General features: G+C 41.0%; 1 protein-coding gene across 1 annotated transcript; it reads right to left on the bottom strand.

The window, feature by feature from the left end:
- Nucleotides 1–2,331: 2,331 nt before the first annotated feature.
- On the bottom strand, nucleotides 2,332–16,189 carry N6amt1 (N-6 adenine-specific DNA methyltransferase 1). The gene is made up of 6 exons (XM_036203823.1): nucleotides 16,034–16,189; nucleotides 13,906–13,992; nucleotides 13,220–13,310; nucleotides 7,754–7,837; nucleotides 3,996–4,137; nucleotides 2,332–2,580 (listed from the first exon to the last, which is right to left on the bottom strand). Exons 1-6 carry the CDS (start codon nucleotides 16,180–16,182, stop codon nucleotides 2,474–2,476), a joined length of 660 nt encoding a protein of 219 aa, XP_036059716.1. The 5' UTR covers nucleotides 16,183–16,189; the 3' UTR covers nucleotides 2,332–2,473.
- Between the last annotated feature and the right edge of the window lie 44,759 nt (nucleotides 16,190–60,948).

Here is a 60,948-nt window from a genome sequence, read left to right as displayed (position 1 = left end):
TCTGTCCATTACAGTCTGGTAAACCTAATGTACACTAAAGGAAGGCATGCCAGGGCTTCCTCAGAGTTCTCCTCGAACACAGCATGCATGTGGTATAACTGATGAAGACACACCAGTGTTCATCCTAACTGCTCTGCTGTAGTAATGTGTGCTGCTCTTGTGTCTGCCAGCAGCGAAACTAGCTGATGTGGGTTGCAGGCAGGGTAAAATCAGCAATCCTGTACATTCTTGACAGTTCAGTGTGGTGGACTTTCCCCTTTGGAGTTTCCATTAGTGCAGCTTGCTAAAGCCAACAGGTTTTCACCTACTTGTCCACTCCCCAAATGTGGTACATTGGTAGCAAGACCACAGGTTGGAAACAAGTGTTCCTGAGTACCTAAGGTACAACCTGCTCCTTCCCAATCTTCAAAGTCCAGGCTGCGTGTGAGCTGCTCTGGCACTCTGGCCTTGTGGTCCAGCAAACTCATGGTGTCTGAGGTTGTAATGGCAGGCAGGGATTCCATCCAGGGCCTCTGTAGTTGCAGGCCTTCTGGATTCTGGAGTAAAACCCTGCTAGTAACACAACTGCTTTTGCTTTAAGTGACAGCCCCTGGCCTGACACTGTCTGTATCTTGGCAGATATGAATAAAGAATATTGAACACCAAGTTATCCTGACTCTAGTTATGCTATCATGAACTGGGAATTATCATTTTATTTGAATATGTATATAATGTATATTGATTATAATTGCCCCTCATCCTCCTCATACCTCCTCAACTTCATGCTCTACTTTTTGAGTTACATACACAGTGCTAGAGAAGGTGGCTTACTGACTAAAAGCACTTACTGCTCTCTTTGAGGGGACCTGAGTTTGGTTCCAAAACCTGTGCTGGATGGTTTAAGACCATGTGTAATTCTAGTTCTAGGTCATCTGGCACTGTCTGCCTCACATGCAGCATGTATTCACACACACATACACACACCTTTAAAAGATTATATCTGCCCAGGTGGTGGTGGTGCATGCCTTTTATCTCAGCACTTGGGAGGCAAAGGCAGGTGGATCTCTGAGTTTGAGGGTAGTCTACTTTACAAATCGAGTTCCAGGACAGCCAAAGCTGTAACACAGAGAAAACCCTGTCTCAGAAAACAAAACAAAACGAAAAGCTTACCTGTGTATATTTTTTTAACTCACTAAGTCTAGGCAGTGCTCCTATATCCATATGGGTACAGGGCTGTTCACTGAGCATAGGCAATGTACCAGTAGCCACCCCTAAAAGAAATAGAGAGGGAACGTGGCCACAATCCCTGCAAATTATATCTAAGGTTACCTCTATAGAAGGTATATGGCTGGACTTTTTGGATGACATCACTGGCCTCTGGTGGGCATTTATGAGTAACTAGAGAAAAAAGTACCTTCCTGATGAATGCCTGGTAGCAGTCATTGAGTGGTGTTATTTTGTTCAAAGAATGAAACAACACCTCCATTTGAGTTTTTATCATGTTTATGATAATCCACTGTTAATTATTTAATATTACCATTGTGTAAAACACATGCCACCACAAAAGAGTGAAAGGTCTTTTATTCCTGCAGTTTACCTCCCACGCCTTGTTATGTACACACATCAATAGACTGCCTCGGCTGGATTTTCAAAATAGCATGTATGGGATAAAATCCATCTGCAGCTTCTTTGCACTCAGTTGTAACGAGCTGTCATGAAGCCTCTGGTTCAGGGTCTACACAGCGACTCATTTCATAGCTATATGTTCAGTGGAATGGATAGTTGGCATTTATTTTAACCAGTGTCCTTTCTGATGGACATTTAGGGTGATCATATTACTTTGCTATTACATATAGCTAATGCTATATCAAACAATTTCATATATAAATATAACAAAATGTAAATTATAAATAAAATATATACATTTACTTGCACACCTACAGAAATACCCATATACTTGAGTCCCTGAAAACAAAATGCCCCAGCTTAACATCTTTTTCTTTTTTAGGTTTATGTTGTTTTCTGTGTATGGGTGTCTTGCTTTATGTATGTATACCACATGTGTGCCTGGTATCCAGGGGTTAGAAAAGGGTAGGATCCCTTGGAACTGGGGTTATGGGCGGCTGTGAGCCTCCATGTGGGTGCTCAAAACCGGACCCTAAACCTCTGTTAGCAGCCAGTGCTCTTAACCTCTGAGCCATTTATCCAGCCCTCACCTTTTCTTCTTCTTTTTCCCCTTGAGACAGGGTTTCTCTGTGTAACCAGTCCTGGCTGTCCTGGAACTCGCTCTGTAGACCAGGCTGGCCCCAAACTCACAGAGATCTGCCTGGCTCTGCCTCCCGAGTGCTGGGATTAAAAACATGTGCCACCGCCACCCGGCCACCTTTTTCTTTATGGCAAATTTCTGATAAAATTTCTCAGCATCAGTCTTAAACCTACTGAGTGCATTCAGCTTCAGGCAGGTCTTGCATACTTTGGTGGCTTTCTCAGGACACTAGGACTTGCTGAACCTGAGGACGGACAGGATTTCTTGGCCTGCTTGCCTGCAAAGTGCTGTGGTCCCTTGCAGACCTTTTGTCTTCAGTGTTTTAACAATTTCTTCTAAAATGAAAAAAACAACAAAAACCAAAAGGTAAAATTCAATCAAATCATTTGGTGATATGCATGATCACCAATCAATTTAGTAAGATGATAAACACATTAAATTCCTCTGACTAAACAATGTACCCCAAATAAATGTTTGTTAACTCAAGCTTGACTGGACAGAAGTGGACATAAATTGTTAAGATGTTCTGAGGAATCTAATTTGACTTACGCCCAGTTTGTAGTAGTAGCCCACTTGAGATGACACAGGATCATTAGTTAACCTTGTTATTAGAGCAAGTAATCATATTTTTAGCCAATTGGTGCCAATCTCTGCCATACATCCTTTCTGGGAAATGTCAATGAGAATATGGATAAAGTGAATCCTGACAGTGCCCAGAGAGTGTAAATAAGTTTACTTCTTTTGGAAATAAATTCTAGAGCTCAAAAGATGGCTCAGTGGTTAAGAGCACTTATGGCTCTGGCAGAGGATCTGGGTTCAAGTCCCAGTGCTCACATGAGAGCCCACAACCATCTATAACTATAGTTCCAGGGGATCCCATGCTTTCTTCTGGCCTTCTTAGGCTCCTGCACACATATAGTGCACATATATACACTTAGGTATATATACACAAAAACAAACAAAAAACAACCAACACCCCCCAAAAAAAAACCCAAAAAATTTCATCTAAAAAAATAAAAAAACCAAAAACCAAAACTGAACTAAGAAAAGACTGAACTAAGAAAATAGTATCAAGTCATCCCTTCACAAACACAACAAATGGGTTATGTCTTATCAGTAAGCCAAAAAGATCCATAGACCAACTCCCCCCACAAACATTACGGGCCACTGCCAAAGCAACTGTTTACCCCACACAGTCTTGAGGGTTTGGACCATACTGGTGAAGACCCCACACTCAAGAAACCTAACTGGTACTTACCTGGAAACTTCATTTCTACTGGCTAGTGTTCATGATGTTGGAAAGTCTACACACGACTGGGATAAAGCCATCAGTCTCATCCAGCTATGAAGCCTGTGAACTACACCAGTGGCCTGTCTGCAATGCCCTACTGATGCACATGTTATGGGAGTCACCATCTTCTCTTTCTATTATTATTATTGCTGGAATGTAAGACCTGCCCCATGAGAAAGAACCCACACTGAGGGTGAAGTGTTAGAAGCCAGAGTTTATATTTGAATATTAGTTTATGAATAAGGGAAAACTGCTTGTCCTAAGACAATAGTTTTTAAAACGTGAACATTTTACCTCTGAAGTCTCCTCTTTCAACATGAACTGGCTGTATTAACTGTTGTCAGTGATTAAATTGTTCAACAGCCCAGGCTACTTTATAAGTTACAGTTTTCAAAACTTTTGTTGTCAGCAAAGTGAACAGTTAACAAGAAGCTGGTATTTTTTTTGTTTTAATATTACCTGGATTGTTTTCTTTTATGGTAACTAAGTAGAACAGCCCTCTTGGGGAGAGGAGTTCTGAAGCCAATGGGAAAATTCTGTCCATGACTTCCCGGCCGTTTCTGCCACCAGCCCAAGCTGCTTCTATTCCGTGACTTCCTACCTGTCACCAATCAGAGAGACTTGATTCAAGTTTCATTGAGATTACGATCCTTTTGACATAAAACATCACCAAATGTACGCATTTCCCACGAATGTACCTTGCCTCCTGAATTTCACTGTTAAACTCCTAAAGTCCTTATGCTACAAGAGAGCATGTAATCAATCACCTATCAAACACAATAGCACCTGCACTCTCCATGCTTAACACTGGAGTGAGAAGACTGAATTTCAATGCCAACCTGAGCTACATGGTGAGACCCGGCCTCAAAATCCCAAGGGACAGGATTTTGTCCATGGGGCCCTGGGTTCAGTCAGGACCACAGGAATATTTGGAAGAAATCAATGAAAATTAAGTCCAATGGTGACAACTGTTTTCTTATTTCTTGCTGTGGCCTTTACCTCTATTTGATTTTAGTTTTTATATACAATCATGTTTTCTGTTCTTAGTCACCTAATATGGCATATGTTTCCCAATTTAAAATAGTTCCTTTATAATCACACACATAAATTTTACAAACCAAAAAAGTACCTGAAGTGTTGCGAAGGGCAGGTTTTCCAAGTTTGTTTGTCTGCCCCTCCCCCCACTCCCACCTTCAACAATTTTGTTTTTAACTATGTTTCAGAATGCAGGATTGTTCCATATTCTTTCCTGCATCTTTATTTCATTGCATGTGATGATGTCATATGTAGCACGTGTGTGTGTGTGTGTGTGTGTGTGTGTGTGTGTGTGTGTGTGTGTGTGAGAGAGAGAGAGAGAGAGAGAGAGAGAGAGAGAGAATGGGCATGTGAAGGTCAGACAATCCTTGCCTTCCACCTTGTCAAAGATAGGGTTCTCTCCTGCTCACCACTGCACAGACCAGGCCAGCACCTTGTGGGCTTCTAGGGACTCCTCTTTCTGCTTCCCATCATGCCACAGGTCTGCTGGGGTTACGGCTGTGCACTCCCATATAGTTCACACGTGTGTTCACACCAGTTTGCAGCCTCGTTCTTTCACAAGCGTCTCATCCACTAACCCATCTCCACAGCCCCGTCAGCATCTCAAGGAGCCCCCATTTCCTCCAGCATAGTTCTAATTCATTCTTAATGGTGTACAGTACCTTACTGAAGGAATATATCGTATTTAGGTCGTCTTTGATATCTGCTGTGTCTATCAATTTTCTTTGAATCTAACTCTGATTCTTCCCAAATCCATTAGTTCCACTTGAGCATCTGATTTTTCCTTTTGGAGACCTCCCCTTCCTGATCCCTCTGCTTTTCTTCTGGGCAAGCTCCTCCTGTTCAGGACTCTCATCTGTTTACTCCATTGTTTTGTAGGAACTTGTCTGGCTGTTCAATAGGTCTGACGGTTTGGGCCAGGCCCCATCTGGCCTCTCTAGTCACTGCTCCAGAATATAGGAGGACTTCCTGTGTTAAGATTCCAGGTTATTAAGCCCCATTTATCTGCTTTAGCTGGGATGACTCTTCAGGAATTTCTGGCACCAGCCCAACCCTGAGGCCAAAAAAAAAAGAGGATTCTACTTCAGCAGACAGCAGGCATGTGTTACCTTCTGTTTGCTCAATCCTCGGCCATCCAGCAGGTCCACTCTTGGTTCCTTAGAGACCATGGGTGTGACCCACAACACTTTATTTCACGTTTCTGAATGTGACAGTGAGTACAGCCACAGATTTTTCAAACATATTACTTGTATGTCTTCTGGATATCACCTCTAAATCATTGATTTTTAACCTTTGTGATTTCATTTACTTTGTCTTTATACTTTATGGGCTGAAATCATTGTTTCATTTAGTTTCCAGACCACTGCTTTTTTATTTTGCTGGGTTAAAAAAAAAAAAAATCTGTGTGTGTTTGTGTGCGCTCATGGAAATAAGAGGACTTTTGGGAGTCAGTTTTCTCCCACCATGTGCGTTCTGGTCATTAGTCTTGGTGGCAAGCACCCTTTACCTGCTGAGCCACCTGGCTGGACCTGTGCTGTCTTGACCCTGTCTACTCGTTCAGCTCTGGGAATGAAGGCACCAGATCTGCCGGGGTTGCAGAAGAACCCAGGGCATTGCCTGGACATGGTCCTCTGTGATGTCTCAGCAGATGGACAGTCAGGAGACATACTCAGCTTACTGCTGTAACTGGGAGTACACTGGAACCCCAAGTGGGCCACCATGTTCTCTGAACCGTTCCTTCACTGACTGGGTTTCTCAATATCCACAATGAGACCATGACCATGAATTAACCACCTTTGCTGCGCACACAGGCTCATGTCGTCATAAATAGAATGTAATCAACTTTTGTCCATTTTGGTTTTTATCCTATTATTGAATGATTTGTGTTTGTGTGGAGATGGGGTCTCATTGAGTTTAGCCCTGGCTGGCCTGGAACTCCGAGACTGATCTACCTTTGTCTTCTCGGGCATGTACCACCATGCACTACTGTGTGATTTTCAAAATTGGATCTTAAGGGCTGAAACATTTAAAAAATATTCATTTACTGATTTATTGTGTGTACATGTGGGCAGAGGACCATCTTTTGGGAGTTTCTTTACCATGTGGGTCCTGGAGATTAGTTAGGTTCAGGGGCAAGCATCTTTACCCACTGAGCTACCTCTGATTGAACCATTTTTACCACGAGGTTCGTTTCCACAGATCTTTCTTGAGCTTTAAGCTCATGTCAGAAACTTAATCTTCTACGGATATGCCGACGGCATTTGGAGCTGGGTGGACTAGGAGCAGGAGATTATGAGAGTTATGAGAGACTGGGAGCCATATTAAAAAGGAGAAGGGAGCCACGTGTTTAGGAAGGTCTCCTCATTCTCAGCACGTGATGTCTCTGCCATAAGGCAGCAGGAAGGCCTGGGCCAGAGCCACACACCCTGAGACTGGTCTCCTCAGCTTCCACACACCCTGGGACAGGTCTCCTCAGCCTCCAGACTGTGAGAAATACATATATTAATCACACAACCCGTGGTACTTCATTACAGGGCAGGAGACAGACTATAAGACAGCGTAGTCCTGTTCCCTCTGTGACTGTGACTTCCTTCCTGCTCATGTGAGCACAGCCAGAGCAGCTGGAGTGGATGTGAGCATATTTACCAGCTGTGCCAGAGAATAATCACCTAAGAATACCAACAGGCACAATGAAAGAGAAGCTAGTGCTCATCTATTATTGAACTATGGGCCTCCATCTTCTGGGAGAATGCTGATTTGGCTCCACTCCTCACCATGGAGTCTTAAATATATGATGTCTGTATGTCTTTCCTTTCTCTGTGAATGATCAGGATTGGTCCCACACTTTTAATTTCTGATAATGGGAAGGGACGAAGCCCAAGACTTTGAGAAGGACATTATTGGTGAATTTATAATTGATTAGAAGTATTTAAATTTACTTGTGGTAAAGAGTGAGTTTAAACAGCATGGCCGATTTGGGTGACAATTCTGAGGAGATGGCTCATGCTTTGTACTTCCGTCCGTATTCATTTCCTTCTGGGTCACTCACAGTACCTGGTACTGACCACTTCTGTGTAGTCCGAGGAGTGTTGGTAGCAACAGTGACTCACGTCACACCAAGGTCATCTTGTCTCAGACACAGAACAGCGGGAACCGTGACTGCATTCTGCTGTGGGCCTTACCTCTTCAGGCGGAGTCACTACATAGGGGGGGTTAAACACCAGCAGGTCCACCTTCCCCTTCAATCGGGGCAGCAAGCCCTGGACCTGAAGGCAGCAACAAGAAGACAGTTCACGCTGGATTCTGATTTCAATAAATCAGTCTTTAAAAACATTCTCTCATGTTTTCCAGGCAAGGGGGGGGGCGGTACTTAATAGACAGAGATATTTTAATTTTTTTCGTGCAGATGCAGTTTATATGAACTAATAACAAGCAAGGTAGTGAGAGTGAACAGATACTGAATATGGCTTCTCAACAGCAGATACACTGTTCACACTCTGGGTTCACTTTTACAAGACATGAGAACATGAGGATGAGGCAAGCTCTGATTCTGTGAAACATATTCCCAGTGGATTGGTGACGAGCCTGACAGCTATCTCTAACTTACACTATCACCTCTTGTAAGAAACCTGTGTGTGTGTGTGTGTGTGTGTGTGTGTGTGTGTGTGTGTGAGAGAGAGAGAGAGAGAGAGAGAGAGAGAGAGAGAGAGAGAGAGAGAGGACAACCTTGATAGCTTTCCTAAGGAGCTTTCCATCTCCTGTTTGACACAGGGTCTCCCACTGGCCTGGAAGTTCACTGCTGTGCTGGGCTGCTCGGCTGGACAGATTCCAGGAAGCCACCAGTCTCCACTTCCCATTTAGCTCTAGCTGGAAGGACAAACAACAGGCTACTGTGTCTGGCTTTTTACAATCCTGCCTGGGATCACACTTAGGTCCTTGTAAGGTAGACACTGTAGCAACTAAGGCGGCTCCCCAGGCCCCAAGGAAAATGGTTTATAAGATGACATAGAATTCATCTGAATGACACAGAACACCAAGGATGGACTCTGTTTTTGCTTCTTCAGTTACTTGTAAATTTTCTGGTTGACAGACTTGGACATCAAAGAAAGAAGCACTGAACACAGAGACTGCAAACAGCCAGCATTTGCCTTATGAAGATCTTTCAACTTTTCTATGCTCTGTTTTCTATAGAACAAAAAAAAGAAAAAGAAAAATAAACCACAGTTGGTGTGTGTGTTTACTCGCTCATGAGCACATGCATGTATGCAGTGTGTGTGTGTGTGTGTGTGTGTGTGATTCAAAGCTATCCCATTTCCAGTCATACTATCTAAGCACTGGACATATACTGGACTGGGTAATGAAGATTGAACATACATTATGAAGTGATATCTGAGAATTTCCTGATCCAGATTTCTATAATCCCATTTTAATTATCCCAATAAGCCTGGTAACTTGTAATTCAAAGAAAACTCCTATGACCTATTTTTGAGGATATGCTTGCAGAAGTAATTCTTTTTCGGCTTCTTTAACGGGGAAACAACCTATTCTTTGAAATAATTTGGACACAACTTTGTCTGCAGACGGAATGATGATTCATCTGCTCCTCCATCAGTGCAAGAATGAGGGAATAACTCTGTGTGCACAATGCTTTGTTTTCAATTCCATAATGAAATTAAGTTTCTTTAAAAAACTCTATAATTTTCCAGAAATGCTGGATAAGGAAACTAGAGAAGATTTTGCTTTGTAACTCACAGTGGTTCCTGAAGAACTATCCAGCTATCATTAATAACTGCAGGCTGGATATTACATAAAGGAAAAGGACAAAATCTTAAAACAGAAACTGTTGCGGGATATATATTAACACTGGGAACCCTGAATTTGCATTTGTGTTAATGAAATCAAACTTGGGTCAGGAGGTGGAGCTAGCAACTAGTTGTCAGAAAGTAATCACAGAGAGTCAGAGGGCATTTGGAAGACAGAGGGGTACACAGGAAGTAGTGGGGAGGGACTTTGGGTGTTTGTTTTTTGGTTTGGCAGAGTAGAAGGATGCTCCCTTTTGGAGACACCTGTGAAGAGGGGAGGTCAGCTGGTTGCTCACCAACCCCTCTGAGCTAGCAGGTTTTCACCCCAGCCTCTGACTCCTGAGTCTCATTGATAAATAGAATGAGAGAGAGTTAGTTAAAATGACATTTGGTGACGGGGAAGGAGGCCCCTGCCAGGCAGCTACCGGACAAACAGGTCACTAACTGTGGAGCCGAAATTATTGGCTGAAACAGCATTAGATTCAGGCACAGAAATTCTTGAAGTCAAAATATATTTAAATAAAACTGAATGTCTGGTACAGGCATCTCTAGCCAGGCTTAGTCGGTTGCAAGCCTTAACATTTCCAAAAAATAAGTGAAAGAAGCCCTGGCTGGGGCTAGAGAGAAGGCTCAGAGGTTAAGAGCACTGGCTGTTCTTCCAAAGGTCCTGAGTTCAATTCCCAGCAACCACATCGTGGCTCACAACCATCTGTAATGAGATCTAATGCCCTCTTTTGTTATGCAAGTACACATGCAGGCAGAATACTGTAAACATAATAAATAAATAAATCTTAAAAAATATTAAAAAAGAAAAGAAAGAAGCCCTGGCAAGGGCTTTGTTAAATGCACACAGCAAAACACACAGACTTTATTTCCTATAGCGACGCTTATGGAGGGCCCTTAGGTTAAATACAAGTCACGACTGTCTGGTTTTCTTGCATAAAGCACGTGGAAAAGGAGAATGGATGTTCTGACAACAGAAGACAGTGAAACAGGGCAGTATGACAGTGAAAAGATAGAGGAGGATTATCAGCTACTTCATACGACAGAGAATTGAGCAGGTCTTGGTACCATACAGCTCAGAATAACTGACGGGGGGTGGGGGGGTTTGGGGGAGGGTTGTAAGAGGTAAATCATGTTTAGGATGTGATAACAGTGGAAAGAAATACGTAATATGCATTTTTAAAGACCATATTCTAAAACTAAAAATCAACAACAATTCTACCTTTTTGATTTTGAGAAAGGGCCACACTATGTAGCCCAGGTAGCCTTAAACTTGAAATCTGTCTTACACTCTTGAGTACTGGGGATCACAGGCGTGAGCCACCATGCCCAGTTGGTTGCTACTTTTTATACATGTAATCTCAGCTAAAGAATGGGTTTGTTTTATATGACAGCTGTAACCATATCTATATTTTGAATGTTAGAGTTTATAATTTGACTATAACAGTTCTGTGGAAGCCTTCTTCTTGTTTCTTGCTTTGCCAAGTCAAAATTTAGTTCAGGATCAATTTTAACTACTAAGGAATTAATTCCAGCGTGGAGAACCTCCAGTCATGCCCCTGAGCTGCTGTGTGGAGCCTGACAGGAGACCCAGGCTACACTCCTAGAGATATTTTTATTATCATCAAAGCTTTCAAAGACACTTCAGTTTCCATATCTGTTTCAAAAATAGTCTGGGTTTGTTCCGCCTGAAGTTTTACTGTTCTATCAAAAACAAAAGTTCTACATCGCCATGCCGATTTAATGTGCGTAACCTGAGCACCTTTCTGGACACTAGTTTTTGTGGATATGAAAAGAATCCCTGCCTCTTGGGGTTAATGCTAAGATGCAACATCTTCCGTACATGTGAAACAGGAGTAGGAAAGCTGCCTGTCCTCACCAGGGCAGGAGCAACACTGGCCAAGAAACACTCAGAGCTGAGTGTGGTGGCATACACTAGTAAACCCAGACCTGGGGGATGGAGGCAGAAAGATCAGTAGTTCACAGTCATCCTTAAACAGAAGACAGCTCGAACCCACCCTCGACTTCCTGAGACTCTGATTTCTCTCCAACCTCAGAAAAGCAGCCCATAAAGCATTTTGTTTCTTGTGTCCACCTGCTGCATGCTATGAGTTTTGCTTATGCACAGCATTTCCCTGTGGTAGCTAAAAATATTCTGCGAATCTAAAATTACCCCAATCCTACTAATACCCTTAAAATATTTTAACAACTGAAACTTAACTGGTATCACCTGAACTTCTTAACATAAAACAATGGAGAAGGCTGGAGCGATGGCTCAGAGGTTAAGAGCACCGGCTGCTCTTGCAGAGGTCCTGAGTTCAATTTCCAGCACTGACATGGTGGCTCACAAACATCTATAACTCCAGTCCCAGGGGATCCAAAGCCCTCTCCTGACCTTTGTGGACACTGGAGGAATGCGGTGTCAGAGACATACATGCAGGCAAAACACACACACACACACACACACACACACACCCCAAAACACAAAAACCTTTTAAAAAGTTATTAAAAAAAAAATGGAGGTGGGGTTAATAGTGGTCTACTGGGGAGGCCGAACAGGAGAAACTAGAATTAAAGGTTGTCTACAACTACACACAAAGTTCAAAGACAGACTGAGACAACAGTGAGAACAGGTCTAAATAATGAAGAGCAAACAGCAGTTTGGAAGCTGTCTTGATTTGTACTTGGCCGCAGGACCATGTTCCCTTATTTCTGCTCATATCTCCTCTGCTTTTGATGGGACTGAGGTGCTCGGAGTAAGATTGGCATCAGAGGCTCATACGGCCTTTTCGGAGAGGTGTCACTCAGGTGGTCTTTGAAACTTTGAGGTTTCTAAAGTCCAAGCCAGTCCTGATCTCTCTCTCTCTCCTTCTCTCTCTCTCTCTCTCTCTCTCTCTCTCTCTCTCTCTCTCTCTCTCTCTCTGTGTGTCTCTGTTTCTCTCCTCTTTCCTCCTCTCTTCTCTGCCTTGCCCCTCCCCCACTCCTTCACAGCAATACAGAAATAAAAATACCTAAGACAGGGATAGTCTATCTCCTCCCATTCTCAGCTCAAGCCTGGGAGGGTCTATGAGGAGTGGAACTGGGGGACTATGACCCAGGTCAAAGCCACTCTTCCAATGCCAGTCCTTAGACACAGGACCCAAGCTGACCCAAACAACTCTCATTCCAAGTGTACTATTGAGAGACTTCTTTTCACGGGGAGCTGCTAATAAATGAGACAGAGAAATGCAAACATCTGGTTACCATGAGGGTGTGAGATTGCCTAAGAGACAACAAAGAGAAACACAGAGCTAAGAAAAAAATGTGCTGTATCATCTGAATTCCTGTGTTAGCTGTGTCTAAAGCTTTTAAAATTTAAGCCAGCATGAACTGCATACACTGTCACATTTAGTCATGTTTACGGTCAGAAGTTAATTACTTGCTGGATGCACATCTACAACTCCAGCACTTTCCCAATACCGAAAGGTTTGGTCAGGTTTAAAAACAAACACAAGTAACATTACGTATATATATGCACATAAAAACAATTAATGAAATAAAGGTCATGAATTTGAAAGAGAGCAAGGAAGAATATGGAGGGTTTGGAGGAAGGAAAGGGAAGGGGAAATGATGTAATTATAATCTCAAAAATAAAAGAAAATTTTAATTAAAAATAAAAACAAGCAAAAAAGAGTACCAGGTCATCTCTGGCTATATAGTAAGTTTGAGGCTACCCTGGGCTACATGAGACTTTGTCTCATAAAAACAAAAAAGGTTAATTACTAAAGTTTATTTGCACTAAAACACTGATTTTCAATTAATTGAGAGGAAACTGATTACTACTGAACAAGAATTTCAGCTCACCAAATCCGTAACTACTGGCTGAACGTGAACTCCATTACAGCGTGCTGTCTCCAGGGTGCATGCGGCTGCCTGGGGGTTGATATCAGTGCACCTATAAACAGGGTAATGTACAGAAGCAAATCTGTTAGATATTTTAGGAATGTTTCATTAATTCTATGTGGTATCAAAAAACAAAAATCAGGATGTTTTCATAATGGCAAAGCAAAAGAGCAAAGGCGTGTTATACTGGTGACAAACACTGCTAAAACATCTGAAGGAATTTATTAAAGTATGGCTTCAGCACCCAGCAAAATGGAAGCCAAGAGAAACGGAATAGGAAACTGCTGCACAGGAAATTACAAATGGAAAGAAAAACATCTGTTCTGTGTATGACAAAATTTTCTGATGACCATTTCCTGGCTTTTGTATTCTCACGTTTTCGGCAAAGAAATTTAACTTTCCAGATGTTTTCTCACCGTTAAACTATTTACCTGAAAACAATTCAAAGTAGAGATAACTTAAAATTATGTTGCTTCTAAAAATCACACGGCATGAAGGAGTGAACATGAAATTATAACTGGGGGTGAGCACAGTTTGTGACTCGCGTCCTTACTGAAGCACAGAGACACAGTGTCTACTTAAAATATTCACCCAAACTGCCACAGTCATAGTAACCCAGGAGATGTGGATGGATGTCGCATACTCACATGTACAAGGCCTGAGGACCTATCATGGAGGCCAGGAACGCAGACACCACACCGGACCCTGCTCCTACTTCGAGGCATATCTCCACTCTAATAACAAAAACAAAAATATTTAGTTCATTCTTATGAAGATGATTTTCATGGGAGGTAATTCTCATGCTATATAATCTATTTCTCCAGCATCACCATTCACTTGCAAATACATGGGGGTATAAGGGAAATTTAGCATTTCTCGAAAACATTTGGTGCTTATTGTTATATAGCTAAACCTAATAGTTTAGGTGTGTAATAGATAGATTGTCAATCACCTTGGGGAGTACTTTAATACACCCAGCAGGACATCCTAGGAGCAAAAGTCCTCTACCTATCTAGATAGATGTATAACAGACACTCTCTACTAAATTGTGAAGTGCCTCAGTATCTGGTCTTAAAATGCCAATAATCTTAGCTTTCTAAACTTAACAATCTTCATATTATTTTCCAATAAATTCATTCCCCCATCACTGTACTTGCATCAAAACCGTTATTTAATTTCCATGACTGATAGTCCTGATGACATTTATGGGAATTCCTGGCTCTTAACTTTTCTTTTTCTTTTATTTTATTTTGGTTTTCCCAGACAGGGTTTCTCTGTGTAGCTTTGCTTCAATTCAAACTTTGCGCTTTTCCTGGAACTTGCTTTGGAGACCAAGCTGGCCTCGAAATCACAGAGATCCTTCTGCCTCTGCCTCTCGAGTGCTGGGATTAAAGGCCTGGGCCACCACTGCCCAGGCACTTAACTTTTCAAACAATACTCAAGAAGCAGTTACACAGTTTTTAGCTTTAGAAACAGCTACATAGCTGAGAAGCCATTAGTGGGTCAGTCATTCTAAAGTTTGTGAATCTTACCAGGTGGCTTCTTCTTAGAAAGAGCCATTACAGTTTCATAAATAATTAGAATTCCAAGCCTTTGTAACAAGGTCAGCTCCACTTACATCATAGTCTGCAATGTAATTTGTAGTTGTGAATCTTTCTAGGCTATTCTGAGCACACAAGTTACGATCCAGTGTTCTTTAAGATATTCCAGTAACCTGAATTGCTCCACCATCTATGATGAAAGACTTTTTAAAAGAGCATTTTATAGACGGAAAAAAATGTCAACGCTTAAGGGGGGTAAGCACATTGGCTGTCTCTTTCTGGACAAAACCAGTTCCAAATCTTGACCATTAAAGTTAATGACCTGACTTCCAGAAGCAAAATGTTTTATTACATTTATTTTACGTGAGAGAGAGAGGGAGAGAGAGAGAGAGAGAGAGAGAGAGAGAGAGAGAGAACGCATGCACGGCATTCAGCATTGCAACTGAATGCCCAAGAACAACCCATAGGAGTAATTTCTCTCCTTTATGCCTTGTGGGTCCTGAGGATTAAACAGGGGTCCAGGGGCTTGGCAGCAAGCGCATTTACCAGCTGAACCGTCTTACCCGCTCTCAACTCAAATTCTTTTCACTGAAAAATTAACATGTAGGTATTTATTACTTCTGTCATTAAAGTTATGGCCAATACTTCAACAAATCAGGCTAGTGAAGTTCCTACAAGCGGATGCACGTAATATCAATTTAAATCTTTCATAGTGGTTCCAACTACATTTCTAACAGTTCAATTGTAAATTCGGTTTCTCAGTTGCAGTAACATTCCAAGTGCTCAGTAGTAACACATGGGTGGCTAATGACTGTTCCTTGAGAAGGCTGAATGGGTTTAACACTTCACTACTTCATCATTTGTGTCCTTCCGTTGCCAGAGGATGCGATTTATGCTCTAAGTTGGTCAAATAACCCTACGCGAGTTTTACGTAGTCACTAAAAAACTTAATATTGGACAGCAGCAATATTTCCTCAACAGTGTTTCTGGTCGTTACACTACGGCTGCTCTCAGGGACCCCTACGTTCTCCAGATGAACAACTAACTGAAAGGCAGGGCAGGGAGACTGACCATTGGCCCCAAATCCCAGCACGCGGGAAACTGCTTTCATCCCGCTCTGCTGTCAATCACCAGCAGTGGGCCGACCCACCACTTCCGGAGGAGGCAAAACTTCCGGCTACCGCCTCTAAGGCCACCCCGTTCTCTCCCGCTGTGGCGCGCACCCTCCTCGCACCCTGCTAGCTCGGCCGCCGCCGCCTCGAGCGCGTCCAGTAGCAGGAACGTGTCCTCCGAGGGCTCGTACACGTCGCTGAAGGCTCCGCGACCCACGTGTCCGTACAACGGCGTGGGGAGGCTCGGCGCCGCCATCTTTCTCCCCTGCATCTTACGGGCCTGCGTTAAGAGTGCGCACGCGTCAGGCTGCGCATGCGCTTTGGCCTGACACTGGGGTGGAGTTTGGGGCGAAAATGTTTGGGTTTTACGTGAGGTCTGACAGCCTGCCGGACTGTCTAGGAACTTTTAAAGAGTTATATATTCCGCAACCACTAATATCAGTTTTCGTCTTTTGAACATTTTGTGTTTACTTTTTCAACTACTCTAATACTGAGCATCCTGTTGTTGTTATTATTATTATTTCTTTTTTCGAGACAGGGTTTCTCTGTGTAGCTTTGCGCCTTTCCTGGAACTCGCTTTGTAGACCAGGCTGGCCTCTAACTCACAGAGATCCGCCTGGCTCTGTCTCCCGAGTGCTGGGATTAAAGGCGTGCGCCGCCATGCCCTGCTATTTTTTTTTTTTTTAAAAAACTAAGGTGACTGCTGCTTTAATCTAATGGCATTTGGAAATTTTCTTCCTTTTTTTTTTGAGCAGAGGATCGAACCCAGGGCCTTGCACTTGCTAGGCAAGCGCTCTACCACTGAGCTAAATCCCCAACCCCCATTTTTTAACTTATAAGGACTTGCAAAAATAGTGATCACTAAGTTATACTGTTTGTTTTTAAACAGATGAACTGTAAATTTTGATCTACAAGATTATGATTACTTTTATATGCTTTATTTGGTTATTCAGTCCTCACTATGTAGCCATGGCCATCTTGGAACTCATTATGTAGACCAGGCTGACCTGGAACTCACAGTGATCTGCCTGCCTCTGTCTCCCGAGTACTGGGACTAAAAGCATGTGCCACCATGCCCAGCTTAGATTATAATTTTGAAAATTGATTTCTTATTTGATTATTTCATATATGTATAAAGTTTGTTTTGGTCATTTTCGTTCAATAAGGTATTTTGAAAGGCTGTCTTTTAAAAAAAAGACTATAGTTTGGAGAGCTGGAGAAGTGATGCGTGGTTGAGACCTTCTACTGCACTTGTGGACGACGACCCAAGTTTGGTTTCCTGCACCCTTGTCTGGTGGTTCACAGCTGCCTATAACTCCAGCTCCAGAGGATGGGTGTGCTTCCCACCTCAATGGCACAGAACTGTTATGTATTCACATTCATGCAGGCAAACACTCATGCATGAAATAATAATAAATCTTCAAAAAAAAAAAAAAAAATGGGGCCCGGAGAGGTGGTTCTTTAATTCAGAATGTTAAGTGCTATTCCAGAGGACCAGAGTTTGTTTTTCAGTACCCACATCAAGTGGCTCAAGAGATCCAACATCTTCTGTTCTCTGCCAATACCCCCATACATGTGCATAAACACATAGATACACACGAGTACATATGAATAAACATAAAATATTTAAAATTATCTATTAATATTTTAATGTATTTTATTACAAAAATTGGCATCCTAATTTTGAGTCACTTGCCACTTGCACTGGCTGGTTTTGTGTCAACTTGAAAGGAAGGAGCCTTACTTGAGGAAAGGCCTCCATGAGTCCCAGCTGTAAGCATTTTCTCAATTAGTGATCAATGGTGGGGGCAGTCCATAGTGGGTGGTACCATTCCTGGGTTGATGATCCTGGGTTCTAAAAGAAAACAGGCTGAGCAAGCTATGGGAAGCAAACCAGTAAGCAGCTCCCTTCCACAGCCTCTGCATCAGTTCCTGCCTCCTGGATCCTGCCCTGTTTGAGTTCCTGTCCTGGCTTCCTTCAATAATGAACAGCAATATGGAAGTGTAAACCAAATAAACCCATTTCTGCCCAACTTACTTTTTGGTTATGGTGTCTCTTCATAGCGAGAGAAACCATAACTAAGACATTACTCATAAGGTTTTTTTTGTTTTTTTTTTTTTTGTTTTTTTTCCAGCAAGGTGGTGTAATTTTCCTTTGAAACAGTCAGGGCTGAAATGTCAGTAATCCAGCTCTGCTTTCTTCTGGTTTATGCAGTCCCAGTAGGCACAGATTGGATGTTTTCTGAAACATTTGCTAGAACTCACCCCAAACTGGCTTTCCTTGATGCCTTTTCTAATGGATGTATTGCTGGCTTTTGGGACATTTTCTCTAGGTTACATGCTTGAACTTTTTTGCACTTTTTTGAAGTCAATTTCTGAAATTTGTTTAAAATTAAACGTTATAATCTAGTTTTTTTTTTAAATTTAAACTTGAAAAATAAAAATACAGAAATGAGGATGGCAAGATGGGCCAGCAGGTAAAAGATGGGCACTGCCAACCCAAGCATCTGTCTTGGGTCCCTGGAACTCTCACAGGGGAAGGAGAGAACTTACTCCTACAAGTGTCCTCTGACCTCTGTGAGGATGGTGGCACACACATGCACAAACAAACCTAAAAAATACAGAAATATTTTTAAAAGTGCCATGTGCCACTGGGATTGACTATTAGTATTTTCACATACATCCTTCAAATACCTTTTAAATACAAGAAATAAAATGAGATGGCTGTTCTTTCTGTACTCAACTTACTATATTTTGTGACCTGGACTTTTCTTAAAGATTTATTTATTTTTATGTATAGGAGGCTTTTACCTGCATGTGTCTGTATGTGTGCAGTTCCTACAGAGGCCAGAAGGCATCCGATTCTTGGGAACTAGAGACAATGGTGAGCTGTTGTATGAGCGCTTAGAATCAAACCTGGGTCCTCAGGAAGAGCAACAGGCGCTCTTAACTGCTGAGCCATCATTCTGCACTGATTTTTTAAGGTTTCAGGTTTTGTTTAACTTATTTATTATATTTTTATGTGTATTATTGTTTTGCCTGTGTGTATGTATGTGACCCATGTGAGTGCCGGGTGCTGGAGTAAATCAGGGCTTTGAATCCCATGGGACTGAAATGGATGGTTGTGAACCATCATGTGTGTGCTGGAAATCAAAACTGGGTCCTTTGCAAGAGCAATAAGTGTGCTTAACCACCGAGAAATCTCTCCAACACCCTGAATTAAACACACACACACACACACACACACACACACACACACACACACACACACACACACAAACATGTATTTTATGTGAATGGGTGTTTTACCTGTATGTATGTCCGTGCACTTGTGTGTGCAGTGCCCAAGGAGTGTAGAAAAAGGTGTTGGATCCTCTGGAACTGAAATTACAGGCAGCTTTTAGCCCCATTGAGTAGTGGGAGCTGAATTTGGTCACTTTGCAGAAACAGCAATTGCTCTTAACTGCTGAGCCATCTTTCCCATCCCTGACCAGAATTTCTTGGAAACTTCTTAGGGATATAGTGTGTAATCATTTAACCCATTCTTTTGTACTTTTGCATTCCTATATTCATAAGTAAAAAGTTTAGATAAAGTGTATTTTAAAAGGTGTATAACTGGTAAGAGGTTGTATATATAATTTTAAATGTGCATTGGGGTTTTGTCTGCATGTATGTCTGTGTAACAGTGTTGGATCTTATATCTCCAGCCCTGCATATATTGTTTTTCAGTTTCTTTTTCTCTCAAAATTTATAAAACTTGGGGGTTTTAATTGTTTTGTTTGTTCATTTGTTTACATACATATGTATGTGTTTGTATGGATGTATTCCATGTGTGTATGGATGTGCAAGGAGGCCAGAAAATCCCCTGAACTGGAATTTCAGAAGGTTTCGATCTGCTCCATGTGGGAACTGGGAGCTGAATGTGGGTTTTTCTGGAAAAGCAAGAAGTGCTCTTATGTTGAGTATATCTGCAGCCTCAAGGCTGATGTTTTAATCTATGTGTAACACTGACTCACTGCTTTTAGCCACCATGCAGCATTTTACTATATGCAATTCTTCTATCTGGAATGGATAAATGCTTGTTGACAAACATTGACTTTTCCCCTTGGTTTGTCTGTTAGGATTTTCATGAATAACTTCCTTAATTTTCTTCTGCTATGGTACACCCAATTCCTGGTGTGAGATCAGTTAGTTTACATACATTTTTAGTTTTTCTGGGCATTGCCTCATTTCTCTACAAACTGATTGCACTTGTTTATACTCCTGTCCTCTCTTGGTGGCAGATTTATTATTTGATTTGATGTTGTTAGATATTTGTTTTAGGTTGAATTGATCTGATCACTGATTGAGGTTAAGCATATGTTCATATGTCCATCATGGGAATTTCTTCCTTTTGTGACATGTCTGTATTTTTTTTTTTTTTAAGTTTTTCGAGACAGGGTTTCTCTGTGTAGCTTTGCACCTTTCCTGGAACTTGCTTTGGAGACCAGGCTAGCCTCGAATTCACAGAGATCTGCCTGCCTCTGCCTCTTGAGTGCTGGGATTACAGGTGTGCGCCACCACCACCTGGCCATGTCTGTACTTTTATGCTTACTTACCCTTTTTGGTGTGGGGGAGGCGGTATTGAGACAGGGTATCACTCTATAACCTTGACTAGCCTGGAACTTACTATGTAGACCAAGCTGGCCTCTAACTCGTAGAAATCCCTCTGCCTTTCCCTCCCAAATGCTGGGATTAAAGGCGTGCATCATTACCATGACTGGCTTTCTTCTTCTTCTTCTTCTTCTTCTTCTTCTTCTTCTTCTTCTTCTTCTTCTCCTTCTCCTTCTCCTTCTCCTTCTCCTTCTCCTTCTCCTTCTCCTTCTCCTTCTCCTTCTCCTTCTCCTTCTCCTTCTCCTTCTCCTTCTCCTTCTCCTTCTCCTTCTCCTTCTCCTTCTCCTTCTCCTTCTCCTCCTCCTCCTCCTCCTCCTCCTCCTCCTCCTCCTCCTCCTCCTCCTCCTTCTCCTCCTTCTCCTTCTTCTCCTTCTTCTCCTTCTTCTCCTTCTTCTTCTTCTTCTTCTTCTTCTTCTTCTTCTTCTATGTTCTTGGTGCTGGACATTGAACTTCCCTACAAACTATATTTCCAGCCCCTATTTTTTATTATTATTATTTTTTGAGACAAGGTCTCATGTAGCCCAGGATGGCCTCAAGCCTGCTATATAGCTGAGGATGACCTTGAATTTCTGATTTTCCTGACTTCACCTGCTGGACACCAGGATTACAGGTATAACCCACCATGCCGTTTTTTTTTTTTTTTTTTTTTTTTTTCAGTGCTGGGGATCAAACCCAGGGCTAGGTAAGTACTGTATCACTGAGCTACATCCCTGCACAGCTCTTATGCTTTTAGAAGATGGAGTCTTGTCCTGCTCTGCAAGCTTTTCAGAGTATATAGTACCTATCTGAGCATAGTGCTTGTTCTCAGTTTCCTAGTCTGGGGTGTTGGGAGTCAAGCTTCTGACAAATTGGGTGCTGATGGGATCAGTCACTCTGGTGACTGCTCTGGTTTCTTTGGGACCCTCTCCAACTCCCTATGTCCACGGAGTCCACATTTGGAGTTCTGAAATCATATCCAAGCTTTTCTCTGACAGCCCATCCTCACTTCTCTCTTCCTCGTGTGGGTGTGATATTCTCACTTCATTTGTTTTTTGTTTTTGTTTTTGTTTTTGTTTTGTTTTTTGTTTTTGTTGTTGTTGTTTTTAGCTGAGGATCGAACCCAGGGCCTTGCACTTGCTAGGCGAGCGCTCTACCACTGAGCTAAATCCCCAACCCCATTTGGTATTTTTTAAATCTTCTCTTTATCCTGCCTTCTGAAATTACTGAGGCTGGAGACATTAAAACCATTATTTTCTATTTCCCCAGGCTCTGGTTTTAGAGGTGACTTAGATGTCACCAGTCCTTTACAGACACATGAGTGGAACACCGAGATACAGGCTGACTTCTGTTGACTCTGCTATTTTTACTGGCAAGTAAAGTTGGTTTTTCTGCAAGGACTGTGTGGAATGTTCAGCTTCTCCAGTGTATGGACAAGACACAGCTCCTGCCTCTTGTGGCAGTAAAAGTGGTGGCTTGGATGGCCTGGGTCTGGAGCCATCAACTGTAGCAGTGGGTTCTTGATGCCATAGTTTTCTGACCATAACAGGGCCAGAAGCTCAGTTGTGCAATGTGGCTTTAGGAGGTCCTCTTGGAAGCTCAGCCCAAAGCTGGTCTTTGGACCTCTCAAAGCTGACAGTCTTACTCCCTTGCTATCTTGTAATGAATTCCTGTTAGCTTAAACTAACTAGAAGTGGATTCCATGAGTGCAGTAAAACTGCCACCGATGCTGTTGACTTCTGCATTTTCTGGTTTGTTGCAGTCATGCCATATTTCCAAAAGGTTTAAAATTGATTGTTGTATGGGTATTTGGTTCCATCACTGGTCATGGTTTTGGGTGATACGGTGTTAAGATCATGTACCAGTCATCCATTAACTATGGTTAAGGGTTGTACTCTTCATAGTCAGAATTAAGTTTTCTCAGAGGCATCAGAGTCCAATAGCAAGTTATAATAAAGTTTATTTCTAATCTGAGGAGGGCTTTAGTCCAGGACTATTTTAGCATGACATAATACCTCTTCCCCTTTTCTGGTAAGAAATAGTCCTTCTCCCACCTTAGCTTGGCTTATATTTTACTAGAAATCACAAGTTACATTCAGCTCTATTCATGATATCAAGGAGTTGCACCAACCCTAACAAAATTCCATCTCTTAATACAAAGGGTCAGTAGGCACTCCAGTTAATTCTGCTTAAGTTTAGCACTGAAATAAGAATTAAAATCAGGATGTTTTTTTCTGTTGCTCCTTGAAGTTTGGTTCCAAACATTTACAATCATAAGATTCTTTCAGAGTGGTTTTTGCTTCTATAAAGTCATATCTCATCACCTCCTTAAGGTTGATCATATACTCAAAACACTGTGACACAGACGGGAAGAAAAGACTTTCAAAGACATGTCTGATAGAGGACTGCTAGCCAAAGTGTACAAAAGAACTCAAAGTCAACACTAAGACCAACATGATTGAAAAATGCGCATATTTGTTAACCCTAAGGATGAAGTAGTGGTACACATACCTTGGTAGTAACCAACAGCTCTCTAGTTAGACTTCAGACCTGTTCAATAAGAGGGAGATAATGCCTGCTACTACCTACCAAAGCACTCAGTGGATATTGGAGAAGAATCTACAACCTCTAGTTTACTAACCCATATAATCTCTAACAACCATCTATAAACATTTGCCCTTATACCCACAGGTAAGTGTAGCCTTTACCCCTCATCAAGGAAATTTCTGTTTGCAACAGATGGAGACCACTACAGAAAAACACAACCAATCAGAATTCAGAGTTGTGGAACCCAGTCCCAAAAGATACAGCTACAAAACACTCTTGCACCTAATGTTGAGGGGCCATTTCAGAAGAGAGGCTAGAAAGAGTGTAACAGCTTGAGGATCAGGGCGTTTGTGTGTGATTGTATCTCCTAGTAACATCAGAAGCTACACCCATAAAGTCTTACCAGCATGACTGCCTAAATGTGAGCTGAACAAGGATGACACCAACGGACATGTGAAAATAGACCTAGAAAGCCCATGAAGCCTCCACTCTAAACAAAGACCTAAAGATCACTAAGTGAAGCTAGGAGCAGGAGACACGGTCTTTCCAGGGACAACAGGTTGTTCAGTGCCAAATAGTCAGCCCTGAAAAAAAATACACACAGGCAGCATTATACTGACTAAACAGTTATAGTTAGGAATATATACGTATATAATATTTGTATGCAATAACAATGAAAAAAGAGGCCATGAATGAAAGAGAGTGGGGAGGGTAATGAGAGGGTTGGAGGGAGGAAAGGGAAGGGAGAAATATAATGATATTATAATCTCTGTTGTGGAATAGTCCTTTTGTACACATGAATATGGACTACTCTCATTGGTTAATAAAAAGCTGACAGGCCGGTAGCTGAGCAAGAAGTTAGGCAGGAAAGCCAAACTGAGAATGCTGGGAAGGAGAAGGGTGGAGTCGGGATGCCGAGGAAGCAAGATGAGAAAGCTGTGCTTAGAAAAGGTACCAAGTCATGTGGCTAAACATAGATAGGAATTATGGGTTAATTTAAGTGTAAGAGCTAGTCAGTAATAAGCCTGAGCTAATGGCCGAGAATTTATAAGTAATATTAAGCTTCCGAATCAATTATTTGGGAAGGAGTTGCTGGGTATTTGAGAGTTACTGGTGGGACAGAAACTTCTGCCTTCAAATCTCAAATATTGAAAAAATATTTAAAAACTGCTACAATACCCTCCAAAAGAAAAATGTACGAATGACCTAAGAGATAGCATATTAAGGAAAAATGTACAGATGACAAGCATATGAAAGACATTCTCATATGTCATTAAAATTGGAAATTAAATCAACCACAAGAAGACTATCAGTCAGGATTCTTTAGAGCAAAGAACTAATAGATGAATCTATATTAAAATCCTTATTAGATTGGCTGACACAGTACAGTCAGGTTAGTCTAATAATATCTTTCTTCACACCTGAAAGACTGAGAACCTGGTAGCTGCCTGGTCTGGAAGACTGGATTCCCCAGCAGTCCTAACCTGGAGAGCTGGGTTCTCATATCAGTGAAGGAACGTAGGAGCAGCAGAGGCAACAGGGTAGGGCTTGCTAGTGACACACAGTGGCAATGAGACAAACACGAAGCTTTTTATCACTCCGCCTACTGTCTGGGCTGCTACCAGAAAGTTCCACCCACATTTTGGGTGCCTCTTCCCACCTCAGATAACCTGACCAAGAAAGTCCCAAAGAGGTGTGCTTAGCAGTTATCTCTTAGTTTCTTCTGATCCCGTCAAGTTGACAAAATTAACCATCATAGATACCATTACACACTTAAGATGAAGAAAATAAGAACAATGACAACAGTGAGGATGCAAGATGGCATAGCCATTTGGAATACCGTCCTGCAGGTTCTCACAAAACTGAATTTTACTGTTTTTTACCCAGTAATAACGTTCCTTACTATTTACTTAAATGCATTAAAAATAAGCCTATCCCACACATGCACACAGATGATATAGTACCTCTATTCACAATTCCCAGAGCAAGGAGCCAGCAACATCATTAAAAATACTGCTGTGATATGCACTGAACGTCTATCCCCTCCATACATTGACGGGGATGTAGTCAATGTACTGTTTTTCTTGTATCATCCCCTCAGGTTGTCAAGGTGGATTCTCATCTACTGCATCATTTTAGAGCTCCATCTTGAATATTTGGTTGCTTTGTTCATATCCCATCTTAGAACTTGAATCTGGGCTTCTTAATATATTCAGAAATAATGGACCCTTACATGCGTCCTTTTCTCCAGATGGTACCTGCAGGGACACATTGGCTTCTGCTCTGAAGGAACAGCTGTCTATAAAGCCAAAGTGTGCCTTCAGCTCCCATGGCACCATAGAAACTCATGTAAAAGCGAGAGACTCTCAGTGGTCCACACTTGGAAAATTAAGTCTTTAAACAGATTCTAAAGATCTCTGCAGGTGGTCAGACCTTAGAAACTTAGGACCAGATGATGTCACGTTTGGCCGGCCTAAAATGTTGTCTTTGGCTCCTTCACCCTGCATGAAATCTTGTTAATTATGATTGTTTTTCCTAGTTAGAACTCCTTTTGGAGATTCTTTTTTATAAAACATTTATTTTTATCACTTACATAACTACATAAAATATTTTCATTGGTGTCAAAATGTCCAGTCATTGCCAAGCAGATTTCATTTCAATTTCTTGAAATTATTGAAAGGTTAATACGTTTTAACAATGCTTGTGTTATAATGTTAAATCACTAAAACTCACAGTAATTTTCATAATTAGATTTTTTTTTTTTTGTCGGAACAAAGCATCATCAGGCCCCGTGACTGACCTTTAATCAACACGGTTAATGACCTCACCTTCTCTTTAGAAAAAATGATGTGTAGAATTCATCTCTTTTTTTTTTTTTTGGTTTTTTGAGACAGGGTTTCTCTGTGTAGCTTTGCACCTTTCCTGGAACTCACTTTGGAGACCAGGCTGGCCTTGAACTCTCAGAGATCCACCTGCCTCTGCCTCCTGAGTGCTGGGATTAAAGGCATGTGCCACCACCACCTGGCGAAAATGATTTTCATGAGAACCCATCATCTGCTTTTTAGCACATGGATATTTTTGTTTGTAATTCATGAATCTTTAACTGCTTATAAACTATTTTGTTTTTAAGAAAACTAGAAATTTCTTCAAAAGTAAAACTAGGCAAGAAAGTTATCTTATTAGTCATTTAGTTTATCCTTACAGATATCATTTAAGAAAACATAATCTCACAGCCAGGCATCGTGGCTCATGTCCATAATCTCAGAATTCAGGAGACTGAGGAGAAAGGTCACTGAAAGTTTTGTGTAGAGCCTGGGCTGCAAAATGAGCTAGCTCTATGCCAGCTTGCTGTAGGAAGGCCCTATCTGAAAACAATTGAACAGGCCATACATAATCTCTCTAGACATTGTTTTAAGGTTATAATTGTTTAGCTTCACAGCTACACTTTGAATCCTCCTGTCTCTGTCTTCTTTGGAGCTCTGGGTTATCAGTATGTGTTGAGTTCCCAATGCTGTGGTGGGTATTGTGTTCCCTGAAATATTGTGTGTTCCCGGAAATAAACATATCTGGGGTCAGAGAACAGACAGCCACTAGAACAAAGCCAAAAATGGTGGCTAGAAAATAGGAAGAGTAAGCCCTAACAGAAGTTGGGCGGTGGTAGCACACGCCTTTTAATCCCAGCACTTGGGAGGCAGAGCCAGGTGGATCTCTGTGTGTTCAAGGCCACTTTAGAAACAGCTAAGCATGGTGACCCACGCCTTTAATCCCAGAAACCCAACCTTTAACCCCAGGGAGTGGGGACAGAAAGAGAAAGGTGTATAAGGTGTGAGGGCCAGGAACTAAAGGTTAAGCATTTAGTTAGTTAAGCATTTGGCTGGAGAAGTATTCGGGCTTTGGAACAGCACAGTCCAGCTGAGAGCCATTGGGAAGAGGACTCAGAAGCTTCCAGTCTGACGAAACAAAACCAGCTGAGGGACTGGCGAGGTGAGGAAACTGTGGCTTGTTCTGTGTCTCTGATCTTCCAGCAATCACCCCAAAAACTGGCCTCGGGTTTGAGTTTCATTAACAAGTACCTTTAAAATTCTTAATACACAATGCCCTTTTGGATGTTGCATATGGAGACCACATTCAGAGAACTAAAGGAGTAAGCTGTAGCCAGAAGCTTTTCTCTGTCCTGACTGGCCCCACATCAGCTTATAAAATAATTATTCAGAGGCTTAATATTAATTACAAATTATTTGGTTGATGGGCTCAGGCTTATTGCTAGCTAGCTCTAACACTTTAAATTAGCCAATTTCTATTAATCTGTGTATCACCACATGTCTCATGGCTTTACCTGTGTTCTATTACATCTTGCTCCTCCAGTGGATCCCATCATTTACCATGACTCTGCCTTTCTTTTCTTTTTCTTTTTCTTTTCTTTTTCTTTTTTTTTTTGAGCTGAGGATCGAACCCAGGGGACTCTGCCTTTCATCTCCCTGGGTCTTTGCTTGGATTTCCTGCCTGGCTATAACCTGTCTTGCCATAGGCCAAAGCAGCTTCTTTATTAACCAATGGTAGCCACACATATTCATAGCATACAGAAAGACCATCCCACAGCACTCTCCTTCTCTAAACTCAAGCATGCTTGTCAAAGTAAAAGCCAAAATCTCTGCCTCAGATCAGAAGAGCCACCTGATATGGGACAGAAGAAAAACAAAAGATTAGGGACTATTTTATTGCCACTAATCTCATAATTCTTTGGTTTTATTTTGACTCTTTGAACCTTTTTTCATAAGGTATAAATACTATATCAGAATTTATAAGATTTTTATATATCTACTTATTTTAAACTTTTTGTCATGATATTAATGGTCATATAGAGTACTAACTACTTCTAGAACAAGGCTCCACCCAGCTTCTTATACATGATTTCAGGTTTGAATCTCTATCAGGTAACTAGGAATTAAGTTTTTGTACTCTGGATGGTCATAACAAATACTGACCCTTTAACCTTTTTGAGATCTGCTGCATATGACATTTAAAATGTTTAAGTTTTCCTCAATGAACCGTGACCTCCCTTACAGTGACCTTTGAAGTCTCCAAAAGAATGATGGGGCCCCACAACGATGATTCCACCTGGACTATGACTAAGCTGACAAACGCCACCTGAAGACCGGCTTTGGACCGCAAACTGCACAGGACAATTTTTTTTCTCCATTTTTCTTTATTAAGAAATTTTCTGCTTACTCCACGCTATCCACAGATCCTCCCTCCTCCCTCCTGCCACCCCCAGCCCTCTTTCCCAAGCCATCCGCATCATCCCCACATTTTCCAAATCGAGGTCTCCCATGGGGAGTCAGCAGAGCCCGGCACACTGAGCCTCAGCAGGTCCTTGAACTCACAGACAATTTTAAGGTGGCTAGCTGAGACCCAGCCTCACAGAGCAGCCAGGACTCGACATAAGCCCTGCGCTCCCCGCTTCTGCAGAGGCTGCACAACAAATGACACAAACGTCTCTCCCGGGACTTGACAAGTCCCCAAACTTTTCTTTTTAAGGTCCCGTAAAGATGCCTTTGCCCCAGACATCAGGAAGAAGACTTAAGAACACCACGCCCACATTCCCAAGAGGTGGAGTGGGTGTTTTTTTGGTCATTCAGTGGGTTATGGATATTTGCCATTGTTTAGGGTGGTTGGTTACAAGTTGTTATTGGTATTGATCAGGGAAAAAAAGCTGAACAAAGGAGTTTAGACTCAGGGATCTCGTTTTGAAAAGAAAAAAGGGGGATATAGAAATGATAGGACAAAAGGGTAGATTATGGAATCTACTCTGAAAAGAGAAAAGGGGATATAGATATGATAAGATAAAAAGATAAATTATTGAATCTACTTTTAAAAAGCAACTTATTTTACATTGGATTGGACTTTTGTATATTGTATACAAATTTTGTATATTGATACAAATTTGAGATTATTTTTGTTAGAACATACTGTACATGCATTTCTAATCTTATTGAAGGAATTGTACCTATACATCTCATTTAACAATGTTAATGCACATTGCTAGTCCTTGAGAGTTATTACAAACTATTTAGGATAATAAAGAAATGCAGGTTAGTAGTCAGTCACCTATTGCAACCGAACTTGTAGTCAAATTAGGTATGTTTTCAAGGTCAAACATATATATATATGTATATATATATATATATATATTTTTTTTTTTTTTTTTTTTTTTCCTAAGCTGAGGACTGAACCCAGGGCCTTGTGCTTGCTAGGCAAGTGCTATACCACTGAGCTAAATCCCTAACCCCAAGATATATTTTAGATAGACAGGTTCTCTTCAAGCACTTCAGAGATCTACAGAATATGACATTTAAGATGTTTTAATAACATAGGTGTTTTTTGTTTTTGTTTTTGTTTTTGTTTTGGATAATGAGATGTCTGCTCCTGGCAGCACCAATCTACTTCAAAGAAGATTATGGGCATTGAAAACTCCATATGGAGTTTACCTTCTTTGTGGCAAAAGTTAGCCACTGGGTAGGAAATTACCTTTGCCTTGACTGCTGACAATATGCTGTCTAAATTGGGCAAGTAGGACACAAAAGAGAGTGACCACCAAAATTTGTCAAGACAAGGTAGAACAGTCCTTCAAGAATCCTGCTTCATAGAAAAGTCTGTCAAATATTCTAGACATGTAGGCCAAAGATGGATGCCCCGACATTGCAGAGGAACCTTGGATGACTGTCCAGGCAGCTGGCTGTTTCTGTCATTTCTCATATTTTTTTTTGAAGTTGCTTGCTTGCACTTCCTGCTTACTTGGTTAATATTATTTCCTTCTCAGGTCTCTGAAGGAGTTGAAGACTTAGATAGTTATATAGTTATAGTTCTTCTTGTTTACCAGACTCAAAAAAGAAACTCACTATAGAAGTGTAAAGCGTATAAAGTTGAGAGACATCAAAAGATAGTTTTGGATGGTAATGCAAGTCAGGGTAGAAAGTGAATTAGGTTTAAGAATTTGGACTCACCAAGATAGGATAGATAATGGGGTATTTTCTCTGAATTTGTCAAATGCAGATGGATTAGACATTGTTGATGTATTTATTGCCTGTATATATTTGTAAATAGTTATTATACTTGTTATGTATAGTTTTCTCATATTAGTTATAACCTTTTTTTAAAAAAAATTTAGACAAAGAAAGGGGAAATGTGGTGATATTTTGTTTATGATCTAACAGATAAAGCTTGCCTGAAAATCAGAGAACAAAGCCAGGAGCTTGGCCCAGTGCTTGGCTGTGGATCTCTCCATCTGGGAAGCATGCACTTTCAAACACACCCTCCCAAATACCAGAAACAGGAACTCGAACACTCATGAGAGGGGCAGTGGGATTTTAAATGACGGTCCAGGTGAGTCAGAAAAGCATGCTTTAGAATTAGAATTATTGCTTCAGTCATCTCATTCTGAATATGCAGACCCTCAACATAACAGACAGTTAATAAAAAAGCAATAATCCAACGGAGCCACTTACTTTAGAAGCCAAACTAATAGTTGTTCATCTTGATGTGATAATGAAGAGAAATATTAGAAATAGCTGTTGTTTTAATATGGAGTTAGCTTAGAAAAAAAAAGAACTACCACATGATCTAAGAGTTTTACACTGGGTTTATGTCCACAGTAGATGAAATTATTATCCTGTCAAGACACTTGCACACTCACATTCATTACAGCAATATTCATACCAGATATAATATGGACTCACCCCAGATCCAGTGGATGAGTGAATAAAGAAAACGATATCCATACTACAGAATACTACTGCTAGGTCATAAGAATAATGAAACGGTCATTCTTAGCAGGGTGGGTGGGTCTGGATATCAGCACACAGTTCCTGGCCACAGCACATCAGAGCAGGAAATTCAAGGCAGCAGCAACACGCTCCACCAAGAGCAGTAGAAGAAAATGGAGTAGTGCTCATGAAGATCCAAGAAGGGCACGGGTATGGGTGTGTAAGGGCTCCAACACCCAGAGCGAGGCCTTCTGGTTACTGTTCTCACTAAGTCTTTCCATTGTAAGAGTGTTTGCACAGCCATTCCCCCTTGAGGCAGGAGCTTTCTCGGAAGCCAGGGCTCATGTTTTCTCAGCTAGGCTGGAAGCCTGTCAGCCCCAGGGGTCCTCCTGTTTCTGACCTCCTAGGAGCCAGGGGTTACAGGTATGTATGTGTTAGATGCCTACATTGTTGTGTGGGTGCTGGAATCCAAACTCCGGCCCTCATGACTGCACAGCAAGTGCTCTAACCACTGAGCAGTCTCTCTACTCCTGCTGCTTCTTCAGCAGAGCAGAACTGTCAGCAGAAGACACACATTTAAGAATGACTAACAGTTGAAGAGATTGAAATACTTATTACATTGAACAACACTCTTTGTATACATGTATTGAATCGCCATAGCATTGTCTATAACTATCATGTTTCAGTAATATATATATATATATATATATATATATATATATATATATATATATATATATATATATATATATATAAAGTGGATTTACAGTTTAAGATAGGAATAATCCAAGCTGAGCACTGCTTTTCTCATCATGTTAAGTATTTTTTGAGTTGTTTGTTGTTTTTAAAGTGTGTGTGTGTGTGTGTGTGTGTGTGTGTGTGTGTGTGTGTGTTTTGTTGTTGTTTTTACTGAGACAGGGTTTCTCTATGTAACAGCCCTGGCTGTCTTGGAACTCACTTTATTGACCAGACTGGCCTTGAATTCACAGAGATCTGCCTGCTTCTGCCTCCAGAGAGCTGGTATTAAAGGCATGCATCACCACACCCAGCATAAGATTGTTGTTTTTAGTTTATGTACCTGTGCCTATCTGTGTGAAATGTACATTTTTGCAGGTACCCAAGGAGGCCGGAAGAGAGCATCAGATCACTTGGCACTGGAGTTAAAGGTGGTTGTAAGCTGCATCAATCATATGGATGCTGGAAACTGAACTTGGGTCCTCTGAAAAAGGAGTCATCTCTCCAGCCACTATTGTTTTTTTTTTTTTAATTTAAAATAGTTTCTACTTTGACACAGCATCCCCCAGGTGTGCTCGGTTTTTTCTTCCTGGCTCTTCTGAGTGCAAGACAAGCCACTGGAAAGTCATGGGATATGCCACAAGGATGAGATTTTTGTGAAGAATGCAAAATATTTAATTAGTAATACTAAAATATTGAGAACATGTTGAAATAATACTAGTTTGAGTTAAATAAGATATTATTTTCCATTTATTTTTACTTTTTAATGTGGTTATGAGAAAATATAAATATGCATGCTATGTTTCTACTGGACAGGGTTACTTTGAATATATGATTCTGTGTATGATATAATTAGTAGATATATATTAATTCCATATCAGTTATGATCAACTAATGATTGACTATTTGCCTTATCAGTGGAATTAATGGATGTATTTAAGAACATCGTATGGATTTTAAAATGAGTGTCTCCATTTTAAAAACTTCATATCCTCTTAGAGTCTGATCTCCACAAATCTCAAGTTAAACTGTGGCTGTTAAGCCAGAATTTGAGAATTAAAGACCCAGAGGGAAAGCCTAAGGGATTGTGAGAAATGCTTTTGGCAGTGGAGAGGTGGCAGTTTTGGATGAGAGGCAGGCAAGGCTTTCTGTCGTAGAAGAAGGTGATCTCTGCACGTGTTTTGTTGCTCTCTTTCCCCACAAGGATGGAAAGGTGGTCTGTAAAATGAAGACACTGTTACTAAGAAAACATTCATTTAGGTAATGTTTCTTTGCAAAATCAAAAACATATTTTTCCTTTGGCATAGGAATTCTCACAGGCAAGGCATAGAATTAAAAAACAGAGGAAGATTACTGGATAAAATATCCCAACTGAGGTCATTAGTGAAAGCCAGGAACTTCTGGATTCATTAACACAAGTGTATCTGGATGGGAACAGTGTGTGCTGTCAGACAGGTGATTAAGTCGGAGCTGCCCAGACAGTACCTCTCTGTATGGTTCAGGAGTATAACTGGTAGGCTGGCTTGGGCATTTGCCCTTTTATTCACAGGCTGCCAAGGTAGTTTTGAATCAGTTTAGATGCCTTTGTCTTCTCACAAAGGCTTCTGGGTATCACATCTTTCCATCCTGAGGAAATACATGTCTTTTAAAATCCAGTTATTATTTCAGGCCAGTGTCCATTGTTAGACATAAAGTAGTATCTGTTTATATGATCAAGAAATTTTAGGACTACAAAGAAGATTTGAAAGAATTGTATTTTGGATGGGGATTATCTTAACATTTAGTGTGGAAAAAGAAATGTGTATAATATATATACTCCAACAAAATATATATCCATATCTATTTGAATGGTTTGAATCTGAACTGCCCTACAGGCTTGAATTCTGGGTGCCGGTACTCTAGATGCTGGCTCTGTTTTGGGGGAGCTATGGATCCTGTAGGAGGTGAGCCTGGACGGCAGAAGGAGGGCATTGGGGAGCAGGCCTATGAAGGTTAAAGGCAGGTCCTGGTTTGGTCTTCCCTCTCTGATTCCTGGACTACAATGATCTCAACAGTTGCTATAGCTCATTGCCACTGTAGTTCAGTGGACTGAACATTCTACCTTGCCTTCCCAGTCACAGAGGACCTGCAACTGTCTGAAACAGTGAGGCCAGATGAACCCTCCCTCCCTGAAGTTGTTCTGTGGGATTTTGTCATAGCGATAAGAAAAGTAACTATCATAATACAATGCATGAAGAAAATGATGAATGTTTAATAAAAACCTCAGACAGAGGCTCACAGTTTGGTAGTGTACACACACAGACACAGACAGACAGACAGACAGACAGACAGACACACACACACACACACACACACACACACACACACACAGAGAGAGAGAGAGAGAGAGAGAGAGAGAGAGAATTAATTGTATAAACTTCATACCTTCAGTACATATATGCTATTAATGATCCTTTTAATGGCAACAATTATAGCTTGAGTTTTCCTGCCTGGCCCACAGTCAGGACAAATCTCTCTTACCCGCCAGTCCCACAGTCACTCAGACCCAACCAAGAAAGCACACAGAGACTTATATTGTTTACAAACTGTATGGCCATGGCAGGCTTCTTGTTATCTACTTCTTCTATCTTAAATTAACCCATTTCTATTAATCTATTCTTTTCCATGTGGCTTATGGCTTACCAATGTCTTTACATGTTGCTTGTCCTGGCTGTGGCTGGCAGTGTCTCTTCTCCCTGCCTTTACTTCCCAGAATTCTCCTCCTTGTCCCACCTACCCTATCCTTCCTGCCTGGCTACTGGCCAATTAGTACTTTATTTACTTTAACCAATCAGAGCAACACATTTGACATACAGAACATCCCACATCCCCTTTTCTTTTTTTTTTCAAAAAGCAGGGTTTTAACTTTTATATAATAAAATTTCAGATAACAAAACAATTATCAAGCAAGAATTACAGTTACAACATTAAAGAAGAAATCCTATCTATCTTATAGTTGTGAGTCTAAGGTTTTATATCTAACTTATCTTTTATCATAACTGAGGAAATTATAACTGTCTAGGCTTCAACCACATCAAAGACCTCAGAAGGATATAATATTACCTGAGAAATGGGAGAAGGATGCAAGCAACTTTGGGGAGTCTTGTAGGGTAGACAGAGACAGTTGGCAGCCTGGACAGTCACCTAATGTTCCTTTGTAAAGTTGGGGCATTTGTCTTCAGCCCACAGGGCTAGAGTCTCTCGTTCATTTCTCTCAGTGTCCTGTAGAAGGTCTGGCAGTTTCCTCTGCAAAACAGGAACCTGAAGGACCATTTTGTCAAGCAAAGTTCACTGGTCACTTTTCTATGGGTCCTGTATGTCCAGTCAATCAAGCAGTCCAGGAAAGAACAGTTTCTTGCCCAAATGGCTATTTTTGCCAAGGTGAAGATAAGATATGAAGTGTCTTCAATGCCCATCCTCCTCTCTGAAGTAAATTGGTGTTGCCAGGAGCAGACATGTCTCATTGTCCAGAAAGTCTAAATTTTAAAAATATTTTAAATGCCATATTCTGTAGGTCTTTGAAGTATTTGAAGATTACCTATCTATCTGAAATATCTCTATGTATACCTAGAAGATTTAACTAACATGGCTACAAGTATGATTATCATAGATGACTAATTATTAATCTATTTTTAATTGTCCATTACAATTTTAAATGAGCTATACAAACATAATACCTTAAACAAGAGTAGAAATATACACAGCATAACAAAATTAACTTTAAGTTTGTATCAATAGACTAAAATCTATACCAATGTAAAACATTTTAAGCAAGTTGTTGCTCTTTAGAAGTTCCTTAATCTACCCTTTCATCCTATTATATCTATATCATATCCTGTTTTCTTCTTTAGAAAAAGATTGTATTTATAATCAACCTGTTTTAAATAAAAATATTGTTTTTTTCTGTCCCACATCAGAGGGCTCTTCTGATTTGGGACAAACAATTCTCCCTCTTCCTCCTCCACTGCAATCTTTTCCATATTGTGGGTGCTGCACACGTAACATCTAATTGGTGTCAGTGTTGACCTCCTGGGCTGGTCTGTAATGAAAGGGCAATCTCTGAAAAGATTCCCACTTCCTGACAACACCCTGTGCACATTTATTATTGTGGTACACATACAGAAAAGGGCCCTGTCACTGAATGGAAGTCAGATGTCATCTACAAACATCCTGATTAGACTTCTGTCAACATGTCTATTTCTTTAAAAAAAAAAAATTAAGTTTTTAAATGTATTCAGTGTTCTGCCTGCATGTCTGCCTGTAGGCCAGAAGAGGGCACCATACCTCATTACATATAAGGTTGTGAGTCACCATGTGGTTGCTGGGAGTTGAACTCAGGACCTTTAGAAGAGCAGCCAGTGCCCTTAACCTTTGAGTCATCTCTCCAGCCTGTCTATTTCTTAACAAATGGGCAGTAGAATTATATATATATATATATATTTGGCTTTTCAAGGCTAAAGAACCATGCTGTCCATTAAACTCATTTAGCCTTTGTGCTTCAAAACAACTGCCCTGATTTCTCAGAAAACCTGATTGTGCTTGTCTCAAATCTAGGACTGTTTTGAAGTTTGCAGGCCAGGCACTGTACATCTGGTCTTCTGAAGCTGCTAAGGCATGAGGCTATGTGAGGACACACCAGCTCACCTGCTTCAGGCACTTCTGGGACTTGTTGGCTTCCCTAGGGCCATAAAAGTTTTTTTTTTTTTTTAATTGTTCTTCTACATATATCATGCCATGAACTGCATGGCCTTCTGGAACTTCAGCTGCTTGTAAAAAGGCACAATGTTTTTGTTGGCTGAGGTGCAGGGTGCGAATTGTTCATCACTCTTCTACAGCAACTGGAGACCTCTGTGGGGGCATTGGTTAACCCTTACCAAGGGCAGTTAATGAGCCAATGAAGGAAATGCTACCATTACATTTAAATATGTGAACAAGGATTTCTGAAAGCAACTGACAACCTAACCGGTGTGAGATTACCGAGAGCCAGTCTAGGAAATAGCAAGTGCTTTCTTCTTTTCCGAGGCACACAGAACTCATTACCACCCATGGAAACAAAATCATTCCAGTCAAGCGCCTTGAGTAGGGCAGAGGTTAGAAACCCTTGGCTCAACTTTTCCTAGGCAGTCTTCACTGGGTGGGCAAAGAAGTCTCTCCAAAGAGAGGCTTGCTGGCTGCACTGTGAGAACATTCATTGCTTGTACTCATAACTGACATTATGTATTTCTGTTGTTGTATTACATTAAAAAATTGAACTTAAGCCAGGTGGTGGTGGCGCACACCTTTAATCCCAGCACTCAGGAGGCAGAGCCAGGAGGATCTCTGTGAGTTCAAGGCCAGCCTGGGCTTCAGAGTGAGTTCCAGGAAAGGTGCACAGAGAAACCCTGTCTCAAAACAACAACAACAACAACAAAAAACCAAAACCAAAACCAAAAAAAAAAAAAACCAAACAAACAAAAAAACAATTAAACTTAATAGTGTTATAAGAATTATGAATTAGAGTCAAATACTTAAGACTCAGTGCTAGAATATATGGATCACGGTCTTTTCTGTGAGGTAAGTTATGATATGTGCTGGCTAGTTTTTGACACTAGCTGGAATCATCTGAGAGGAGAGAACCTCAACTGAGAAAATGAATCCATAAGGTCAGTCTGTAGGTGAGCTCGCGGGGGTATTTTCTTGATTAATGACTGATGAGGACGGCCCAGCCTATTGTGAGTTGTACAATCCCTGGACAGGTGGTCCTGGGGTGTGTAAGAAAACAAACTGAGCAAGCCAGAAGCAGCAAACCCATAAGCAGCACTCCATGTCTTCTGCTTCAGTTCCTCCCTTGACTTCCCTCAATGATGGACTATGACCCGAGAGTTGCAAGCTGAAATAACCCTTTCCTTCCATCCAAAGTCGCTTCCGGTCATGGTATTTATCACATGGAGCCAGGGTGCTGGAAGTCTTTTCTCAGTAAGTCTTACTGAATCCTAATGGCTACCTTTACACCCATTGGCCCAGCTGAAGGAACAATGGGCAGTGGCTTGTAGCACCTGTAGATCCGGCCTTGAATCTGCAGGTCAAATATCCAGTCCCCACTCTTTCAAACACCATTTGACAGACAGGAATCACAGTATAGAGACTAAATAACACTTGTTCACAACTTCATTCTGCTCACTTGGTTGTATAGAAGAGGCATTTATTGCAAATCATTATATCAGATAACATATCAACATAGTCATATTGTTTTGGGAGAAATCCAAGAGCAGGATTGCTAGTTGAACAATCTGTATAAAGTGGAAACAGGAAGTGGAAGTGATTTTGAATCCAAGACTTGTCTTGGATCTTTAAAAGAGTTTTAGAATGTATCCTACGTTCTTGGTGCAGCTAGTGCCTTCTCTGTTTTTTACTGGCTACCAGCTGTCTTGCTTATTTTTTGCATTTGCAGATTTTAAAAATAGTCATTCTGTCCTGATGAGCAGAGATTTGTTGATTTTGCTATGTCTCAATAACTAGTCTATGGGTGGGCTAGCCATGGGACAAGTCTTTTACCTGTAAGTCAATCAGAAGTAATTATGAAGGGGGCTGCCTTTCTTCTGGATGTGTTAGATGTGACTGGTGTAATAACTGATTTGTCTAACAGTGCTAGGGGATTTAATGTGGTAGTCAGATCTACATAACCCTGTGTTCTGATTGCATTTCTCCACCATTAATGGGTGACAGGTACAGAAGACAAATTATTCTTATGAACAAATCTGGTCTGTAGAATGAAATTCAGATACCTTCTCCATGTAAATCTCAATGCTTTTAAATCGCTGCTCTGAGAACTGTAAAAATAGAGGAGTTATTGTATATGTAAATGACAAAGTGCAATCCATCATAGTCAAGGGTTCAAGTAGGCAATGTGCTTTTACTGTAAGACTTATCTTTCTCAGATACAGGGGTGTTCTCATTCTAGCAAATTAAAGGTGGTAGGATTTGGTAGGAAGAAAATGTGACAGTGTCAGGAGACCCGCCTAGATCACACCTTGCCCCATAGCTTAGCCACTGGGGGAGACAAATGGGCTCCCTTTGCCTTCATTTCCTCACTGTCCTGTGTTAATATCTGCAGTGGTCTACACATGTCCTGTCCTTAACTTGGGTGTTGGGAACTTAATCCAAAAGTTTTGGGAGGGACGCACTCTGGGAGGTGTTTAGGACACCAGGGCTCTGCCCTTGTAGATGGTACTGTTGTAGATGGGCTTGAGGGAAGCTGTTTTCCCTCTGCACCTTCTGACTTCTGACATGAGGACAGGGAAGAAGACCACCACCAGGCACCACATACAGGCGCCTTGACCGTAGACTCTTCAGCTCAAACCCATGAGAAATGTCTTTTCTTCATAAATTACTCAGCTTTAAGCACTTGTCATGGCACCAGATGGACTTACACAGCATCTCACTAGGCTGTTCTGTAAAACAGTCTATGAAAGAGGTAGGCATATGATGGATGTTTTTTTTTTTTTTTAAATAAAAAATAAAACTAATAGAGGGCACCTTTATTTAAATACACCCAATTTATACAACCAATTTACAGATACATAAATCGGGGCCCAAAGAAGTTAGTTCCTTTGTTGAAGTTCAATAAGCAACTTAATCAAAGTTGAAACCAAGCATCCTGCAAGCTCCCTCCAAATTTCTCCACACTTCTCAAAACTTGTCACTAAGGAAGTTACCCCAACTCTGTGAAGTTATAGCTTCTACTTGTTTCTAGTGAATTAAATGCATCTTTATAATTAGATTGAAAACTAATGGGGGAATTTTTTAAAAAGTTGTTTATTGGAAAGTGGACACATCCTGAACTGCTGGGTGTGCTGGTGGAAGGCGTGTTCCAGCTGTAACTCAAGTCTTAGAGGGGTGAGACTCAGCTAGAAGACCTGGAGCTTCCTGGCCCCCTGCAGGCGCTCTGGCCAGCGCTCACCCTCTGGGCATCTAAGGCCAAGGAGCAGAGCCAAGGCTTCCAACTGGCAATCAGACAATCTGGACCAAAAGGTCCATAACTCATGGTGGTCTGGACTCACCTGGCTGAACATCACACTCCAGACATGAGCTGCTTGCCTTACATTCCTGCGCCACACAAGCGAAGTGTGGTGCATTCGGGTGGAAACTCTGTGGAATCTGTTCTATTTTAAACTACTCAAGAGCTGACTTTTAAGAAATGCTAAATGACTAGGTTCCAAAAGATCATTTTAGCAGAATACAATAGGCTTTTTCACATAATTGTTGTTTTCTTTGCCCAGGAGTGCAAGATTTTCCAAGTATGCCTTTCTTCTTTTACTTTTTATGGTTTCCTCACAAATTCCTAGGACCTGTTTTGCACAAGGCACCATAGACATGCAAATGATGTTTAGTTTCCGCTCGAGAAGAGAAGGGGAGGCTCCATGAAGTCTAAAGCTTTGCCTTTAGAAAAAAAAAAAAAAAGGAAATTTAATTGACATGTAATATTCGTACAAACATATGAGTGTTGCTTCTTGCCTAGTTCATGATTGGGGGGGGGAGCGTCTAGTACCAGAGTGGTGTCTGACATTGAGCAGGAATTTAGGAACCCTCTGTCTCAGTGTCTCACTTGCTGTGACAACCTTTACAGTCAACCTGACGGGATCTAGACTCTCCTAGGAAACACACCTCTGGGTTTGTCTGGAGGAGGGTGGGCGGCAGTTCATTAAGGATTAAATGAAGAGAGAAGGCACACCATGAATGTGGGCTACAGAATACTTTGGGGTGGGGCCCTAGACTGAGTAAGAGGGGGAAAAGGGAAGAAGCCATTTAAACACTAGAATTCATCTTTCTCTGCTTTCTGACTGTGGATGCAACAGCACAAGCTGCCAGAAAGCTCCTGCTGGAGCTCTCTCTCCTCTGTACCTCTCCAGACACAACAGACCATGCTCAGATCATGAGCCCAAATAAACCCTTCCTCTGTAAGCTAATTTTGTAAGGGTTATGCCATGTGAAGCGTTACTAATACACAAAAAGGCAAGGCTGGCCATATGCTGGTCTTCTGTGTCCTACTGTCCTAAGTACAGTTGTTTGTCTCGTTTCATTCCTACAGTTCTTCAAGGTACACTGTTAGTGGTCTCAGTTAACATATGGGGAAACTGAGGGTTAAAATCGTCCAGCGACGTGATCCTGGATTTATCCCAGAGTGCTCTGGCTCTGAAATCTGTCATCTTAGTTGTTATGTTCTTCTGTCTCTGGTTGCTAGGTTGCCTTCTTAGGGCAAGTACATCGCTTACATGTTTCTAGAATCAGATATATTTTCTTCCTCCCTCCATCCCTTCCTCTCCCTTTCCTTCCTCCCTTTTCCCTCTTCTTTTTATTTTCTTTCTTTGTTGAGACATGGTCTCACATTCCCTAGGTTGTCCATGAACTCGCTATATAGCTAAAGATGATCTTGAACTACCCATCCTCCTGCCTCTTCCCACTGAGTCCCAGCATTACAGGCATGTGCACCACACAGGGTTCTCCTCACTTCTCTCTCCCTCGACCACATGCCCCTTCTCCATATCCCCCTTCTCTTGACCTGTCTCTCTTTCCACAGAGTCCTGCTATGGAGCCCCGTCTGTAGCTATGGTTGGCCTTGGCTTCAAGACCCTCTTGCCTCAGCTTCCCCAAGGCTGGGATAATAGGCCTGTGTCACCCATGCCACCTTGCTCATGCTTCTTTACAAGCTTATGGTCACTTTCTCCTTGATTGACATGGTGTTGCTTTAGCATTGGGTGGTGAACTTGTTGACAGTCCAGGAAGGCTGGATCTACTGGGTGTTCTTGCTGAACACTGAGTTTTGCTAACATTTCTTTTTTCAAGCTTTCCTACAACTCTTCCTCTCCTTTGGAAGAAACACAAACACACAATGATTCATATGAAATTATTTTTTGACGTGTTCAGAGATTTCTTGAGATTCTTGCCTGAGTTTGGCTGTTGTTTTATTCCACCTACATTCTTCCTGTACTTAAGGGATTTCAAAACGTGCACTTCCTCATTTGGGCTTGTTTTAATTTTCTCTAACCTATCTATTTTTTTTTTCCCTCAGAGGTTAAGAACACTTTGTAAATTCATAAATACCGAAAGTATTTTTCACAGTGAAATAGCTTTAAAGACATAAGATCAAACTCAGAACATTTCCCTAAGGAAAGGAAGGTCACAAAGGGGTCAAATGATTAACTGAAACAATAAAACAAGAGAACTGAAATATCTCTCTGAACCACTTCCTAAGGTATGCTCCTTCCCGCTGTGAAGCATTGACTAATTTCTGCTGTTTTCTTTTTGAATAAACTGACGGGAAAATGTTGAACTCGGTCTTCTGTGTTTCACATTCTTTTTCCCAAACATATTGCAATGAATTCAGGCATTTTTAGCCCCAGTATGTTTCTAGACTTTTTAGAGGCCAAAATGCCCCTGTATCTTTGTAGAGAATGGTAACAAAGCCAGTTTCCTTCTGGTTTGAAGTTCACTCTGTTAAGCAAGAAGCTTTCACAGTCTCAGCATCCATGTTCATAAGCAAGTCTACTTGGAAAGGTTTGAAATCCGAGGAAGAGTAACAAGCCACCGATGACTTCATCGATGAGTGATTGAAACTCTAAAACTGAAAAATCTGATGCATATTTCTTGCACACTGACTATGTACAAAGCTAAACCTCCCATTGGGTTTTTCTCTAATGGGAGAAATGGTATAGGCGCTTTGCCTGGGCAACTAGTTAGGGACACTCTTCTCGTAAATCCCTGACAGGAATGCACTCCTGCCAGCTTGTAATTCTTTTCAATGTATTCTAACTGGATAAGAATTTAACTTACACTCAAATCTGTCATATTTTGTAGTTAATGCAGCATGCTCTATCACATAAGATTACCCATTTAACTTAACAATCACTTACATTAAACTTTTGTTAGTACAACCATTATTTGAGACAGAGTCTCACATAGCCCAGGATGTACACAAACACACTGTACACTGAGGATGCCTTTGAATTCCTGATCCCCTTGCCTCCACCTCCCTAGTGCTGGGTTACAGGCATTTACCATCATGCCTGGTTTTATGCGGTGCTGGGGATAGAGCCTAGGGCTTTGTCAACTCTAGGGCAAGCACTGTATCAACTGAGCCATATTCCTAGCTCTAATTCAAACTTCTTATGACAGTTTTCATTTTCCTAATAAACTTTCTCCCTGCTTCTAAGACTTCTTTTATGTATTTGCATAAATCAATTTAAAAATACCGATTAACTTACCCTTGTCCCCACGTTAGCTGGAGTGAGGGACTCAGGATACCATAAACATACATGAGTACTAGTAGTTGGAGCAACAATAACATACCAGTTTAAACAGTGGGAATAGAAAACTAGCAGATGGTGTATATTAAATCCTTTCTACCAAGGTAGGGACCTTGTTTACAATAACAACTGCACTGTTCAGAGAAGAAACCAAGGCTTAGAAAGACAAAGTAGCCCGTTAAAATCTCACACAGTGCCAGGGATGATGATGGGAAAGAAGCAATTTCTTGGAAATTCAGTAGAAATGGTGAGGGGAGCCATCTGGGTATTGTTTGGTTCTGTTTGTAAGCAGGGACATTTCTCACTATTGTTTCCATTTCCCATTTTTTGGGGGACATTTCTCACTATTGTTTCCATTTCCCATTTTTTGGGGGGACATTTCTCACTATTGTTTCAAGTTGCCATTTTTATTGTTTTATTTTATGTGTTTTGCCTACTTGTGTATCTATGCACCTCTTGCATGCCTGTGGAGAACCAAAGAGGGTGTTGGTTGTCTTGACACTGGAGTTACAGCTGGTTGTTAGACACTGCTATATGCTCTTGGGGTGGTTTGAATAAGAAATGTCTATGCTCAGGTATTTAAACACTTTGTCTCCAATTAGTGGCCCTGTTTGAGGTACAAGTTGCTGGAGGGAACTGGCAATCAAACCTGAGTCCCCTGGAAGAGTAGCTAGTGCTCCTAAAGGCTGAATCATCTTTCCAACTCCAGTTTCCTGCCTTTAATTAGATAAATTAGGCTTAAAAGCTATATATTTTCTATAGTTTGCATATGAAATGTTTCCCAAAGGCTTGTATTAGAAGGTTGGTCTCGAGGGATGTTGGAAGTTGGAATATTTAAGAATTGGGACCATGTGATGGCATTTAGGTTTCTGGGGGCTTGTCTCTGGGAGAAGAATGTGGTCTGTCTACCTCTCCTCTCTGTCTTTTTCTCCTTGGCCATGAAGTGAAGAATTTTGCTGCACCACACCCTCCAGTTATGGTGTGTTGTCTTGACATAGAGCCAAAAGCAAGGATCAGCTGACCATGAACTTGAACTTGTAAAACCATGAGCCAAAACAAAGCACTGCTCTATATAAGTTGTTTATCTCATGTATTTGTTATAGTGCCAAAAGCTGATTAATATAACATTCCATTTTTAAACTTGTAGTCATCCCAATTCATTTTTATGATTGTTTTATTTTTGTCTATACTTTCCGGTGCCCACATTTCCCCTCTTACAGACAAATGATTTAGGATACTTCAACTATTTGTTGTCTCTCCCCAACCACTACTTTGCATCCGATTTCTTGCAATAATTTTGGGTCAACATGGACATACATTACCTTTTGCTTTGCATTGGTCACGGTCTTGTTTAATCCTCTGGGCCCCTACTGATTGTTCTCTTTTTCTGTTTATTCCATGAGATACCGAGAGAGGTTCGGTAAGGTCTCCCATTATGATTGTGGATCCTTTCCCCACTTTACCTTTTGTTTTGTAGATTTTGAACCTATGATAATAGATGAACAAATCTAATATGACTTATTTGCATGGTGAATTGTCTGGTTACTGTAAAATGTTGATTTTAATTTTGTAAAGCTTCTGAGCCAGAAGTGTATATATATTTTGAGACAGGGCTTCTCTGTGTAGCCCTGGCTATCCCGGAACTCAGTATATAGACCAAGCTGGTCTCAAACTTACAGAGATCTGCCTGCCTCTGCCTTCTGAGTGCTGGGGTTAAAGGTGTGTGCCAGTTTAAAAGGCCTTCCTATATGATATTGTTATTATTATTATTTGTATTATTTTTTAACACAAGTCTTTTCTTTATGTGGCTTCAGTAGCTGTCTCAGGCAATTAAGGTTGCTCTACCAAGGAACTATGGACTATAAAGGGGTGCATGAATGACAGGGATTTGGTTCCCAGTTCTAGTAACTGGAAGTTTGAGATCATGGCCCCAGGATGGTTGGGTTTGGCGAGGGCTCTTTTATACATAGTCTCCCCTCTAGGTGGAAAGAGGAATAGAACACTGTAGGCCCTTGTGGGATTTGAATGAGAAATAGGACCATTAGTTCAGGTATTCAAACACTTGGTCCGTAGTTGGCGGCTCTGTTTGGGGGGAGGTTAGGAGGGTGCAAGTTGCTAGAGGAAGTATGTCACACGACCAATTGCTTCACACCCCTTTCACCACAAGATGGACTCTACCCTGAAGCTGTGAGCCAAAATAAACCCTTCCTTTAAAAAAATTATTTACTTTTGAATTATGTGTATGTGTGTGTCTCTGCATGTGCACTGTGCATATGAGTTCAGGTGCACATGAATCCAGGCCAGAGGTATTAAATCCCCCCTGGAGCTAGAGTTATGAGAGATTGTGAGCCACCAAACATGAGTACTAGGAACCAAACTCAGGTCTCTAGAAGAGAACTTGGTACTCAACACTCAAGCCATCTCTCTAGTCACTACATCTTTCTTAAGTTGCTTTTGTGAAGGATTTTGTCACAGCATCAAGAAAAGTAACTGCATAAAATTGGGGGTTGGGGTAAAATCCTTTCCTGTTGCTCATGGTGACATTTTGCCTGTGTCTCATCATTCATAACTACTGGGTCATATGATGCTTTGAAGTCAATCATTTGCAAAAGGAAAAGAAACTACCACAGCACTGGCTTAGTCCAATTAAGACTCATCTAGAACTGGGAACACTGTTGCTAAGCAAGCCAAATTCTGCAAGCAGATATATATAGGCCAATACTTGTCGGATACCACCATGTTGCATCCTCTTGAGACACCAGGAAGGCAAGGCAGGAGACACAAATGCCCTTGTATTGATGGCTAGTGAGAATTCAGTTATTTCAACGCACCTATTGATACTTTTGGAAGTTAGGATTTCAGTTTATGCATTCAGTGGAAGGTAGCTAGATCTACAAAGGACAAGGGAGGTAAATAAACATTTAATGAAGAATAAGGAAGAAAGAATTATCTAAATCACCTATTAATAATATAAATAGTCTATTAGTACTTTTTATAAGTAATATTCAGTTGTTGTGCAGAGTGAATGTATTGAACTTGTGTATGAATGAACATTGCTATATCAAGGACCATGGAGCCTTAGACCTATAGCAATAGGTCAGTCTCACAGGAGTGGTAAGGCTTGTTTCCCCTTGGTAAGAATGTTGACAATTTGTGCAGAAAGTATCAATCACAGGGTTGGGGACTTAGCTCAGTGGTAGAGCACTTGCCTAGCAAGCACAAGGCCTTGGGTTCGATCCTCAGCTCAAAAAAAAAAGTATCAATCACAACTTCCTCCTTTGACAGTCTGAGATTGCTCTCCTATCAGGATTGGATAGCCCACCCATGTTTTTGTTCAGCTGTATATAATAAACATGCTGAATTCCTGGGCTGCTGGAGCATCTTCATTAGAGTGCACAGCCCAGGCAACCTCAGCTTGGCTGTACATGGGCCTGTCATTTCTTCAATCTCCATCACCCCGGTCAGGTCAATCCCAAAGCCATGCAGGTTACTGCCAACTGTGATATTAATAACTCTTGTCTCAGACATTGTGTTGAGCACTTTGTACTCAATGGAAATATTTTCTTGGCCAAATATCAGTCAGGCTTTTGAAATTTCTAGGTCCACACCTGTCATTTTTGTATAAAATCTGGCTATAGCCAAGGATACTCCTAAGTGAGTTTAACGAAACTCCTCTATTAAAACTCCTTTCTATCTAGTCACCCTTCATATCTGACTGCTTCTCATCCTCCGTCATCCCACAAGTGATGTCAGATCACCCTAGTTTGTTTCAGCAAGGATTCTGTTAGGGCAGTTCTGACAGAATATCCTTTACCATGGCGATTCTTCTCAGTAGTTTCCCATCACTGACCACCAATCTGTACCTTAGCCATCAGCTTACACTTGTTTATTCTATATTCAGAGTGAGCCTAGTTTCCTCCTCTGCCAAACCCTGTTGCGGTGACTCCTCTGCCTCGCACCAAGTCCTGAAGAAAGTCTGCTTGTCTTAGGAAGTGTCGTCAAATGGTTGTTTTCCTCAACATGGTCATTTGATCTTCAGTCACCCTTTAAAACAGCGTGTCAGTCATCTCTCAGGCTCCTCCCAGGCTCAGGGGTTCCCTATAAAGGCTCACGTGACTCAGGAGCAAATCAGTTTTTGTTCAGGACAGTAATAAGATACATTACGAAATCATTGAAGGAAAAGGCACATGTCTACATAACACAAAATTCCAGTGCTGAAGTCTTCCCTCTGTGGGATTGCACAACGTGTATTTGCTCATTCTCTTAACCATGAGCTGAGACGGCAACACACACACACACACACACACACACACACACACACACACACACTCCACACTCACACACACTTACACACCATTGTTTGCAGGAAGCTCACCTGAACCTACCAGTCCATGTTTGTTCACTGAAGGCCTTTTGCATAGACTGACTGTAACCATCAAAGCTCCAGACTTCCCGCAGGCAAGTACGCATTTACCATCAATCACATTGTTTGCAGAACTGTCCAGACAAACCAGTACAGTTTGGCTCAAGGCTCCCAGTGTGCAAAGCACCCTTAGTTCTCAGGACATCCCACCAGTTCAGTGTTCAGGAACTGGCCACAGGCCATGAACACAAGCCTATCTTGGGGATGTGGAGTTAACTCTTTCCTGTGCAGGAAGATGTTGTTGACATGCTCATTAGACAGTTGAAGCGTGACGGAAGTTCAGTGATTCTCATTGTCACTCTTTTGTTGTTGGGACAAAATACCCCCACCAGAGCAACTTGAGGGAGAAGGAGTTCATTTTGACACACGGTTCCAGGGTCCAGTCCATTGTGATAGGGAGGTCATGGCAACAGGAACAGAAGGGGACTGGTCATATGGTGTCTACATTCAAGAAGCAGGGAATAAAGGGTTGTGCTCAATTCACTCCCTCTTTTTAACACAGTCTAGGTTTCTCAGCCTAGAGAGAGGGGGCACTCATAGTGGTGGCTTTTTTTAAAATCTCAGTTAACCCAATCAAATAATCCCCCACAGGCATGCACAGAGGCTCATCTCTGAGGTGGTTTTAGACCTCATCAGTTGACAATTGAGATTAACATTCACAGACATCTACTTAAATACAATGATAAAATGGCAGAATTCAGACCTTACATCTGTGTGCCAATGCCCAAGCTAGCAACTGTTATGGAGTAATGTCATTTACAAAGATAGTCATCTCAATATATGTAGCCACTTGTCAATAGCAGAATAGCCAATTTGAATTGTTCTTTGTTTTGCAGTAGGATGATTAATGAGGAGAGACTCATACTCTGCATTTATGATGGGCCAAGAAAAATTATCCAGGGAAATTATTTAGAATCCATGTAAATAGCACCACTGCCTTATATTTTAGATAGAAGACAATGAATCAGTTAAGCAAATAGTGAAGAAGCAAATGCAGCTCTAATCCTCCATGCCTGTCTCTGTGACAAACATATGTCACTTGGGTTGTAGTTAAATAATTCATGGTCTCTCCACAGAATGGAATACTATGAATCATTTATGGAGGACTGTGACAAATTTGTACATGCCAAGATAGAACTATTCAAAACATTTTAAACAGAGGAATATTGTGAAGTGTGCTTATATTTGTGAAAAAAGAGAAACATTCATTCATGCTCAATTTGTGATGAAGTGACAAGTATATACATAGAGTATCTAATAAATGGATGCTAAAGGCTATAAAACCAAGAAAATTGGTGGGGGGACACATGGATTCATATTCGTTTATATAGTTGGCTCTTTTTTGAAAAAATCAGATATTTGTAGTCAGAGTTTTCCTGCCTGGCCCACAGTCAGGACAAATCTCTCTCACCCGCCAGTCCCACAGTCGCTCAGACCCAACCAAGTAAGCACACAGAGATTTATATTACTTATAAACTGTATGGCTGTGGCAGGCTTCTTGTTATCTACTTCTTTTATCTTAAATTAACCCATTTCTATTAATCTATACTTTGCCACGTGGCTCGTGGCTTACCAGTACTTTATCTCTTTCTTGTCATTGCGGTGGCTGGCAGCATCTCTCCCTACCCAGCCTTCCACTTCCCAGAATTCTCTTCTTTCTTGTCCCGCCTATACTTCCTGCCTGGCCACTGGCCAAACAGCATTTTATTTATACAGAGCAATATCCACAACAGATATTTATTTGGCATTTAGAATGTTGTCATTTTCCCCCCCTAATCACTTTCTGTTCATATTAAGGGTGAAGTAAATGAAGTCCATTGTGACAGTAATCTTTAATTTTTAGCTTTCCACAGCTTAGAACCACCTGGGAAGAGAGTCAACACAGATTGTTCACATTGGGTCAGTGGGGGGGGGCATGTGGACATGTCTGTAGGGGATTGTCTTAATTAAGTTAACTGATGTGGAAAGACCCAGCCCACAATGGGTGGCACAATTCCCTAGGCAAGGAATCCTGAACTATATGAGTAGAGAAGTCAAGTTGAATGCAAGCAATCAAATAAGCAAGCAAGCAAGCATTCATTTCTCTCTGCCTTTGACTGTGGATGTGATCTGGATAGCTGTCTTAGGTTCCTGTCTTCACTTCCCCACAAGGATAGACTGGAGTTGTAAACTGAAATAAAACCATTCCCCTCTAAAAATATATGGGTATTTTATCAAGGCCACAGAAACGAAACTAGAATACTCAATGGAGTAAGGCTTATATTTTTGTTGCTGGAAGCAATGGAGCCAGCATGTGAACCCTGGTGGTTGAGCCCCAGAACAATTGCTGCTACTTAATTTGTGTTTAGTTACTACTTCCCACAAATTAAGTAAAATGAAGTTAAAAATCTCACTAAGTTGGGCTGAAAGATGCCCCCTGGGTTAATAGCACTGGATGCTCTGCCAGAAGACCTGGGTTCATTTCCATCACCCACATTGACGGCTCACAGCAATCTGTAACTTCAGTCCCAGGGGATCTAACACCCTCTTCTGGGCATCCTCAGGCACCAAGCATGTATGTGGTGCACAGACATACAGACAAAACACCCATACACATTAAATAAATAGAGCATAAAATTAAAAAAAAACTTATCAAGTGAAAAAATTTTAAATTTTAGATCCAAGAAAGGTATAGTTTGGTTCATACTGATTCAGCTGGGAAATCACTGATTTCCTTTATAGTTAAAATTCTGGGCTGCACTTGGTAAATTACTCATGGACTTTTTATTGGTTAGTTTTAATGATCAACCTGTTACAATGCAGAGTCACCTGGGAAGAGTCTTAATGGTGAGTTAAGTTTAACCTGTGGGCATGTCTATGCAGGACAGTCTTGACTGATAATTGATGTAGGAAGAGGCAGTTCATGGTGGCACCCCTAGGCTGGACCCTGAACCATATAACAGTGAAGCAAGCAAATAAGCATCCATACATTTATCCTCTCTCTGTTCTTGACTGTGAATGTGATGTGACAAACTGCTTGAGTTCCTAAAATGATGAGCTATAACATGGCACTGTAAGTCAAATAAACCATTTCTTCCATAAGCTGTCTTTTGGTAGTAGGCTTTTATCATAGCAAGAGAATGAAAATAGAACAGTGTTAGACATGTCCTAAGAGTTGTTTTGAAAGACAGTGAAAATATGCATATACCCCTGCTAGGAGCTATCACACCTGTCTGTTTAGGTCACCGCTCTTAGGTCATTAGTGGTTGCTATTGGCCACCATGCTACCAGGCTTGAAATGTATTTGGAGCTGATGGCTGTGTGATAGGGGGTAAGTTGAGCTCTTGGTCCATAGCTCAAACTCTATGTGCTTTAGTTTCCACCCCTTTATATCCTCCCAACCAAAACCTGCTTTTTATATCCCTTACAGAGTAGAAGAACGAAGGTATGAACTAAAGACAGAAAACATCACATATTAGAAACAGCCTGGAACTGCAGCCAATATTAAAGCTTGGCAGATAGAATAACTTTGGATGAATTATATAAGTTTTCTGAGTCTCTATTTCCTCTGTGTCAAATCCAAATGTATATTAATGAAGTTGTCATGAGTATCAGAAAAGAAAACACAGCAAAGCAACCAGTCAATACCCACTACATGGACACCTTCATGAATTAAAATACCTTAAGCTCAATTCCTCACATGTGGTTGGCACTCAGAAAATAGGAGCAGAACCTTAACATGAGTTCCTTGAGACTAGCCTCTGAATTCATAGCTGCTGCTTAATTGTGTGGATCTTTAAATGAGTAGTTATTCTTGGCGTAGCCATCTATAGGTAGTTCAATACTTATATGTTTCATCTTCTAAAGGTGTGTAAATGAGACATGCTAAGAATCCAGGGTATTAATTTTGTCATGCAGATCACAAGACTAGGTAAGTTAAAGGTTTCTATGGGAACATGGTGTTTTAGAGGAGTTTTAATTCCTGCAATGTATTGAATTCAGAACAGTTTTTTTTTTTTACCCAATTTATACCACAATATAAATTCCTTGTAATAGAGTGTGTCCTCACTCAATGATTCATTTATTTTATTACTGCCATAAAATTTGTGTCCAAGAATGCACTCCAGTGATTTTCCTTCTGGCTTTCATTATTAATTATTTACATCAGTGGTAACTGATACACTTGGTGAATCAGAGATAGGACAGAGAGAACAGGAAAGGGAGACCCCAGGTGGCATGGGTACACACAAGACAAATTCTGATTGTCCTTTCCTTTGTCAGCCTCGTCTTGTGATCGTATCACCGTCACCACATCCTGAAGCTTGACTGTGCTTCTTTGTAAGACTCCAGAGTGTTTGTCCTACGATGTGAGATCTTGCTTCTTTGCCAGGGAAGGATACTGAAGTCTAGCTCTGATAATTAGGCAATGACTCCAGGGAAAAATGCCCGGTGTCTGCACCCTCTGCTGGGTTATGATGAAAAACTGTAGCCCAAAAGCCTTACCCGTAGGAATGGTTGTTTTACAGTGTGAGAGTACTATATAAATATATGGTCCATAAAGCAAAACAAAATAAAACATAGTAAGTTCTCTTTAGCAGTTTGTTATTAAATTAAGTCTGCTCACTTGTAAATAAGATGTTCTAAAAGTAAACAACTTTAGTATACACATTACATAAAAAAAAGAGTCTGGACTAAGCAGCATTTTTTCAGTTCCCTGTCTTCTTCACAGATAGGGAAAGTGACATTGAATATAGGCATCTGTGGGACCTGAGTCTAACCATTCTTGGCATGGAGAGACCAGTGGCCAACCACCATCTGAAAGGTGATACTGTTCTGTTTTCTAACTTTTAATCTTCAAGCATCTGGGGTTTACAAAGTCATGACATCATGTTATATTCTCTTCTGCCCCCACAAATTGAATTATACCCATTTACTGAATATCAGTGCTCATCAACTTATAAATACTTAAAACTAAGTCCAAAAAATAGATTGGGACACTATACAGATGACTTTCAAGAAAGACACCTTGAAAGGCTGCCTTAATATCAACAGCAGCCTGCATGTACTCCTTTCTGTTACATAATAGCTGATATTTGTCCATGGAAGAAACTTGAGATGCTTCTGGCACTAAACATCTTAGGGGATCTGCATTCCAAGAGAAGACTCCTCACATTTAATTTATTTAATACTCTTTAATTTTTTAATCATTTTGAAATATATGTTCATTCTGTATAGCTTATTGTTATTTTTTATGGGGAGATCTAAAGACCATGGGATAGTCTGCTAATATTTACAAATATTATTTCCCCCATGGCTGGGCTGTGTGTATCAGGGCCCTTTAAGGCTACACTTAATGAGATCTTAAGTGTGTGTGATGATTGTCAAAAGGCAGTGAGGGCGACTTCCATTTACGGGGTGTCTGGCTTGTTCTGTTTGTACTGAACTATTCCACTTTGGGGAGTTTAGAAAAACTGCAGGCCTGGGGAGTAGTTTAACATGTTTTGCCCATTTAAAGCAAATACACTTTGTATTACAGGCCATATTTCTGGGCACCCTGTTCTGTTCTCTTGAAGGCCATATGTTGTAACAAGTGCCCTGGCTCTCCATCTCTCTTTAGTTAGACCCTTCCCTCCCCATTCAGAATCTCCCCTCTATGGTGGAGCCACAAGACCAGACGATGAAGGTGGATATAGGTTCCAGTCTCCTGGAGTTGTTGATTCAGTAACTCTCCAGTGGATAGTTGTTCAAATATGGAATCTTACTTTGTTTCTAAGGCTAAGACATCCTTTTCATCTACATCTAATAGAAAGGTCTTAGCCATGCATCTTTCTGATTAAAATTCTTTTCTGTTTTTCTCTGTCATATTCCAGCTATTCCTAGCTGGAGTTCTATGTTAGTTCAGATTCACTCTGGACCTTGAGTTCTGTATTTGGGCCCCATCTTGAATCTTCACCTAACATAGCTTGCTTCTAGCTCTCTGGTACTGAGATAATACCCTCCAGTTGCTTCCTGTGCTCAAATGTAAGTCTGCCTAGCATCTGCCCAGGACCTAAGTGTGATCCTGAGATCAACAGCATCAGTATGTGAGAATGTGTTGGAAACAAATTCTCAAGCCCCTCTCCAGACTTACTAATCAGAAACTGTTGGCAGGGGCAGTGATCTGTGCTTTAATATGTCCTCTGGGTGGTTCTGACGCCCACGCAGATAGAGAATCATGGACCTAGATCATGCGACATGCCTTCTCAGTCTCACTCAGCCTAAAGTCTACTGATTTTGATGGTGTCTGTCTTACTTCCTGTTCATTTTGGTGGTTCCCCCTCAGCCTTGACCTCTGTCTGTGCAGCTCTTCAAAGAGAGGTTTTGTTTCCATTTCTGATAAAGCTTTTTTAGCAGGGTGCGGAACAAAGGGGTTTACCAGACAATGGTCTTAAATCTCAGCAAATGGGTGGATGAAGATCCTAGTTAAGCATGCTTATTTATTTATTTATTTTTGGGGGGTTGAGGATTGAACCCAGGGCCTTCAGCTTTCTAGGCAAGTGCTCTACCACTGAGCTAAATCCCCAACTCCAAGCATGCCTATTAATGTGCTCAGCATTGCTGCCTTTCAGAGAAGTGGGGGAATAGGCCCTTCTTTTATCTCCCTTACAACCCAAAGAAAAAGACCCCAGAGAACACTACAGTTGTAAGAAATAGTGGTGTCGATGGTACAATGAATAATTTTCAGCATCCAGGAGTGCACATTTCAACCAGGACTGTCCAAATATTCTTTTCTTGCTCTGAGGAGAAACTCAGTGGAGTTTGATTCATAGAATGAACTTGCCATGTATCCTCAGGAAAAATGCTGTTTGTTTGCTCTGCAATTTGGGTAGTATTAAAATTTTCTTCTAATTACATTTCAGGGGATGAGTGATGATAAAGGAGATTAAGAAATATCCATAAAAAGTTCTACATCTTGGATGGATGCTGTGTAAATATGCCATTTTATTAATAATAACACCCACACTCAGGATCTCCAAAGAGAACACAATGTCTTCTTCAAGGTATAAGAGTACAGCAAATGTAGGCTCTGACACTGCAGATCTTCCTTCTTGAATGCCTTCGGTATTTATAGCCCAAGACTGTGGTTCTCGGTCCGGGATGTGTCTTAGGGTCACCTAAAGTTCTTAAAACAAACACTAGCTAACCAACAAAACCCACAGGCAGCAAGCAACAACAAGAACTCACCAGGCCTTCTCTTCTTGAGGGTCTGAGGTAGTTGGTCTGCTGTGGTGCCAGGTCATTGGAGCATTTAAATTTACTGGATGGTTCAGATTGAAGCCGGTTTGAGACTAGAACTAGTTTTCAAACACTGGCTGAAAGTGGTACTGGGGGAATTATAAGAAATGCAGCTACTTGCCACCCTTCCATCTGGTTAACTAGATCTGGGGTGATGAATCTACTTAATACACAAGCTTACTTGAGGGCTCCAACGGAATTATTTGGCAGCTCCAAGCACCTTTAGAAATATTCAGTTCTGCTATTTATTTATTTTGCCTTGTGTTAGTATATTTTTAGATTGATTTACTTTATTATTTTATGAATATGAATAGTTTGCTTTTGTGTATGCATGTACACCACGTTCATGTCTGGTGCCTGAGAAGGTCAGAAGAGGGCATTGGATTCCCTAGGGTTGGATGGTTGGATCATCATTACAGATGGGAATCAAACCTGGGTCCTCTGCAAGAGTAGCCAGTGCTCTCAACCACTGGGCCATCTCTATAGCCGGGTTTCTTTGCTTGTGGCTGTGACAGAACACCTGACAAGCGTCTCAAGGAAAGCTGGGGGTGGTTTAGGCTCACAGTTTGGGGGTTCATTATGGCAGAGCAGGGACGGCAGGGCAGCAGGAATATGCGGCAGGTGGTCACATTGCATATGCAGTCAGGAAGCAGAGGAGGATGAACACCAATGCTCACTTCATTCTGTCCTTTTCTTCCAGCCCAGAACCTCAGCCCATGGAATGCTGCTACCCACAGTTCCGCTGGGTCGTCTCTGGAAGCTCCCCCATAGACTCACCTAGGTTTTTTTTTTTTTTTCCCTAGATGAATCTAAATCCTGTAAACTTGACAAGACTAACTATGACATGTAGTTTGGATTGGTAGAAGGCCTAGCATAAGAGAGGTACATGGATAGAGCTTACTGATGTTTTTCCTATCAATATATAGTGGTATTAGCACCTAGAGTACAGGGCACTCAGCTCCTAGATTTGGTGGGTGGGTGGGTGGGTAGCAACTTTATATATATATGATCTTTATTGACAAATAATTCACATAGTATACAATTTTCCTGTTTGCACAATTTGATAGACTTTAGTCCAGTATCCTCATAGGCCCATGACATCATCACCACTTCCATTTTTAGAACATCACTGTCTTCAATTTCTTCCCCCCCCCCCCACCTTTTTTTTTTTTTTGAATGCTGAATGCTGTTTATTGAAGGAGGGAGGAGGTCTTAAATACAGGCTTATAGCACAATGGGAGAACCCTGGAGGGCAGAAGTTGGCGTCTGATGTTTTACAATCTTGCATCTAAGCTGTTAGCGCCCTACTTGCTGGATACACAGACAAGGAGCTTCCCTTAAGCATTCAGGAGGGTGGACTCTCGCAGGGAATTAGCATAGGGAGGATATCAAGGTCAAGGTCAGCAAGCAAGGCAACAGTTACCCAAAAGGGGGGCCAGAGACCTACAGGTGGGAGGGGCAACTTTTAAAGTGATCTGTGCTTCAGTGAAGCCTGACATAGATGAGGTAATAGATGAGCTCTTGATACCTTTCTACAGAGCCCAGATGCTTCTTCTCTCAGGGAATGTCCCAACAGAAGGTAGATAACACCACATTTCTAGTTCACTTGTAATGCAGTTTTCAGGTTTCAGTTTCTACAGTGGTTCAATGGAGACAGACTTAATGCAAACTTGAAAAGAGCTGGTCAGAAGAAGTTAGCAGAGTGCACTGAGATACCCAAATCAATGATCTTACTTCGTGTGTGTGTGTGTGCGTGTGTGCGTGTGTGTTTCTCCTAGAGCCTAATTTCTAGATTTCAAGTCTGCAGACAATGATCCATTGAGCTTGCTAGGTGTTATCACAGCCCCAGAAAGGAGAGCTCAGGGGCACTGCTGAACTTCCCTACTGAAAAAGTCACCTCAGAAAAGCAAGCTTTTGGAGACAAAACCATCATGTTGGCATTTTAACAAGGCCCACCCTGTTTGCAGACAAAGGCTGCAAGTCCAAGACACTGAAAATCCTTTAGCAGTCACTTAGTGGAATCAGCATCGTTGCCCCATGTATTTGTCAGGCTCCATAGCCATCTTTTTTGGAGGAACTTTTTTGTTGTTCAGTTGACTTTTGTTTTCTGAGCCATGCCAACATTCCAGCCACATGAGAGAGTCTGAACCGACTTAAACCCTAATTCAGAGTACTATCTGTACTACAAACATGTTACAGTTGTCAGCCAGCAGTACACAAACACATTAGGGGGTGAGGGCCATGGAAATTGAGCAGATGCTATTTCCTGGGGTTGGCTGCCAGGTGTAATGGCATAGTTGAGAAAATTTGCCCAAACTGTAATCGGCTTCCCCAAAGTCAGCTATGTTGAATCCCAATGGGACCAAGTTTTGTGGATGCAAATTACAGCAGCTCAGCTAGATGACTAAGTCAGACCTTCAGGAACAACTGAGGACAGGAAAGGTTCCAGCTGGAATTCCTGGGCTTTTTCACAGGAAAGCCAGTCTAACAACCCAACAATTATGAGGGCTCAGGGACATTCGTACGTATATAAAATGCACAGGAACCACTTTTATGGTGTGGTTCATTTTAGGGAAATAAACTAGAGAAATTCCTCACATATTTTATTCCACAAACCTATAAAATTCCTGCTGTACTTGGTCCCTTATAATACCTTTTTATAACGTGAGCCAAGAGAATCTGGCATTTTAAAGCAAATTACTAGTTCCCATGATTTCTGATTTAAATTCTGCTTCTTTTAATATAAGCCCCAGAAGACAATTGCTAAATAATCAAAACAATATTACCTTGTTTTCTGCTTAATTTGGGCAGATGCCATTAGGTAAATTTGTAAGGGCCAAGGAAATGAAGAAAGAAAAAAAAAAAAAAAAAGAAAGAAAACTTTCTCACATGAGGCATGCGATACTTCCCCCAGGCTTCTAAACCCACTGGTTACGCTAGGATCAAGTAGAAAAAGGACTTTTCCAAGTGTGGCCAATCTGTTGACTGCAGTGGTGCTGCAGGAAGAAAGAAATGCCTGGGAAAAGGAACAGATAATTGGATAAAAGAGCTCTCTGTTGGTATAGTGCTCTTCCATGTTCCCCTTCCAGTTATTCTGATATTTGTGTTAATCTCTCTCTCTCTCTCTCTCTCTCTCTCTCTCTCTCTCTCTCTAAACTAGTACCTAACTCCAAAGAAGTAGATATTAAAAATAACTGAATTATTAATCTATGTTCCACATATCAAATGGAGATGGACAAGGTCTTAAAAAGCTTGGCAATCTGTGAAAAATCCTTTTCAGACTTGAATTTGAATACATTGATCATATTGAAATTTATTGAAGATTAAGCCACTAGTAATGTTTCAGCAGTGAGCAAATGCCAGGGCTGTGGGCATTACCATTAGAGACTGAAGGGCACACAGTGGAAACTCTTGGGATCTTAGAATCTGTGGAAACTTGGAAGAGAATTTTTAGTGGTTTTTTTTTTCCACCCTCAGGCAGATGTTTTAGCCTCTTCAGGACTCTGCCACTAATCTTTACATTGTTAAGAAAAATGCTTGTGATGGTCAAGTGGGATTACAGACATAATCTTATTCTTTCTAAATTGTTATTTGTTGTTTTTGTTCCTTTTTGGTGTGTGTGTGTGTGTGTGTGTGTGTGTGTGTGTGTGTGTGTGTGTATGTGTGTACATGTTCATATTCATGTATGTTTAAGTGTGTACATATGTGTATAGAAGACACAGAATGAACAGCATCTAGTGCTTTTCTCACTCATTCTTCGGTGTTACTTTTCAAGACAGGGCTGCTGTCAGGACTGAACCTGGAATCAGAATAGTCAGTGTGGTTGTTTGAATGAGGATGTCTTTCAGAGGCTCAGCTGCTCCTGTACTTGTTCCCCAGTTGGTGGCATAGCTGGGTAGGCTTAGGAGGTGTGGCCTTGCTGGAGGAAGCATGCCCCGGGGGCTTGGGCTCTGAGGTTACAAAGCTCATCTTTATGCTCTACCTGCTGCCTGCTGCTTCCTCATCATGGACTACATTTAACCCAATGGAACCAGAAGCCCAGATAAACTCTTTCCTCCTTAAGTTTCAGGGTCAGGGTGTATTACTCCAGCAATAGAAAAGTAGCTGATACAATCAGGGACCTGCCATGACCTTTTAAATAAACCATTGGTGGGCTGGAGATATAGCCCAGTGGAAGAGCGATTGCCTAGCAAGTATGAGGTCCTGGGCTGGGTTCCTGGCACAAGGAAAAATAAAAAAAAATTATTAGAGAGGACTGAAGCCTAAAAAGCCTCCACTTGGTTTCTTTAATATTCTACTAACTAAAAGAAAATTCTATAAGATAAATGACTGAACAAATATTCTCATGTGTGAATTATATTTTGGTTATGTGACTTTTACTGTATTTAAAATTTAAGAACTTGAAATTCTTCATATACCAAGCATATAAAATACTTTTCAGCATATGAATGGCATGGATCTAAACGACTGGAGCTGTTTTTTTTTTTTTTTTTTCTTTTCCCCCCTTAGCTAAATAGTTGCTATTTAGTTCAAATGACACTTTTGACTCTGCAACACAAAAGACTTTGTGTATCCTTACGTCATGGGTACCAACAATACCCATATAGTTTTACTTGAGGCTTTTCTATACCCTACTATTTCCTGGCTTTTTCTTGAGTGACTACCAGAGCTTTGAGAATTCCCAGTTTCTTCAAGTATTCACTTACTGAAGGTACCTAAAACATTAATAACTAATTACAGAGAATCCACAGTACTTAGGCTTAGAAATAGTAATGAGGGGACATGTAGAAGGAAAATTTAAAACAATACAACAAATATGGATGGCAGGTCAACATACCAAAAATCAATTTTTTCAAAAAAATTTTAATTATTTTTATTTTATGAGCATTGGTGTGTTGCCTGCCTGTATGTGTGCATGAGGACGCCATCTCCCTACAACTGTCATAGACTTTTGGATTGGCTGAGAAGTCTTAAGGAAAGAGTGCAGGAAATGAGAGAAGATGAAACATCAACACTAGTAAAACAGAAGGAGTTTGGGCATGGAGGGTACCTGCTGACCTGACTCTGTCTCTATCCATAGCCAGAGATGGATAGTGTCCAAGAGAGATTTATCTTATTAAGTAGTTAGCTACACAGTGATTTTACAAGGAGGCATTACACTGTAGCAGTGGACAAACCATTGCTCCAAGCATGTAAGTACCATGCCTAACATCGTACATCCAGGCCTTGGGAGTCTGGGATTTGAACCCCACCTATGTGTTTAATCTCTGTCTTGTGGGTCTCTGAACACAAAAGTCCAAGGGATGAAAGAGAAAGTTGAGAAAGACCCTTTGCTCCCTTATACTTTCAGCAATCCCCTTCCTCAGTCTGAAAAACCTCAATTAGAAGCTACTTGGTATAATTACTAATTTTAATAAGATCACTTATTTCCTTTCTTTAATGACTCTTGCAAAGTATGTATTCCTTACAATTAGATGTTTAAGTTGGTTTTTCAATTTGAAGTCTAGTTATTGAATAAACATTACTTCTAAGCAAGAGCAGTATGCTCTTATTTTAGCTATAACCTGTCATATTGAATGAATTTGTGATTTTGATTATAGATGATTACTAAAACTATGAAGCATGGGCTGGAGAGATGGTTTAGTGGTAAGTACACATACTGATCTTTCAGAGGACTTGAGTTTGGTTCCCAGACCCAACATTGGGAGGCTCACAATCACCTGTAACTCCAGCTCCAGGAGATCTTATGGCCTCTTCTGGCCTCCATGGGCACTTCCACTGAAACACACACACACACACACACACACACACACACACTCACATTAAGTAAATAATAAAATATATATTAGAAAACATGTGCCTGGGGAGATCACTCACTTGGCAAAGTGTTTGGGTGAAACCCTGAGTTTGAGTCTTTGTACCAATAAAACAGACATGATAGCGCATGCCTGGAATCCCAGCACTTTAGAGGTGGATGTAAGGAGTTGAGGGTCATCTTCTACTACATTGTAAGAGGGAGGCCAGTGGGGTTACATGAACTCCAGTCTCAACAAACAAGCAAACAATAAAAAGTTTATTGACTTTTGATAGAGCCGCTTTTTTCTTTCCATTTTACAATTTATTGCATTCTAGCTCTTTTCATTGATATTAGTTTTATGTTTTTGGAGGCATCCTTGACACATTATTTCAAGGTGAAGATCTGCATCCTTGATATCTTAAAATGTCTTTGTTTTGTGCTTGAAATTTAAATGAGAATAAGGTTCTTGGTTCAATGCTAGTTTTACTTTAGGATTTTAAATATGGCACTCCAACATCTTCTAGCGCCCAGAGCGGCTGTCGAGATTATATCTATTCATTAAATTCCC

The sequence above is a fragment of the Onychomys torridus genome, chromosome 12 (genome assembly GCF_903995425.1).
Source record: "Onychomys torridus chromosome 12, mOncTor1.1, whole genome shotgun sequence".
Taxonomy (NCBI): Eukaryota; Metazoa; Chordata; class Mammalia; order Rodentia; family Cricetidae; genus Onychomys; species Onychomys torridus.
The sequence above is the reverse complement of the archived record's forward strand: the minus strand, read 5'-3'. Positions and strand labels throughout refer to the sequence as shown.

Coding starts and splice junctions, on each gene's coding strand:
- N6amt1 (XM_036203823.1), bottom strand. CDS start 16,182: ATGCAGGGGAGAAAGATGGCGGCGCCGAGCCTCCCCACGCCGTTGTAC. Junction 7,838..13,219: donor AGCCAGTAGTTACGGATTTG/GTGAGCTGAAAT, acceptor TGCTGCCTTCAG/GTCCAGGGCTTGCTGCCCCG. Junction 4,138..7,753: donor TAGTGACTCCGCCTGAAGAG/GTAAGGCCCACA, acceptor GATTGGTGACAG/GTAGGAAGTCACGGAATAGA.